We start from the raw sequence: 71,830 nt of genomic DNA, 5'->3' as shown, positions 1-71,830 counted from the left end.
AATCTGGAACATGGGGAAGAACCTGCCTTCTCCATAGTTCCTCTAAGAGGAAGAACCTCTCCATGACCTTGCCGGCTGACAAGTGAGTATAGCAGATACTGCTAACACTTGAGGAAGGGCGATGGGGGCTTGGACCCTGAGGAAGCCGGGTTTAGGCACCAGCCTCCACTCTGTCCCCTGGAGACTGGGCTGGACCAGGGCCATCTCCAGCGCCTCAGCTGGGGTGCCTCTCACGGCATAGGCAAAGAGACCCTCACTTATGGAATTCATGAGGTGACTCACTGGTGGTTCTGACCCACAAGGCAACTTTCTTTCTTTTCTTAAAGATTTTATTTATTTGACAGAGAGAGTGAGCACAAGTAGAGGGAGCAGCAGACAGAGAGAGAGGGAGAAGCAGGCTCCTCACTGGGCAGGAAGCCGGATGCGGGGTTCCATCCCAGGACTCTGGGATCATGACCCGAGCAGAAGGCAGACGCCCAACTGACTGAGCCACCCAGGCGCCCCTCACATGGTAACTTTCTATTTAATAATTTTGCAAACTAAGTGCTAACATTAGTTCTACTACTGATAAATACAAGTTAACATGCAAATGTAACAAATTTGAAATCCTGCAGTCTTGGAAAGCTTCTGCCTTCTCTCTGTTTCCCAGCCCTGGGCAAGCCCCGCTTGCTCTGTAGTTAAGGCTCTGACTCCAGGGGCTGGGGTCTGCCTTCTTCCCCCAAGATCCGACCTCCACCCTCAGCAGCTCCTGATGCTTGGCTCTCATTAGAGCAGAGTTTCTCAGCCTCATGCTATTTTGACATTTTGGGCCAAAAAATTCTATTGACACCCCTGGTGTCAACCCACAAGATGTTAGTAGCATTGGTTTCCTAGTTTTGAAACCAAACATGTTTCCGGACATTGGAAATGTTCCTTGGGGGAGCAAAATCAACACTGGTTGAAAACCAGTGCTCTAGAAGAAGCAGTTCTTCAACTTAAAAGAACTTGAGACACTCTGTTTCATTCTTCAGTTTGGATTGTTGCCACCAAAATCCAATGCTAAAAAGTTGTTTTCCCTGAACAAATTCGTTTGCTTCATACAAACTTAATAAACCTTATTCACATCCTTTCTTTTAAAAATTCTTACATTTACAGAAAATTAGGAAACTATAGAGGAAAATTTGAAAGCATAGTCCTGTATTAAAAAAAAAGCACTGTTGGGGCACCTGGGTGGCTCAGTGGGTTAAAGCCTCTGCCTTCGGCTCAGGTCATGATCTCAGGGTCCTGAGATTGACCCCCTCATCAGGCTCACTGCTCAATGGAGAGCCTGCTTCCTCCTCTCTCTCTCTCTCTCTCTCTCTGCCTGCCTGTCTGCCTACTTGCAATATCTCTCTGTCAAATAAATAAATAAATAAAATCTATATTAAAAAAAAACACACTGTTGATGTATTTTAAAACTTCCTTTTAGTTCTGCAAAATAAAGGAGTTCTAAAGATCCCTTGCACAACAATGAGTATATAGTTAACAGCATTGTACTATGTGGTTGAAAATGGTTAGGATAGTAAATTTACTGTTATGTGTATTTTACCACAATAAAAAAAGATACCTTTGTTCATCTGACCACCCCTCTTAATTTTCACTTCTCTGATCTAATACTTTCCTCTTTAAGAATTTGTCCAAAGGAAATAGTTAAAGGTACATGCAAATATTGTGTACGGTTATGTTATCAGACCATTGTTTATACTATATTAAAAAATACAAATGAAATGTCAAAAATAAGGCATTAATTAGGTAAATTGTAGAACATCTGTTTGATGAGATGTTATGCAGCTACCAAAAATCATGTTCTTGAAGAGTTTATAGAAGTATATGGAAAATAATCACCATATGTCATTTCTTTTTTAGTAAGTATATTATACATTGAGAGGTATTGGTGAAGGAAAGAAGATAAAAATAAATGGAAATACATCTTGTGTTTATGTATTGGAAGACTCAGTATTGTTCAGATATCAGTTCTACCCAAAGTGATCTACAAATTCAGTATAGTCCCTACCAAGATTCTAATAATGTTTAATGTAGGAATAAAAAAAAAATCCCTCCTAAAATTCACACAGAATCTCAAGGGACCCTAAATACCCAAAATAATCTTGAAAAAGAAGAACAGAGTTGGAGAGCTTGACCTTTCTGATTTTAAAACGTACTACAAAGCCACACAGATCAAAACAGTGCGGTACTAGCATAACAATAGACATATGGACAAATGGAAAAGAACAGAAAACCCAGAAACAAGCCCTCACATGTATGGTTAACTGATTTTTGACAAGGTTGGCATGACCATTCAATGGGAAAAGGAGAGTCGTTTTGACAAATGATACTGGGAAGAATGAGTATCCACATGCAAAAGAATGAAGTTGGACTCCTACCTTATACCATAAACAAAAACTGACTCAAAATGGATAAAAGACCTAAAAAACTAAAACCATAAAACTCTTAGAAGAAAACACAGGGGAAAAGTTTCATGACACTAAATTTGGCAGTGATTTCTTGGATATGACACTAAGGCATAGGTAATAGGTAAATTGGACTTCATCAAAATAAAAACTTCTGTGTGACAAGGGAGACCATCAACAGAGTGAAAGGCCATGGAATGTAAGAAAATATTTGCAAATCATATATATCTGATAAGGCATTGGTATCCAAAGTATATAAAGAACTCCTACAGCTCAGCAACAAGCAAAAAGCAAAACAAACAAATAAACAAACAAAACAACACTCAAAAATCCCCCCCAAAACCACCACCAACAAAACCCCCCAAAACACCAATTTTTAATACAAGGACAGAAATAAACATTTTTCCAAGGAAGATATACAAATAGACAATAATCACATAAAAAGATGCTCAACATCACTAATCACTGGGGAAATGCTGTTAAAATTACAATGAGATGCTACTTCATAGTCTGTAAAGATGGCTATAATAAAACACAAAAATAAAATAGAAAATAACAAGTGTTAGTGCGGTTGTGGAAAAATTACAATTGTTGTGCATTGCTGGTGAGAACGTGAAATGTTGCAGCCACTGCGGAAGACTGTTTAGAGTTTCTTCAAAAAGTAGAACATCTAATTACCAGATGATCCACAATTTCCCTTCTAAGTATATACCCAGTATAACTGAAAGCAGGGACCCAAACAGGTACTGGTACACCAATGTTCAAAGCATTATTCACAAAAGCCCAAAGACAGAAGCAACCCAAATGCCCATGGAGGGATGAGTGGATGTAAAATATGTGACAGATGCATAGAATCAAATATGATTCAGCCTTAAAAAGGAATGAAATTCTGATAAATGCCACAACACGGACAAATCTTGAGAGCACCATGCTAAGTGAAATAAGCCAGGCAGGATGATCAGTGTATGATTACATTTATTTGAGATACATACAACAGTCAGATTTGTGGAGACAGAGAGGTGAATGGGGGGTTACCAGAGGCTATAGGGAGGTTGGGATGGGGACTTAGGGTTTGAATGAGTGCAAAGTTTCAGTTTGGGTTGATGACAAAGTTCTAGAGATGGATAGTGCTGATGGTTGCACATCATTGTGAATGTGCTTTATGTTACTAATTTGAATACTTAAAGATGATTATAATGGTAAACTTTATGTTATGTGTATTTTACCACAATTTAAAACATTTTCCATGGGGAAAAAGAGAAGAATACATCTATGTTAATTTTATCAATATTAACTTCTTGATTTCAATAGTTCTACTCAAGTTGTAAGAAAACAGTAAAATGGGATGAATTCTAGGGATTAGAAAGGAATTAAGCAGCATTTAAAACAGTTTATGTTAAGGTACTTACAGTCCTCTTAGTAATAGGAAATAAAACAATAATAAACATAATTAATGTCTTAAAATTTTTTTTATTAGTTCCTTTCCCTACTTGGGCTTTCTCCCTCATTCTCCCTTTACTCTTTCCATTATGATTACCTTATATCACCAAAGCTTACGCTCAAGAACCTGATAACATTTTAAGATCTTCTTTAATCCTGGGAATTTGTGCTCTGGGCCCAGTTGTTTGTAGGCAGAGATCTTTGGGTGCTCGTCTTTACCCAACCTTCTTTGTATGCTGCCTCAGTTGCAGCTAGAAGCTATCCTGTGGTCACCAAGAATATCTGCCTGCTCCAGGACCACGCAGATGCTAAATATGGTGGGAGACAGACAAAACCTGGGGCCTTGATGACGTTGCTGAGCTGCTGAATCAACCATCCCTAAATCCTGTGCCGTCACGGGACTTCTGTCACATGAGCTAGTAGATTTCTATATTGCTTCCATTTGATATGGAGCTTCTGCTAGTTCCAGTCTAATGTTTCTGAAGTGATTCAGATTCCTTTCTGGCTGAGAGATGAGGTTGAAACTTTTTGCTTAAGATTTTATTTATTTAAGAGAGAGAGCACCAGCAGGGGGGAGTGCAGGGGAAGAGGGAGAAGCAGACTCCCCACTGAGCAGGGAGCCCATGAGGGGCTGGATCCCAGGCCCCTGGGATCATGACCTGAGCCGAAGGTTGACACTTAACTGACGGAGCCACCCGGGTGCCCCGAGTTGAGGCTGAGTTTTGATTAAGGTTTGGAGGATGAGCTGCTCACCAGGGGGAAGGTGGGAAGACTAATTCAGGCGTGGAAATGATGTGAGCAAAGGCAAAGAGATGTGAAGATGCCTATGTGCCGGGAGGGCTCGGGTGGGTCAGGAGCGTCAGGTGATAGGCGAGGGAGTGGATGGGCTGGGGCTAGGTTCTTGTAAGAGGAATTTTCCCTGTGGACAGTAGAGTAATATCAAAGGTTTTGAAGCAGAGAAATGACTTGATCAGATCAGTCTTTGAAAACACACACCCTTCTTCTTTTTTAAAATTCTAGCAATGAGAGCACAAGACAGAACTGAAAGTAGAAGAACCAATGTAAGAGAATACGTTGCCCTACTTCTCTATAGCCTTTTGTGTATAGTGTGTTAACATACCTACACACACATATACTATATGTGCAAGTACAAGGTTATGTAAGTGTATTTAACTGTGTGTGTGGGATGTGCATATATAGAGAGAGAATGCAGCTTTGCGTTATCCTATTTATTTAACTCACTTCCTGCTTGCTTGTTTACAGTGGCCTCATGGTAAGAATCAGTAAGCTAGTACTGTCATTATTTGACAAGAATCTTCCTGATTCCACAATGGAAAATCAGTGATCTCTGAGCTGTGGTTCTAGCTTCTGATGCCACTTCTATTATTAATTGTTTACGTTAGAATTGGACTTCAGTTTACCTTACATAAAATGAGTTATCTAAGTTATAGATGATCTCCAGGCATAAAATATGTTAAAAATCGTAAGACTTCATTGTTCTATAAAGTCTAACTTCCTTCCTTCCTCTCTTCCTCCCTTCCTCTTTCCCTTCCTCTCTTTTTTCTCCTGATTCTTTTTTTTTTTTGCATTTTCCATTAAGAATTTCTACAAATACAGTACTCAACAATCACCTTAGAAAAAGTCATATATACTCTGTATTAGCTAGAAACATAGTTTGAACTACAAATAACAGAATAGCCAATTACAGTGGCATAAATGAATTTGGGTTTATTTTGCTCCTTTTATACAAAGTGTGAAAGTCAAACACTCCTGGCATTGCCCTTACTAGTGAATGCACCATCTGATCTGTTGCGGGCCTGACTAGAACAAAAAGGTGGAGGAAAGACAAATTAGTTCTCTGCTTAAGCTGAGACATCCAACTTCTCTTGCCCTCAAACACCAGTGCTCCTTGCTCTCAGGTCTTTGGACTCAGACTGAATTAGGCCACCAACTTTCTTGGATCTCTAGGTTGCAGGTCATGGGACTTCTCAGACTCCGTCGATGAGGTAATATTTATTTATTTATTATTTTTTTAAAAAAGATTTTATTTACTTATTTGACAGACGGAAATCACAAGTAGGCAGAGAGGCAGGCAGAGAGAGAGGAGGAAACAGGCTCCCCGCTGAGCAGAGAGCCCGATGCAGGACTCGATCCCAGGACCCTGGGATCAGGACCTGAGCCGAAGGCAGAGGCTTTAACCCACTGAGCCACCCAGGCGCCCCTGATGAGGTAATAATTATAATAAATAGCCTCACATTATCTATATGTATTCTATTGGTTCTGTTCTCTGGAGAGCCCTGATAGACATTGGTTTAGGGGCTTGACTCCATCAAGGCCAGCATTTCTGAAACTGTGACATTTCCCTCACACTTTTCATCTCTTGGGTATAAAATGCCTGAAAGAGGAGGGAATTGTGACACCAGGAGCACCTACTCCCTTCCATCGGGAAGGCAAACGTTTTTCCAGAACCATCTTTTCTCTTTCTCTTCACCAGCATTCCTCTAGTTAGGTTTCTGTGTCCGGAGAGTGTCATGGGACAGCCTCAGCATCAAAAGAGTCTGCTAAAGATTTGTCATCTCAACCTTTACGTACAGTTTAGGGGATTCGAAAACTTTCTAAAGCCCATCAGGTACCCGGCTTCAAAATCCTTGCTTTAAAAAGTGGGTCACATTGTCTCTGAAACTTAGCTTCTTAGATCCTCACTCTTCAGAGAAAACCTAAAATCTAAACAGATTTTTAATAATCTGGTTTGAAGCAGCAACCTGTTTAAAGACCAGAGAATCAAATGATATAATGTATTATAAAAGTATACAAGTATAAAAAGTATTCTAAAACTGTAACATTCTCCTTAATACAAAGGCATGTTTTTATTGTGAGAGGTGTGTTTTATTTATTTGTATTGGATTACACATCTTGGTTTCCACTTGTGTTGTGTGTGTGTGTGTGTGTGTGTAAATAGTAAGAGGAGGACAAAAGAAAAACACAAGCAAACCAATGCCAATAACACACAGAAAATATTTTATTAATTTCCAGATTGAGAAATGATGAGGAACTTATTTCAGTAGTAATCCATGACTCTCCTCAAGGAGCCCACTCGGGCACTCGGGGCCCCCCAGTCGTGGTAACGCCTATAGTCCCCCGGTCTCAGCAGATATTGCCGCCCTCGGTAGTTGGGCAGCTCGTAGAGGACCCAGGAGCCCTCCAGCACGTTGAGGGAGTAAATCTCATTGAAGTGGAAGCGGTCCTGAAGAGAGGAGCAGTCCTCAGTAAACTCCATCATCTGGCCTCTGTAATCTTCCCTCTCATAGAGTCTGATCCTGTGAGAGCCAGCCTGGCCCATCCAGAGATGGAAAGAGGAGGAAAGCAAGGCATGACGTGGTTGCAACACATTCACGCAGTCCAGCTCAAGCTATTTTGAAATATAGGGTAAGCCTCAACTAATTCTCAATATTTATATATTCCCCATTTTCAAAGGCGGAGATTCACTACCCTTTCAAGACCGTGAAGTATGATTGAAAGAATTAAGAAGGAAATTTCACTGTTTATATATATTTAAATATTTCTCAGGATGAAATACTAACCATGCTCAGTATACCATACCAGGGAGAAACTCAAACCTTGAACAGTGTATTACTGTTTTTGCCATTTTGAAGAGATATTTTTCATTTTTCAAGCACGTCTGTTTGAACAGTAAAGTGAGTTCATGAAATGAATGGCCTTGCTTTTGGTTTAAGATAAATCTTGGAAAAATCACCAAGGACTTGGATATTTCTGTTTCTGTGGAAAGCAAAGTTAAACGTCCTAAGTCTCTCAGACATGACGGATTCTCATTTAATAACTTAGGAATAGAATGAGGAAAAATGAGAAAGAAAAATCAGTAAGACCCAGGCCTAATTTTTCAAAAACCTTAGCATTTTAAAACACATATTTGAAACGTATGTGGGTACGTGCATAAAATTTCTCTGTCTATTGAGAGAAAGTACTTTCATTTGTGTAGGTGGGGTAAACCAAAATATACAAGCAGGGAGCAAAAGAGAGAGAGGTCTTAAAAAAATGGACCCCTGCAAAAGTTTCCTTTTCAACTCCTATCTGCTCTGTATCTACCCCCTATTCGCGCACATAATTATTCTTCTATGGGATATTAGTGGTTTTTCTACAACTCCACTGTAAGTGATTCCAAGACAGGAACTATATAGGTCGTACATGCCCATGGCAGCCAACACGTTGTTACTAAATATTTGTGGATTAATAGGTCCCTGGGGTACCATTAATTGCTTTTATTTGGGGCCAACAACATGGAACTGATCTACCATAGCTTGTCTTGTGTCCAAACCCTCAATTATTCAGAACGATCACTACTCCATACGTTCAAGCTTTGCTTGAAACTCTCCATTCTGTGTCCTGATAGGGGGCTGGACTCACGTGCGGGATGAGGCGGCAGGAGCGGACCGAGTCGCTGAGGCCCATCCACTGCTGGTAGTCGGGGTAGTCCCCGCGCCGCAGGAAGTACTGGCAGCCCGCGTAGTTGGGCTGCTCATAGAGCATCCAGCAGCCGCTGTCCACGCGCACGGAGTTGCAGCGGCTGAAGTAGGGCTGCAGGTTGGAGTGGTCACTGCTGCACTCGTAGTGGCGGCCCTGGAAGCCCCGGTCCTCGTAGAAAGTAATCTGCAAGGCAAGGGAGGGAAAGGCTCAGAGGCCTGGCCCCGGGCCCCAGCGTGCGGGGCCCCTCCTGGCCTGCGGCTGCGCTGGGCTCACCTTCCCCATGGCTGGTGATGGAGGTCAGTGATGGGCCGCCCTGGCGCGCGTCTATATAGCAGGAGGGCTGCTGCGTTGGCAGGAACAACACAAAAGGGGCCCGCGGGGTGAGGAGGGGATTTTCATGTGCTCTTTTTTCTCTTTGCTGTTCTAGTCCCCGGGGCTCATTGTGGGTTTTGGTCCCATTCTTTCTGGAATATTCAGGTTGCTATCACTGGCTAATGCTGTTGAGACAGTTTGGAAAAAAAAAAAAAAAGTAACTTGGAACATGGTTGATTTAATAATAGAAATAGAGCTTCAGCCATTTCATATATAGTCTACACTTTAATGTATATAGGTTGGGGGAAAACAAAAACGTGTAAATGAGGGTGCAATAAAAAAGCAAAAATATATAGTAAATATAAAATCAATCTCTCAGAACTGTCAAGGAACATGTGTGCCACAATGTTCAATACTAATTGTTAATAGGAAGAAAATGACATTAATGGAATGTTGATAATTTCAACTTAGTCCTTTAAGAGAATTTTCTTATTAAAGAGTATAAGAAATTGGAATGTTTTACCAAGGGAATTCACAGAACTTCAAATTTGTGGTATGGAAAAACAAAAACAAAAACAAAAACCAACCAACCAACCAAACAAACAAACAAAACCCCAGCAAGCAAGAATATTCAGTATTTGGTCTGAATTTGTTACAGTCTAGAAGTAGAGTGAATTTGTTACAGTCTATAGAAATAAACAGAGGATTAGATGTTTCTTCTTGGCTAATTGTAATTCAAAAGGGAGAAGAGTTTTAAGAACTCTTTTTTTTTTTCCTCAGAAAAAACTAAAAGGGAAATTTCTAATTTGGAGGAAATAAGAAAAAGTTAAAACACAAAAATTGATTACCTACCTCTCAGGTTATTATAAAATAAAACCAAATTCCTAAGAAACCCATTTTTAGTAGGAATCTAGATACACTTTTTCCTCTGGGGAACAAGAGTACACAAAGCTTTTGACTCAAAAGAGATTCATTGCATGAACACAAAGAGGAGCTACGGCTAAAATGGTGTGGGGAGAGGAAGGAATAAATCTGGAAGCTGAGACTCTAGGAAGACTTTAGAAAGTGTTTACTAGGCTGGAATAGAATAGTTTGATGGACTGGAAGGAGCACTGGAGTGGAAGATGACCTATGCCTTTAGGTCATGTTCAAAGAATTATTCACAGTCCTGTGTTGTCTTGTGGAAATACTTTGTCTTGACTTTGGGTCATAAGTCTTTGTAAGTTAGTATTTTTAAATAAAACACCAACTACATACATATGATGATTTCAGTTCTTGTTATCCACTATAGACAGACACATGTTTGCAAAATTACTTCTGTTTACAGAGTGGAAAGTAAGCAGCCAAAATCAAAAGAATAAAAAACCCCAACCCTACATCATTTTAATTAACAATTTAAAAAATAATAATTAATAAAGTAAAAATTTTGGAATTGTCATTTTGCTCAGAGTTGTTTCTGTGGGGAGAGTGTTGATTGATAAAAACAGTAAAATATGAGAAAGAAGTGAATGCAGAGTCACAGAGAAGATTTAGGGGAGCAGGGTGGGGATGGCTGGGGGTACCACCACCAGCACAGCTGACGTGCAATTACAGATTTGGGATACATCTGGAGAGCTAAAACTTGGGGACTCTGGGTTCTAAAAAGAGAAAAGGCTTTATTTCAGCTTGGGGAAAAGAAAAAAGAAAGAAACAAACAAAAAACAACTCACAGTTTTCATCGAGCTGAAAACTGAGTGGTTTGGACCAAAATGTGGCTTGATTTTCAAGCTTTACAGAAAATTCCATCATTGACAAGTGTGTGTTCGACTAAAGCCCCAAGTTTCACTTAATGTGCTAAGTGAACAGAATTTAAGACTCGAGAATCCTTCCACCTATAGCCCTAAAGCAGAGTTCTATATGAGTTGCCTGGAATGACTAATGGGGACCGTCTTTGGAAGGAGAATAAGAGGTAAGTGTGAGGTACCCTCATCCTTAGCTCTAGTCCAGCAAGGAACCTGTCACTCCTAAATATTCAGGTGCTTTCAAACAAAAGTGAAGACAAAAGACAGGAATTCAGGTCAGAGTTTTGCTGCATACAGAGTCAAAGATTTCTGTAGCTGCTATAAATGTCGGTCTACAAAATGAAGTATATAAGAAATACCATTTCCTTATCTTCTAGAACTCAAAATATTTTATGACTCTAAGTCTCATTTCCACTAGGATAGAGAGAAAATTTCACCGTAGTCATTGCTACGTGTATTGTTTCGTCACCTCATGTTCCCAGGCTCCATGGCTGGGTTCTGTGGGCTTAACATGAGAGCAAGTCATTTCATGCAGGGAGAGGGTGCACTGGAAACTCCCATGCTGTCCTTGGTGGTGACTCTCCCCAGCTCTGACACGAGCATGGAAATAAGAACTGGCAGCCCCGAGGGCTGTGGAACCAAGATGTATTTTATTTGACCGGCACAATGTTTAGATGTTCTCCAGGATGCTGTGGGTTGGTTTGCACTTTCCACAGCTCACCATACTTTTCATCACTCCTTGTGGTCTTTAAAGAAGTTGTTTTGCTCATTTACATCATCTCTCTGGTCCCTGAGGGCATTGAGCTGCAACCTCAAATAAGCGTCTTCAAATTCTGCTCAGTTTTTGCCAAAAGAAAACTCTGTACATCAGAGCAAATTCCCAAGCGTTCTTCCTTGGTCTGAGCCGTACTTTTTTAGGAACTTGTGTATTTGGTGTTAAAATGTCCTTTTGTACATGTCTCTTCTTTTACAAAATGATGTATGAATAGATGGTGCTTCGTTTTACAGTTTTGTTGTTTTCTTTTTAATCTTAAAAGTCCTTGCTTGGTGAAATAAAAATAGGCAATCCTATGTTGGTCTCTGTTTAAAGAAAACTGGTCTGGGAAATCCAAAATACTGAGAACCATATGATTTGATATCATGATTTAAATCATTTGGTATCATACGAAATATGTAAATAAATATTACTCCATTTGTTTCCCCCAGAAATTTGTCTGGGGATCACTTTAAAGTACTAAATGAAAGTACTTGATGGAAGTGTTTACATATGTGTTATTTTGTACTTGAGAAGTACTTGACTTTAAAAAGTGACTACATGCTTACTGTTTAGTGTATGCATTTCATATTATTTCTGTGTAGGGCTCCATGGTGGTGGGGACAATGCCTTTTGTTTTGGTTGTTTTTTCATCACCAATGCTACACATGACAGGCTCACTGTAGGTGCCTGGTAAATGGTAAAGATACTAACTCAAAGAAGTTAGGATCTTTGGTGGCTAACAATTGAGCAGAGTCTATTAAAATTAAAAATCTCTTGTGTTATCATTGGGCAGTCTCACTTTTAGGTCTCTATCCTCTTAAATTTATGGCATGTGTAGATAAAGGTATACAGACAATGATATTCTTTGCAGCCTTGTTTATAAAAGGAGCATTGGACAAGCCCAATCACCAATGGGTAAATGCTAACATAATCTAGGGAACCTTCAAATAATGGAACACAATGCAGTCCATTAAACAGAAGGTGCTGACCTAGATCTATGTCCGGATCATTTTGTATATTAAAAGCCAGTTGCAGACCAATATGTACAGTATGATTCTACATGCAAATAAGTAAGTACATGCAAATAAGTAAGTAAATAAATAAAAAGAATGTTTCATGAGATATATAGAAGGAGAAAATTCAAGAATGGCGCCCACCAAGTGTAAAGAAGGGTTAACAAGGAAGAGTGAGATCAGAAGGACCCTCTCCACTTCTTTCTTTATAGAATTTGTAAAGTAGTAGGATTATAGGAGGCCTTTATTTTGGAGGAAAAAATTTAAAAATAAATTCTCTAATGATGAAAAGATTTTTAATTTTTTTTTTTTTAAACTTGCAGGACTTTGCTTGTGAGCAAGCAGATTTTGCTTCAACTGAAGTCTATTTAAGGGCACCTGGTTGGCTCCGTGGGTTAAGCATCTGTCTTCAGATCAGATCATGATCCCAGGGTATTGGGATCAAGCCCCACGTCGGACTCCCTGCTCAGTGTGGAGTCTGCTTCTCCTCTCCCCCTGCTGCTCCCCTCTGCTCACTCTCTCTCCTGCATGCTCTCTCTCTCAAACAAATATATAAATAAATAAAATCTTTAAAAAAATCAAAATGTATTTAAAATAATAACATATATCTCATTAATTTATTTGTATTATCTGCACTTCATGAAGGGTTTGGCCCAGGAAATATACTGGTGCGCTCAGGTCAGGAGGCATTTTAGAATAGGAGGGGGGATCTTCAACCGATCCAAAAGTACGGCAATGTCCAATGGCAGCCTGGCCTTAGTTACGTCATACTGTGCTCCAGAGTAAACAATACTGCAATTCCTTATGTAGTCTCATCAGGCTTTTTGCCAGGTTGGCTTCTCTTCACTGCTTGTCCGTGACCCTCTCTGGCTTCCAGTCACCTGCTGGGTCAGAAGGAAGCTCCTAGAATGCTTTCCTGAACGCCTCCCTCCTCACCAGTCACCCTCTCCCATTTTGCTATGTTGACCTCCCTTTCTTTCTTACCCAGGCTACCTCCTCTTTCTGCGTCTCCTTCTGATCCTGTTTCAGACTCATTCTACCTTGCAGAGCTTCTAGAGCTGACCCTTCCCCACTTAGTCGCTCCTCAGCCTTTAGCAGGGAGCATTTACAGGTGAATTAATTGGCACACAGTGAAAGAAAAACAGAAGTCAGCAATTGCCAACAATACAGACTAAATACTTTATTAGGTTCCAAATTGAGAAAATGGTAGTGCGAACCTATTTCAGTATAAATCCACCGCCCTCCGCAAAGAGCCTGCCTTCGCATCCATGGCCCCCCAGTCGTGGTAGCGCCTGTACTCTTGGGGCCTCAGCAGGTACTGCCGCCCCTGGTAGTTGGGCAGCTCGTAGAGGACCCAGCAGCCCTCCAGCACGTGGAGGGAGCGGACCTCACTCAGGTGGAAACGGTCCTGGATGCAGGCGCAGTCCTCGCCCAGCTCCGCCACGAGGCCTTTGTGGTCCTCTCTCTCATACAGCCGCAGCCTGTGGGAGCTTGCCTGCTCGGTCCACCAAGAGAAGGAGCGGAAGAAGCAACCAAACACGTGAACTTGGTAGGGTGGGGCACGGGATCGCCCATGTGAAAACCTGAGACTCTGACATTGCCGGGTATGTTGTGTGTGGAGCGGTGTTCTACTGGCATTGAATACATGTTTGCATTCTCATTTTGTATTTCATATAGGACATCTACATTGTAAGAGGTTCAAAGTCTGGGTTAGAGTCCATCAAGAATTCAAATATCTTGACTCCTCGTTCCCTAATGTCTCTTGATTCCTAGGTGATAAGTCAAACATATATTTTGGGCAAAAATGGAAAGTATTTTGACTAATATTCTTTTAATATGAGTATTATCTTTTTTTAGAATAATAGGAGTGTTATCTCACAAATCTGTAACTAAAGTTGGGCTTTTAAAATCACATAGTTCCGTGAAAATTAGTTTAAATAGTCACTTGGAACCAGAATTCAACTGCTTTTCCAAATTAAGGGCACCTACCGCTTCCGAAGTTGGACACAAACTTTGAATAGCCTCTATTAACAATAGAGTTTCCATTTTTTACTAGTCTGTAGTGGAACCCATCTAAGTCATTCATCACCAATTCTTTACTGTTAATTAAAGTTGCAATTTTACAATCTTAAGTTTTTAAAATGAATCTGTTCGCAATACAGCCTCCTTATGTCCACCCAGCTTCCCACGGGCAAGTTTTGTTCTGTATCCCACTGTGAGAGTACATTTGTTACAGACAACATTGTAATGGACGTAATGGTAGCAACAATTAACAATAAAGCAGACCCTTCCCGTCAGTGAATTCTTCTTGTATGCTCTGCCGTTTTTGTGCATTTCTCTATCTGGGCTTAGGCAGTAGCTAAAGCCCACGTCACCCCTTAAGTGCTTTTAATGGCAAAACCTCCCTCCCCCTCACTGGTCAGTAATACAGTGAGGACTGGCAGGCAGCGGGATGGAAAACAGGTGAGGCTCACCTGGGGGATGAGACAGCAGGAGCGGATGGAGTCGCTGAAGCCCAGCCACTGCTGGTAGTCGGGGTAGTCCCCGCGCCGCAGGAAGTACTGGTGGCCCTGGTAGTTGGGGCGCTCATAGAGCATCCAGCAGCCGCTGTCCACGCGGATGGAGTTGCAGCGGCTGAAGTAGGGCTGCAGGTTGGGGCAGTCGCTGCTGCACTCGTAGCAGCGGCCCTGGAAGCCGCGGTCCTCGTAGAACGTGATCTGCAAAGGAAGAGTGAGTCCCAGTTAAATCAGTGGCTCCCAAAGGATCTGGGGTAGAGGCATTTTTTTCCCCCTTTTATTTAACTTGCATCCTGCTCACCTTCCCCATGGCTGGTTGACACGGATGTGCGAGTTCAGTGCGATGGGCCGGGAGCGCCGCGGGTCTATATAGCAGGACTGCTGCTGCGTTGGCAAGAACAACACAAAAGAGGCCCCCGGGGGAGAGTAAGGGGATTTTACGGATCCCTTTAACGTGCTGCATTCAGTGGAAATGCCTGTAGAGTTTGCCTTCGTTCTCTGGTATATTCCAACGCTGTTCTGGATATGTCCTAGTTGAGTCCCTAGACTTGCTTTTATTTGCATTCTTAGTGTTTTCTAAATTTATCAGCACATCAATCTGAACTTTTGACCTGAAATTCATGTCTCTACGGATATGACTCCATTATGCCCCGTGTATTTTCTGGGGGAAAAATCTATCCCTTTATGGACGTGCTCCGCAATTCCAGAGGCTGTCTGTGATGTAGAATTTCACAAACACTGACCAATTTTCCTTGATGGCAGAAGGTCACTGTAACTTAATTCTTTTTTCTTTCTTTCTTTCTTTTTTTTTTAAAGATTTACTTATTTATTTATTTATTTGACAGACAGAGATCAAGTAGGCAGAGAGGCAGGCAAAGAGAGAGGGGGAAGCAGGCTCCCCGCTGAGCAGAGAGCCGGATGTGGGGCTCGATCCCAGGAGCCTGGGATCATGACCTGAGCTGAAGGCAGAGGCTTTAACCCACTGAGCCACCCAGGCGCCCCAATTCTTTTTTCTTTGTATGATTTGCCAGTCTAGTGCAGGACACAGATCTGGATTCCGATGTTTTGCTAGTTTTGACTGTGGTGACCTGATGCTTTAAAACATAACTACTAACTCCTCCTTGGGTCTACTTCAGGTACTAGATATCAGCCCCTGGAAGTCAACTTGTGATAAGAACCAAGGGGAAGGTTTCTATGATCAGTGGGTCCCAAACTGAGAAGGGTATTGCTTTTTGGAGTGCTTCCCCTTTCCAGGGTTGGAGAGAGGTGGTAAAGCTTCATAAACTCAGAATGTCCACTTAGTAGCCACATGAACATGGCAAACCACATAGCCTCTCAGAGTCTGAGTTATTTCATGGTACTTATATCATGGGATATAGTAAGTTGAAAAAGAAAGAAGGGGGAAAAAGAGAGAGAGAAGTATTTGCATTCAGAAGCTGGCCTGGCTTTCAGAGCTAAGTCATGTTAGTCCTCTGTTAGGCATAAACAGTTTCCCAGAATACCAGCTTCAGGAAAGGTTACTCTGAGACTCTGATGCAATGAGACAAAGTAAGGCCAATTCATAATTTTGTCTGAGCACAAGCAAAAACAAAGTCACTGCAGCACCCACACAATAGCAAACACCCCCTCTCTCCGTCCTTATGATTAACTGCTCCTTTCTTATCAATTGCAGCTTTATCCTTCTAGGCTCTGGCGCCCCCCCCCCCACCTGCCGTGAGTAGACTTTTTGAGATATTCAATCATGAAATTACCCCCATGTTCTGACAACATCCAATTTAGAGTGAGTTTTTTTAGACTCTTCCTGTAGTCACCCAACCAAAGTGCAAATCCTATAATAATATCCTTTGTTAAAACCCCTTGCTGAGACACCCTAGGCTTTCCCTTACCAGGTAATAAACCCAGCTTGTTCTGTGACAGGTGTTTGGGTGGTCTTCGGCTGAAGGACATTGACATGAGTCAGTGAGATTATGTGTATAATGTGTTTGGCACATACTTGGCACAAATAAGCATTAAGTAAATGTTCCGTGTTAGTGACAGTGCGACATTACTAAGGCTGACTTCACCCTGTTTATCTCCAAACAGAGTCAATCCTCTCAAAGATGCCTGAAAAATTTCTCTGCTATGAAGCCATTTTTTAGTTAAAAAAAAAAAAAAGTAGATGTGGAGAGTACTTTAGACATCATCTAGTGGCTTTCAAACTCTAGTGTGCAGAAAGAATCACCTGTGCTTGTTAAAACTGCAAATTGGTCCTATCCTCTCCCAGGATTTTGTATCTTTAGATGTGGAAAAGACTCCAGTAATATTTATTTCCAAACAGCACCAGATCGTTCTTGGATCAAACTTTAAAAAACACTGTTCTGGTTTATTCTTTGTTTTTCCTTTTAGTATGAAAAACATGTTGTTTTTATTAGCGCTTATACATTATTTTCCTTAAACATGTAGGCAGAAGATTCTCTGTTTTGTTCTACAAAGTTTTATATGCACATAATGAGAGAATCAAAGCAGAAATACCAGTACTTAAATGATGATAGTGATGATTAGACAGGAAAAGAGGTGAAGATCTCAGATCTCAGAAAATGCTGAATGCTAAACTTCAGTCTTGGTTTTTTTGTTTGTTTGTTTGTTTGTTTGTTTTGTTTTCCGGATCTTTCTCTCTCTCTCCCAGGGCTCCTGCCTTCCCTTCCCTTACCTACCTCTCCAATCTCTCCTCCCCATCATCTGGCCCTGCAGCTGCCTTTCTTGGACTCTCATCATATCTCAGCTGGACTGTCCACAGTCTCCTAACTCTGTCCAGTCTTGCCTTCTTCAAAACTGTGTTCTGCCAGCATGCCAGGGTGATCAGAATCAGAACACCTCAAGTCATGTCACTGCTCTTGCCTGAATGTTTGTGTCCCCTCCAAATGCACATGTTGGAACCCTCATCCCCACTGTGGTGATGTCTGGAGATGGGGCCTTGAGAGAGAATTAGGTCTCGAGAGTGGAGACACCATGACAGGATTAGTGTTCTTAGATGCTAGAAAGATGGGAAAGAGCTTGCTTCCTCTCTGTGGATCTACTAGGACCCTGATCTCTGACTTCCCAACCTCCAGAACTGTGGGAAAGAAATGTATGTTGAAGTCATTCAGTCCCTGGTGTTTTTGTTGTAGAGCCTGAACTAAGGTGGCCGCTCACCTGCTTGAAGCGCTTCACTGGCTCACATTGTCTCTAGCATCAAGTACTGGTTCCTTAGCATGGAACTGTTGACCTGAAATCCTCTGTCTCCAGACTTCTTGATGGGTCACACTGGATAACTTGTTTTCCAACACACAGTGTTATTTTCACATTTCTCATTCATCCCCACCCCTGTTTTGCTGAGATATAACTGAAATATTACATTGTGTAAGTTTAAGGTATACAACATATAGGTTTGATACATTTATATATTGCAAGGTGATTAGCACCATAGTGTAAGCTAATACCTGTATCACCTCCCATAATTAACATTTGTGTGTGTGCATGTGTGTAAACATTTAAGATCTACTCTCTTAGCAAATTTCAAGTATATAATACAGTATTACTAACCATAACCACTATGCTGTACATTAGATGCCCAGATCCTATTCATCTTATAGCTGGAAGTTTATGCTCTCCTTCTCTTGTTTTTAAATGTACTCATCACTGAGATATCAGTTCTGCATTTTTCACCCAGAGAGATTTTACACCCCCCCCTTTTTTTTGAAGTTTCATCTCAGGTATCAATTCCTCTGTAAAGATTTTCTTGAGGGGCACCTGGGTGGCTCAGTGGGTTAAAGCCTCTGCCTTCGGCTCAGGTCATGATCCCGTGGTCCTGGGATCGAGCCCCGCATCGGGCTCTCTGCTCAGCAGGGAGCCTGCTTCTCCCTCTCTCTCTGCCTGCCTCTCTGCTTCTTGTGATCTCTGTCTGTCAGATGAATAAATAAAATCTTTTAAAAAAATGGCAATGTTCCCAAATTGATTGAAAGATTCAATCCAATCGCTACAAAAATCCCTGCTGATTCTTAAAAAAAAAAAAAAAAAAAAAGATTTTCTTGAACCTTTCCTACTCTTCCAGGCTGAATTTAATACTGACAACTTGGTTCTATCAAGCATCTTGCTCATGCCACTATAATGGTAATTATTACTCATCTAATTATTTTGTTTAGACATCAGTTTTTTGAAATAAATGAAGGCACCCCCTTTCTGGGCTGGGACTATTCCATCTTTATTTTTGTATTCTCACTAAGTGGCAGAATGAACTGGCACACAAAGGCTACTCAATAAATGCCTGGAGTTTATGAATGTTATTCCCTGGTCTGAAATCCATTGTTATAATAGCCCATGGGACCTGTTTTGAATGCTCAGCACAACAGGCATACACACTCACATCAAAGTTCAGTATTTGCAAATTTCAATGTGTAGGATGACACAAGCACTCTGCATTTGATCTATTTAATGGGCCTTTATAACAGGGGAGATGAGTAAGCAAAAGAGAGAAAACAGGAATGTTGTGTTGTCCCCTAAACCTTTGGTTCCTTGGTAATTGTGTCTAATTTTTGTGTTTCCTGAGATGTCAAATTAATACCACAACAGCAGTGGCCAATTCTAGAGTATTATTAGTGTCTGAGGTCCAGCCAGCTATTGGTCTTAAGACCCACCTTCCCACTTCCTAGTAACTAATGTAGCCTTTGTATCACGCACAAGCTTGGTTAAATGAGATGCAGTCATTTGATTGGCAGCTACCTGGATGAAGCTATACCAAACGAGGCTGAGTGAGACACCAAGGATCACGGTCACAGCACCAGCCTGGAGTTCTCTTTCTCAGCTTGTCTTTGATGACTGTTCAACAGATGACAAGCAGATGGGGGCAACCAATGACCCACCTCTGTTTAACTCCTATGGCATTCCATTTGGATCAAATTGGCTTTGGTGTGAAAAGCGGTACATTTCTTCTCACTCAGACGACAGGTGGATGTGATTGTCATTTTTATTTTAACAAACCCACAAGAAAATTTGAACCCCTAAGGTCTGGAGGGGAGGGAATAAGACAATGGCATCGTCCAGACCTAACCCTGTGGCAGCAAGGTAGGATAACTGGGGAGGGAAGCCATAATGAGGGATAACCTTGGAGGGTATAACTTAATATAGCAGTTCGTGGCACTTCTTCATGGGATGACTTCAGTTTCTTTGCTTAGTGGTTCTTATATAAGATTAGATTGGCCAGGGGTACCTGGGTGGCTCAGTGGGTTAAAGCCTCTGTCTTCGGCTCAGGTCATGATCCCAGGGTCCTGGGATCGAGCCCCACGTCGTGCTCTCTGCTCCGAGGGGAGCCTGCTTCTCCCTCTCTCTCTGCCTGCCTCTCTGCCTACTTGTGATCTGTCTGTCTGTCAAATAAAAAAAAAAAAATTAGATTGGCCAGAAGACACAATAGGTTCAAAGGGAGAAAAGAGGGAAAAAGGAAGAAAAAGATTTAGAATCCGATGCTCACTTTGGCAACATGCATACTAAGGTGAGAGTGCTACAGAGAAGATTAACGCGGCCCTTCACAAGGATGACATGCAAATTCTTGAAACATTCCATATTGAAAAAAAAGATTCAAAATGTGGACTTATTACAAACTAGGATATATAGGAAATACTGGTGTGTATAGGGTATACAGGCTGACACTGGGGTTATCTTGAATTGTTTTTTCATCTTCATGGGGAAAAGGTTAGTGGGATCCTGTAGGATATCCCTTCTCCCATTCTTCTCTTGGAGACTGCTTTCCTCTCAGACCTTTCCCCTCTTTGAGGTTCCAGTGGGTACTTTCTAGAACAGAAGGCGAGAAGGAGGAAGCATAGGTGAGGAGCTAGTTTGGTTGTATCCCCCTCTGCCCATCCCCCACCATTACTTCCCTCTGTTGATTGTTTTTAATGCTGGGATTAGAGGGAGGATACCATTCTCTTCACCTGTTCCCCTGGGACGGGATGAAAACACAATTTTCAAGAAGAAAAACTTGATCAGTGACATCCAGGATCTCTAATTTTATGTATTTTGGCTTCAAGTGTTTCAGGATCATTTCCAGGTCTGAAGTCTGTGATTTTTATGCCTACCAAACAAATAAAGTAACATTCAGCACTGCAAGAAGCTTTTGGCTTTCCAATTTATGTCTGCTATGTTATGACTGGCAAACAGAGAACTCTGGCTAATGTCTCCAGGAAGCCAACACTAGTGTTGGGAGTTTAAGGGTTGAGAAACTAGGATTTAGGAAAAATCAATAGCAAATAATTCAAGAATCTGACTTTTTTTTTTCCAGGGAAAGAACTTTTATAAATAGCCTAACCATGTGCAACCAGTTTGCCTTGAACACCCCTGATTCATGCCTCTTGCCCTGTTATAATCCCTAATAGCACACACTTTTGCTCTCAAAAATGATTCGGGTTAAGCAACAAATTAGATGTGTGTTCTGTTCACAAGCCACATGGATGGTCGATATGGAGCCCTGGAAAGCATGGGAAGGAAAGAGACTATAAAAAATGAACAACCATGTGGGAACAGCTAAGAACAAAGGAGAGACAAGCAAGAATGAGAAAGAAACCAGGCCACCCAGCAGCAGGTTGGAGCTTGCAGACTGTTTAGAGCATGGCCACGTAATATTAAATTTGATATTGTTGTACTGCTGTGATCTAAACTCCCCTCACAATCTCTGTAATGATGTTGGCTGCCCACATGAATGTTTTATGTGAGAGATGTTTCAGGAGCCCAAGGAAAAGGAGCTATATCTCTCCTCCCCCCAAATTTATCCTGCATGATGTGGGTCACATAGGAGAAGACAAGATGATCCATCCAATGACAACGCAGGAGTTCAGAGTATAGGGTGACTGGGGAAAGCATAAATAACTCATTCCCTTTCCAGAATCACAAGTGATATTGAATACATATGTGTCAGAGAATGTGGGTACGCAAGGCTCCCACTCCATGTGGGAAGACATTTCAGCCATTTCATTAAAATCTCAAAGAATGGGGTACGTTAGATGGATTTTGACCTGAAACTCTCATCTTCGTTGTGGAACTTTGTAAGAAACAGACCAAAAAACCCCATATTTAATTACTGCAGGGTGCTATTAGGGATGTTGTTTGCTCAGTATTCTCTTTACTAGGAAACTTTCTTTGTGGTTTCAGTACTGGGAATAGTTAGGCTAGTCTTGGATATTTCCTTTATTTGTCTCATGGACTCTGTTAGTCACGGAACTGGTCTTGTGTCCCCTCTGTCTTAGCTCCTGGATTCAAATCTGGCTCTACCTACAACCGACAAAGTGCCTTAGAACATGGGACTTGGGCTCGAACTTCATTCCTGGAAGATAAATATCCCCAAAGGAAACACATATACAGTCAAACAAACTTCTCCAGAAAATGTCAGTTCCTTGTTTTCCATTTAGTATTACTTTCCAGGTATGGTCCTAATTCTTTACTTCCTATTAAAGTGATAGGAGGCTGAATTTCCCTATGTGTATGTGGTTTTTGGTAGAAATCCTGAAATTCTTCTATAAAAGAAGACAGTGAATTCTATTTGCACTGGAAATCTCCTGGAGGAATGAGGTATTGACATGGGATTGCCTGCTGTTAGAAGGATAAAGAAGGAAAGAGGGGAGGATGACAAGTCCGTTCATTTGTTTTTGAATCTAAAGGAAGTGTCTAGATGCTGAGATGACTTTCCTCATTAGCTAAGATTTGGACTATATAGAAAAGATGATGGAGATAAACTACAAGGATAACTTGGAGTGTTACAATAAGTCCTAGTTTAACATTATAGCTGCAAATTTATCCTTTTAAGACTAAACATAAATGTCTTTAGCCCAGTTGAATTGAGCTGTGAGCCTACATGGTTTAGTCTTTAAAAGAATGCTAGCAATGATATCCTTTACTTTATCCCCCTTATAAGACATCGTTTCCAGGCATGAAAATTTCTGTCATTGTATTTGGCTAAGTGCCATTATTGTTTACGAAGTTTTAATAGATTTAAAGAAAAGCAGGACTCCATAGTGCCAGAAACACAAGCTAAATATTTTATTGGATTCTAAAGGAGAAAAGTGGAGAACATAAATACTTTAGTAAAAATCCATTACTCGTCTGAAAGAACCAACTTTGGCATTCATGGCTCCCCAGTCAAGGTATCTCCTATACTCCCCGGGCCTCAGAAGGTACTGCCTTCCCCTGTAGCTGGGCATCTCATAAAGGACCCAGCAGCCATCCAGCACATTGAGGGAGTGGATTTCATTGAGATGGAAGCGGTCCTGAAGGGAGAGACAGTCATCTGTGGTCTCTGACATTTGTCCTCTGAAGTCATCTCGCTCGTAGATCCTCATTCTGAATGTGCCAGAGTGCTGAGGAGGTAGACAGAAAAGAAAAGGTAAAATGAGGACAGATGGAGAGAAATTAAAGTTTTATCTCCTACACCTCCCTGGCCCTACCAGCCCAGAAGTTCCTGCAGTCTGGGTTTGCTTCCAGAACAATCACGTTGCAATGTTAAAGAGCCTTCCTGCTCCCCTCACCACTGCCCCCTGCCTCCCCACCAGGCATCTAATGATTTCTGGGCCATACTAGGGACAGACCTCGGCAGCCCTTCAGTGCTATCCACCTGGTTCTGTCCTTGGCAGCTAAGGTTTGTCTCAGATAAAATTGATCACGTTAGGGCTTATTATTACAGAAGGTCCTTCTCGAAGAAGAAAATTGTAAGGCATTGGAAAGCAAAGTCCCATCTGATCTAGTACTCTGGTGAAAAAGAATCAACATTTAGCTATTTTCTCTAATATTTTTGGTTTTATGTACACCATGGAACGTAAGATTATTAAGCTTTTGTAGAAAAGAAGATGACACATTTTCTTTGTCTCTGTTTTGATCACCTCAGTGTCACTTCAGATTTCAACCTATCTGACCCTTGAGCTTCCTTTCTGGTCTCTTTCCTCACCATCTTCATTTCCCTCAGCAGCAAAAATCATCTCCATTGAGCTCTGTTTGGAGGACAGTATACCCCATGCTTTCCACACTCCAGCACATTCTGCTGAGAACTGTGCAAATTTCTCTCTAGGAAATCCTCAATCCTCAACTTTCAGTTTGGAGTTGGCCCTCCCTCTAGTTTATACCGCTTAGTGAGCTAATCAATACTGACCATGAAATTAGAATAACAACCAGAAGACAGGGCCTATCTTCTCCAGGAAGATCATTAAATAGAAATGAGCCAAAGCAAGCAAGTGTGTTTTTATCATTTAAGCAGACCCAGATTGTATCTAGAAGTTTTGATATATTATTTCTGAGTGGATACCACTCGGAATGACGACTTTAGGAAGCTACATCTTAAACACGTGACAACTTCTGTTTTCCCAATGTGCTGTTTCCTCTCAATTAGTCATTGGCTTTTAAATTTTTTTTTATCACACCTAAAATACAAAAATCTGGGAATGAGAAAAAGCAAGCCACAGAGTTCATGAACGGCTTCCCATCTGAGACCCCCTCCTTTGGACTGGAGGCAGCGGGCTCACTCTCGCTTTCTGCTCTCCAGTTGGAATGATTTGGTTGAAGAATGGTATTTGCTCATGGCTTTCACTTCCAAAGAGACCAGAGACGAGGACAGAGCCACACTCACCTGGGGGATGAGGCGGCAGGAGCGGATGGAGTCGCTGAAGCCCAGCCACTGCTGGTAGTCGGGGTAGTCCCCGCGCCGCAGGAAGTACTGGTGGCCCTGGTAGTTGGGGCGCTCATAGAGCATCCAGCAGCCGCTGTCCACGCGGATGGAGTTGCAGCGGCTGAAGTAGGGCTGCAGGTTGGGGCAGTCGCTGCTGCACTCGTAGCAGCGGCCCTGGAAGCCGCGGTCCTCGTAGAAGGTGATCTGCAAAATGGAAGATGTGGGAGCATGAGGCGATTTGCCCCCGCTGGAGAGGCTGAGCCGGGGCCAACCCTGAGCCTCAGATCCCCGGCCCTTACCTTTCCCATTTTGGAGAGAGTGAGCAGGAGGCGTTGGCCGGGTGCTGTGAGGGCCGAAGGGGAGTGCCGCTGTATATATAGCAGCCCTGACTGCTGCCTCCGCAGGAAATCACACAAAAGGGGCCCATTTCGGTGAGTAAGGGGATTTGCCAGCTCCCCGCTGCTCCTCCCCCTGGCCATTGGGGTTAGCTGAATGGTTTACTCTCATTCTTTCTGGTAGGTTCGGGTTGTTCTAATTCACTAAAGCTGTTGTTGCCACCAAAATGAAAAGAGTCTTTACTCTTTTGGTTGAGCAAGAGGATGAGCGACACTCTATCCCCCTGCTTTTATTTTGCCTCCTACCCTGCTTAGTTGACTCCGCAAAGGTAATTAATTAAACTAAGTAATGTATTCTGCTCCGGGACTGCTGGTTGGTTCTGTTTTGTAACTTTTATTAAAAATCAGAATTTAAACACTAAGGAGTCTTACGGAAGAGGGAATCGAGTGAAATAATCTGTGAAAGTGCTTTAAAAAGCATAAAGCTTAGTTCAAATTCGAGACTCTGTGGTCATCATTGTTGTTATTTTGGGGTCTATCTTGAGTAAAATTGATACTTGACTGGAAATTTATAGGCTCCTGGAGGCTGGGAATTCTTTCTGACTCCTTTCTGCCTCTGGGCCTAGAGCAGAGGGTTGGCACATAGTAGACCCTCAATACTTGGCTTTGACCTGAAAGAAAGCAGATAGCTAAGGCCTGCCTCCTTTCCTCACAACTCCCCAAGAGCCCAGATCTTCCTCCTGCTGGTGGCTGCCCTGAGTACTGCTCGTTCTTTTTTGTCCCTGTCCTCCTTCAACATCCAAAGATCTTTCTTCCTCATCACCATTAGATACTCTTGCTTACTTGATAAGGGAGGTTTGAGTTAGTGTAAGGAGTAATGTCGAAACCCTCAAAATACCAATGATCTCCATCCTCAGACTTCTGAGATGTTGGAGAGCACCCAAACCAGACGACAGAGCCTCTCCATCTCATGAACTTCACAGTGTACTATGGGGACTCCTGAGGTCCCTGAGACACTTTCAAGGGGTTCATAAGGTCAAAACAGTTTTCATAACAATACCAAGGTATTAGTAACCCTTTACACTCTTATTGTACAGGTATAAAGTGGAGTTTTCCCAGAGGCTATAGGAAATAAAGGAGACTTGTAAAAATGTAAAGCAATTCCAATCTTTTTGTTAATTATTTTTGCTTTGGAAAATACAGTTATTATAAAAATATGTTATTTATATTAACATGTAATAGGCTTTCCACCTAAGGCCTTGGGTCAGAGGCCTATACTCAGACTTCTCAGTTATCTAGCCAGCTTTCAATGTTAGACCATCAGGGACCTGGATGGGGTCAGGTAGGGGGGTGAGTGGTAATTTAAGGACCTATACCATTGGTTGGTAGAGCAGTAAGCACTAGCAAGTGACACTAACTGTGACCACCTACCCTGCCTGTCCCATGCCTTGCTTTCTCAGTGCTTCCTCTGAGGTTATTTTTCTTCCCAGTACTTACAAACACCATGATATTATTCAATAGGCATCACTGGTGGAGAACTTATTCAGGGATCGATGCCTACACACATCCATAGGCACTTCTGCAGTTTCCATTACTGTTTGTGTCATCCTGGGAAAATCACTTAACTTTCCCAGGTTTCAGTTTCTCCATTTATGAAAGAGGAGTGGGGATGAAAATCAAATGTGATAATGAACTCGAAAGTACATGATAAATTGTAAAGTAATACCAGTAGTAAAAAAATCATATCATTCATATTAATTAATGCTAAAGATGATAATATTAATAGGATTTCTTGGTACATCAATCAAAAATAAATATGAATGTGTTTCTGGGTTTCGACACCACAGTGTCTACACTTTTCCTTATTGTATGGAGACTAAATACGATCTGCAGATAATATCATATATTAAGATGCTTTGGTCTAACTTAGCAAAGATCTTCTGTTTGGTAATTTTGATTTCACAATCAAATGATGACTACCAGTTGCGTGTGCTCTTGAAGCAAGGTGCCAAGAAGAGGAATAACGTAGGCAAGGTCTGTGCAGTCAGAGCAAATAGAGTCCTTGAGGTTCACCCACTGCTGCTGGCAGATGCCCCAGCCCCGCACAGGCATCTCTTGCTGCCCACTTGCATGTGCTAAGTTGGTGCAGCTAAAGCAGGTCTGCAGGCCGAAGTGGTCACTGCTGCATGCATAGGAGGTAATCTGCAATGGAACATGCCTACAGTAAGGGAAATACCCGCCAAGAGCCCATTACCATGAGTTTCATTGACAAGACCCCGTTCTATACCCATCCATGCTGGCGAACTGCAGATACTGAAGCCAGAGTTGTCATCAGTGTAATAAAGGCTCAGGTATGTGTGCTTACATGCACGTGTGTGCACACTTCAGATCCATTAGATGATTTAGGCCTGACTTGGCTAACAGTAGAATTTTGCTTTTTTTTTTCTCATATCTCTATTACCAATACTGTCTTCTCCATGTGTTCAATTTTTATTTTTCACTATATTATAGCTTCTAAAGTGCTGTGGAGGTCTTCGAAGCAATGTGGGAGGGGAAAGTTGATGTATAAAGGACAAGTCAGAAATGTCCCTGCTCATTATTTGATTAAGCCTTTTTATGTTTAAATAGAGAAATAATAGGTATAGACACAATTCATGCTGAAAACAGTGGGAACGTTTGATTTAAATCATAGCAGCCAGGGAGGGCCAACTAGGGAGAAAATGTGTTTCCGTTTTGCCTTCTAAATTCAAGATGTCTGTGAGGATCTGGACCAAGGGAAGGGAGCCATTCCTTGATACAGGAACATCTTCCCTTCTCAGAAGCGTATCAAATCTCACCCAGTCTAGGCAGCCTACGTCCCTCTTCTAGGACAGCTCCTCTCCAAACTCGCTTTTCCTTGGCTGTCCCTTCTCTGAGCATCTACCACCCTTCATCACCACCCAGCTTAGCTCTGCCTTTCTCGTAGAATTTCTTCTTTTCCTTGTCTTCAGCAAGGTTATGAACTCGAGAATAAGGGCCATATCACACTTCTTTATCCCTTAGCATGATGTATTAGTTAAGTAGGTGGATAAATAGAGCCCTGCCAACATGAAGACCATGAAAAAATAAAGATTCTGTTTTGGGAAACGAGAACTCTCCTATGTGAGGTCACCCATGTGGATGTTCAGAGACACAGAAACCACTTTCTCCCACTCACTCAGTTACCACTCTCTGGTTCAGATGCCCTCTGCTTCTGCCTGTCCTTGCCAACGTGGGAGGACTTGAAGGGAGGTTAAAAATGGCCCCCAAACCCCAGGTTGGTGTGGGCCCACAGCACCCACAGCCTTCCTGCGGGGTGGGGAGGTGTTAGAGCACCACCAGGGCTATGCTGTTAAAGTCTCAGAACTTACTTCTAGCGGGTAAGGGAGAGGGACAGGGGAGTGGGCCTGAGAAAGAGAACAAAAATGAAAGAAAAAGTGGTAGATAACATTTTTGTGAGGGAAAATAATAAGGGAGATTTTTAGCTATTTCCTTGTAGTTTTTTATATTATACTTTTAAAAAGATTTATTTATTTATTTATTTGAAAAAGAGAGAGAGAGAGAGAGCGTGCAAGGGAGGGGGAGAGGGAAGGAAGTGGACTCGCCACTGGGTGCAGATTCCAGTGTGGGTGCTTCTTGTACTCTAGAAGATGGATGGATCAGTGGAATGACACTTCAGGTCCTGATGCTGTTAAGACAGGCTTCGTTATGTCTCTTTGTATGATCAGCCAACAGCCCTGTCTAATTATGTTGGAGGTTAAGGCACTGAAGTTACTGAGCCTTTTACCAGAAATATTTGAATACCGAGTTTAACTGTGAAGTTATGAACAAGGTTTTTTTTTTGTTTGTTTTGTTCCATTTTTAATAACTGCAAAACTCCCTTTGGAGGAACTTGTCTTATTTAAATCAGAACAAAAATTTAGAAAGCTGTATAAGGTCCTCTAGGAAGGAGCTCATGGTTAAATAAACTTGTAGATGAAAATATTTGAATGGATCTGATATAATCCTGGCTTCTTCTAAAAACAAAATCATTCATTTCGGAGCCATTATAGTTGCCTGAGGCCTGTCAGAAACCGGAGTGGAAATAGTTCATTGCCCTTCTCCTTCCCCTCCACACAAATGCTGGCTTTTCCTGAAGCATTTGCAGACTTCTTTCCTGACTCTCTGGTAACCAGTCTCAAGTGAAATCTCTTGCGTTCAATCAGCACGTCATTGACATGCCTCTGCTGAAGGAAGCCGTGTCTACTTTCACTTAAGCAGTTAGGCTTAAATAAAAAGCAAAAACCTTTCATAAAAGCAAACCTTTTAGCACTCACCTGGCTCATGATGATGAAAATAATAATAGGTAATAATAAGTAGCCTACTGTATAAAGAGTGTCTGGTGTGTTCCAGACATTGTACAAGGAATTTTATACAAAGTACATCATGTAGCCAACATGGCACAATTATTGTGGGAACTTCCCCCAAATGTTTGTGAGATCTTGGGCAAGAACATAAATAGAGGGCACCTGGGAGGATCCCAGGGTCCTGGGATCGAGCTCCATATGGGACTCCCTGCTCAGTGGGAAACCTGCTTCTCCCTCCCCCACTCCCCCTGTGTATGTTCCTTCTCTTGCTGTCTCTCTCTCTTTTTCAAATAAATAAATAAAATCTTAAAAAAAATAGAGCCTCTTTTCCTCTTCCCTCCTTTTTTCACTTCCTCACGTGTCCACACTCTATCCACATGTTTTTTGCCCCTCTCCAATTCCCACAAACAGTTGCCTTTACTACCAGAGTCCCTGGGAGGATAGGCCTGTTGACGACTCTTTTCTACGTCTCGGAAACAAGGGTCTAAATAGAGGGAATTCTGGAGCTTCAGGTAAAAGGAGTGTGGTCTAGAAGAAGTGTGGGTTTGTCCCCAGGTTTTCACAGATTCCTGTTCTGTGGAGAAGACTATAATTAGAGGAGGCCAGAGTAAGACTGTCAGAGGCACCTGGTTCAGGAGAAGATCTGTGACTGCCCAAGCCTAATCATAGCACTGATAACTATAGAGAAACAAATCCAAAATGGGAAAGATAGCTAGTAAGCGGAGGAACTGGGAATTGAACTCAGGTCTGTCAGCCTCCAAGTCCTAAACTAATTGCCTCCGGATGTAACAACAGCTTGTTTTAGATGTTACCTTTCTAGGTGTGCCAGTCTTATATCTTCCGTAAATTATATACTTCTCAATGTCATGCTTTTCTTTTAATTTATTAAAGGCCTAGCATCCTACTAGCCTGCGGTGCCCCTACCAACCCGAGTATCTTTGTCTTTAGCAGGAGCTCTGGTAAGTTGTAGTGGACTCTTCAATTGACTGATTGCTGCCAGGCTGAAGAAACAGGCATTACCTGACTGTAAAAGGCTCTGTAATCCCTTATTCACTTATGTGGATGTAGACCTCTAAGACAGTGGTAATGGATACCTGTGAAAGGGACACTGAAGATGTTCACATTTTCTTTACTTAAAGGAATTTCCTAGAAAACAACTATTTTTTTTCTGATGTGTTTTCCTTTTAACATTCTCATATATATAAGACAATTATACACAACTGATGGAGTGATGACTACTACTTACTGAGCCTTTGCTCTATGCTGACTTCTTTACAGGAGGTAGCTCATTTAATCCTCATAAGATCATACAAGTGGGAAAACTGAGGCTCAGGGAGATAAGTAACTTGCTCAAGGTCACCCGGCCATTAGGTGGAAGCCAGGAACCGAGTCTGTGGAGCTCGGTGCCTGCATTGGTAACCACTGAGATACCACACCTTGAAACCTAGTAGAGTCTTAAATGATCAGAGCTGGAAGGAAACATGGAACTCATCTTGTCCAGACCCTTCATTTTATAGAGAAGGAGACTTATGGTATACTGAGCTTTGTGAGATCAAGTGCGGGTTTCCTAAGCCTTTCAGTTCACCAGATTAAAACAAAACCAAAACCTAAATTAACAAAATTATTTTCGGTTGGATATGTCACTTGGTTTTTCATTTTTGGTTAAAACAGAGCTCATATGTCATTAGTCATCCAACTAGAGGACAACATAGGATGATTTAGCCGGGCGAGCAACAAAACCTTAAATCTTCTGCATGTTTGAAATTAATAAGAGCCACAACATTTTGATAATATGTGTATCTTTGTATTTATTATTTATCCTGTAAGTTCCTTCCAGGAGAAGGAATCTTATTTTAGAAGAGTCTTCATTACTTAAGGTTCTGTACAGAACGTTATTTTTTTTTTAAGATTCCTTCCTTCCTTCCTCCTCCCTTTCTCCTCTTTTTTCTTTTCTTCCCTTCCCTTCCCTTCCTTTCCCTTCCCTTCCCTCTCCTCTCCTCTCCTCTCCTCTTTTCTTTCTGTAATCTCTATACCCAATCTGGGGCTCCAACTCACAACCTTGAGATCAAGAGTTGCATGCCCTACTGACAGCCAGTCACCCCGGAGCATTAGTTTTTAAATGATCTTTATTAGGCTGTAATTCACATACTATGCAGTTGGTCCATTTAAAGTATATAATTAATGGTTTTAATATGTTCATAGATGTGTACAACCATTGCTACAGTCAATTTAAAAACATGTTTGTCACTACAATGAGAAGTCGTGTGCTTTTTAGTTTCATTCCCTTATCTACCCATTTCTCCCAGCCCTAAGCAACCACTAATCAATTTACTATCTCTGTAGATTTGCCCATTCTGGATATTTCATATCAATGGAATCCTATAATATACATACTTTTGTGTCTGGCTTCTTTCACTTTGCATAATGTTTTCAAGATTCATCCATGTTATAGCACGTATCAGTATTTCATTCCTTTTTATGACCAAATAGTATTCCATATTATGGATATATCACATTTTCCTGCTCTCTTCACCTTTTTATAGACTTTGGGGTTGTTTTCACCTTTTGGCTATTGTGAATAGTACTGCTATAAACACTCATGTATAAGTTTGTGTTTGAACACTGCTTTCAATTCTTTTGAATATATATCTAGAAGTAGAGTCGCTGAATCATATGATAACTTTATGTTTAACTAAGGAATGGCTAAACTATTTTCCATAGCAGCTGTACCATTTTACATTCCCACCAACAATTTATGAGAGTTCCAATCTCTCTACATCCTTACCAATATTTGTTATTTTCTAGGGCTTCTTCCCCCCAAATATCCTAGTGGCTACTAAGTGGCAGCCCATTGTGGTTTTAATTTGAATTTCCCTAAGAACTAATGATGTTGAACATCTTTTCATTTGCTTATTGGCCATTTATATATCTTCTTCAGAAAGATATATATTCAAGTCTTTTGCCCACCTTTTAATAATGTTGCTTGTCTTTGTGTTGTTGAGTTGTAAGATACATATAGCATCTGTTGTTTCTCGAGCTACTAATTTTAGTCATTCTGACAAGTGTGAGGTGGTATCTTATTGAGGTTTTGATTTGTATTTCCCTGATGATGAGTGACATTGAGTATTTTTTCATGTGTCTATTAGCCATTTGTATGTCTTCTTTGGAGAAATGTCTGTTTAAGTCTTCTGCCCATTCTTAACTGGGTTATTTATTTTTGGGGTGTTGAGTTTAAGCTTTTTATAGATTTTGGGTACTAGCCCTTTATCTAACATGTCATTTGCAAACATCTTCTCCCATTCCATAGGTTGCCTTTTAGTTTTATTGATTGCTTCCTTTGCTGTGCAGAAGCTTTTTATCTTGAGGAAGTCCCAATAGTTCATTTTTACTTTTGTTTCCCTCGCCTCCAGAGATGTGTCTAGTAAGAAGTTACTACATTCACTTTTTTGATAGTGTCCTTTGATTCATAAAATATTTCAATTTTAAGTCCAATCTATTTTATTGTTGTTGTTCATGATTTCATATTTAAGAAATCATTGCCTAATACAAGATCATAAAGATGCATGCTTGTGTTTTCTTCCAAGTTTTTGAGTTTTTACACTTAAGTCTTTGATTTTTTCAAGTTAATTTTTATAAAGGGTGTGAAATAGGGGGCTAACTTCATCCTTTTCATCTGGTTGTCCTGTCGTTTCAGTATCGTTTATTGAGAAGCTATTCATTCCCCAGTGAATCGTTTTAGCATCCTTGTCACAAATCAGTTGACACATGGGTTAATTTCTGGACTCTCAAGTCTATTTCATCCATCTCTGTGTCTACCCGATGCCAGGACCTCACTGTCTTGATTATGTTGTTTTGTGGTAAGTTCTGAAATTGAGAAATACTCCTACTTTGTTCTTCTTTCTCAAGATTGTTTTGGCTATTCTGGGTTTCTTGCAAGTCCATGTGAATTTTTAAAATCAGTTTTGACAAAGAAGTTAACTGGGACGGGGCACTATTTTTGCTCATATAAATTTGGAAAGAGAATTAGCATTCTGGGAGAGCAGCTTTACTATAGTGGAAAGAAATTCCAGAGGTACGCAGCCGAGTAAATATTAATACTTTGTGTAATTGAGTGTTTTTAAAAAATTTAAATTCAATCAATTAACATATAGTGTATTATTAGTTTCAGAGGTAGAGTTCAGTGATTCATGTACTCCTTACATGATGTGTGTAAATGAGTCTTTTTAAAAAATATTTTATTCATTTAATAGAGAGAGAGTGAGAGAGAGAGCATGAATACGGGGGAGAACAAAGGGAGAGAAAGAAGCAGACTCCCCACTGAGCAGGGAGCCCGATATGGGGCTCAATCCCAGGACCCCAGGATCATGATTTAAGATGAAGGCAGACACTTAATCACCTGAGTTACCCTGGTGTCCTGTAATTGAGTCTTGACAGAAATTCATATCAGAGTCCAAAATAAAGATGACCGTATTGCACTCTTGAATTTGAGCAGACACTGGGGATACATGAATTTTCTATATTTACATTTGTGTAATAATATAAAATAACAAAATGTGTTCACAGTCTTTCCTTATCTTTTCATCATAATTATCCTGGGATTTAGTGGAGCAGGAATTTCTTATCCACCTATAGTCTTCAATAAGGTAATTTAGGCACGGAGAGGATAAGAAATGACTTGATCAAAGAGGTAATCAGTAAGCAGAGGAACAAAACACCCCAGTTTACCTAAGACTGAGGGGCTTTCCAGGACATAGGACTTTCTGTGCTGAAACTGGGAAAGTCCCTAAAAAACGAATCCGAGTTGCACCTGTTACTAGTAATTAGCCCAAAGTAAGGTAAAAACTCAGGCCCTTTAACGCTTACTTTAAAACTTCTCTTACCAGCTGAGCTCATCAAGCACGCTTGACCTTCTCTACCTTGGGAATTCTGCTTAAAACGTCTCTCTTCACTCAGCTTTTCTTGACTAATCTGAGACTTAAGCTGCTCTAACCTTTCCAGCAATCCCTTGGCTTTGGCGTCCCAGCCTCAACTCATTCTATGTTTTCTCCTTTATATGGGGTCTGATAGTTTTTCCTTCCATTTGCCTTTCTTCTCTTTCTCAGATTATGGGAGACTCCTTCTCAGGACATGAGTGGGGGCTTAAGGAATACTGTTGCCTCACTAACAGGAAGTAAGGAGACGTTCAAAACACGTGACCTTCAGGGCCATGTAAGTTGCCAGGGGTCACCAATGATTACAAGTCAGTGATTATTTAAAGATAAACAAGAGTCACTTAGTGCCAAGAACACAATTTGTATATTTATTGCATTTTTGTGTGAATCATAACAAGAAACACACAGCCTAGTACAAATCAATGACCCGTCTCAGAGAGCCCACTCTGGCGTCCATGGCCCCCCAGTCGTGGTAGCGCCTGTAGTCTCCCGGTCTCAGGAGGTACTGCCGTCCCCGGTAGTTGGGCATCTCGTAGAGGACCCAGCAGCCCTCCAGCACGTGGAGGGAGTGGAGCTCATTGAGCCGGAAGCGATCGTGGATGCAGGAGCAGTCCTCCGTGAGTTCAGACACCAGGCCCCCGTAGTCATCTCTCTCGTACAGCCTTATCCTGTGGGAACTGGTCTGTTGTGACAGGAAACAAAAGAAGAAAAATCAATTGTATGGATCTCCGATCTCAGTAAAAGTGACTTAGTAACCTGCATCTTCGGGAAGCATGGTTTTCAAACCATGCTGCCGTATGCGTGTCTTCTCCCCACATGGTCGGTCTAACAAATTAGGAAGAGTGGTAAAATAAAACTGACCTGATCTTGTGGAAGAAACAACCACTGAAATAAAGGGCACAGAAGGGATTGCTTTGTAGGAAGCCACTGGTCACGATATTCAGTGAGTCTGCAGAGAGGATTTTAACTGTCTTTTCCATTATGACGGCACATAACCGAGTCCTAACGAGCTTGTTTTTAAATCACTCTTCGCACTTATTTACAATTCCTATTTACTCTGTGTCCACATATCTGACATTTTGCCAAGTCACTTGAACCATTTGAAGTTCTTGCCTCAAAGAAACTCCTGTTTCATTTGTATGTCCTTTTGCACCTGCAAATTTCTGTAGCCTGCTTTTGGTCTCACTTCTTAAATCTGCTTGTCATATCACATAATTTGGTGTCACCCGTAAGCAGAAACACAAACTCCACATGTTTAAAAAACCTTAAGCAGCACTTTGATGAGGACCATGTCCCATGAAGTCCTAATTAATGCTCTGTCTTTGACCCTCGTAAGGAAGTAGTTGATAATGACTCCTGGGAACCAGGGAGCCCCTTAGGAGCTGAGACATACTGTTCTAGTTTCTAGATCCTTATGTCATACAGACTGTGTGGAAGGCAATTGCTAATACAGTCAGAACACATTACACCTATGTTGTTCTGCCGTGGTATGTTAAGTGTTCCTATCATTAAAAACTAATGACCTAAATAGGCTTTTTTTTTTTTTTCCTTTTCCGAACATGGTGATTTTTATTTAGAAAGTAGGAATCAGCTAGATGCTACCAAATTTAACTTCAGAGGCTATGTTGATTTCTTACACACTAAAAACAATCAAGTCCTTAAGTAAGGGGGGACAAAGAGGTTACAGTGATTCATAAGCCTGCTCACTTTTTTTTTTTTTTTTCTTTCCTAAATGCTTGAGAGTCAGGAATTGCCATCCTTACTGTGAACACTAGTCTTGAGTTGAAACAAACTGACTTTGGCCAAGAGGAACTTAGGGCCACGGATCAGTGATGCTTTCCCATCAGTCTGGGTGGAAGCAAGACTCACGTAAGGAATGGCCCGGCAGGAGCGGACGGAGTCGCTGAGGCCCAGCCACTGCTGGTAGTCGGGGTAGTCCCCGCGCCGCAGGAAGTACTGGTGGCCCTGGTAGTTGGGGCGCTCATAGAGCATCCAGCAGCCGCTGTCCACGCGGATGGAGTTGCAGCGGCTGAAGTAGGGCTGCAGGTTGGGGCAGTCGCTGCTGCACTCGTAGCAGCGGCCCTGGAAGCCGCGGTCCTCGTAGAACGTGATCTGCGGGGAGAACAACAAGGGACGGCCAGGAGTCAGCGGGGAAGAACCGCCAAGCACAGGAGACACTCAACAGATGCGGCACGGCCCCTCGGGTGGCTCACCTTCCCCATTGTGGTTGGCAGTGGATGAACAGCGTCCAGTGTGACGGGGACAAGAGCGGCAGCGGGGATATATAGCAGGAGGGCTGCTGCGTTGGCAAGAACAACACAAAAGGGGCCTGGGGGTAGTGCGTGAGGGGATTTCTATGTTCTCTCTCTTTTTTTCATTTGGGATCATGGGGCTGGGGGCTCTCATTCTCTCTGGCATTTTCGAGTTCTCCTCACTAGCTCCAGTGAAAGGAATTGAGGTCAGCAGAGCCATTATGACCTTGGAGACAAAGGGCGCACTTCTCATCCTATGCAGCGCTCTAGAAATACATTACGTGCCCAGCATTTTGTGTGTTTGCCTATGGAAACTGCTGAGATGGGGTTGGTGGTTCCATCTGGGGTGACTCGTGACAATCCGATGAGTCCCAGAAGGACATGACGAAAAATCCTCTAATTGAAAGACAATTACATTTTCTAAATTACCTCCTCAGTGTGATATGGTTTTGCTACAAGGATTTTGTATATGTTTACGTAGGGGGAAAAGAAAACATTAGAATGTTGGATGTATACACCAAAATGTCAGTCCATAAATTTATGGCTATCCATAAATGGCAGGATTATAGGTCCTTGTTTTATGTTTTTATTTCTCCTTTTTGTCATTTTTGATTGCCTTAATTTTCGACCATAAATGTATGGTACTTTCATGAGATGAAAAATAAACTCAATTTGTAAATGCATAACTCTGAGTTCCTGGTGAAAAGCAATACATTTTGAAAGTAAGTCTATTTCGTTTTGAGATTAAATGCTTCTCCTCGGACTAAAAATAAAGAGATTTCCCGAGACTCAGTGAGACTGTAGATCACATACAGGATCCTCCCATTCCTCCTCTCCCACCAGCTGTCTCCTAGGGCTGCTTTTTGTTTCCAAAACCAGCATCATGATTTGCCTGAGTTTTCCCTTCCTGGAGCGTCACTGTTTCACAGAGCCCAAGTGACGGCCTGAGGAGATTTCTCCACTGCTGCTGTCCTACTGATTTCCAAGCATTCCTCAGCTATGCAGGGCTGCGGGAGGCCTTCAGTCCCCAGCTCATCTTTGTCATCCAAGTGTACGTAGGAGGATGGAGTCAAACACCATCATAGTTTGTGACCCATAGACGGCCCTGGAAGGGTACCCAGCCACAGCTATCACTAAGTGTTCATGATGCCCTTTGTGAAAGTCCTTGGGCAGCATATGAAGCAGGTGTACAGCTGTCAAAAGGACAGACAGCAGTAGCCACAAAGAAAAAAGTGTTCCCTCCCAATTAGCAGAGCTAGACCACAGGAAACCGGGCAAAGTCCTATGCTGCTAGACAGCACACCCAGGGTCAAGTCACAAGTCACTGATACATCCCCTTCCTCCCTCCTAGTGCTGCAGGCCTCCCGGTAAACCTCAGTCACAGTCATAACCAAACCCATGCGGAAAAGGCATCATCCATCTCCCCAACCACAACACCACATCAGGGTGCACCACCATTTCCAGCGAAAGCCAACAAACCAAACACTTGATTTTGCACGTGTTGAAAGACAGCTGTTCTGCAGACAGGTGGCCCAGTGAAACCTTAAGAGAGGTGTCATCTGTACTCACATTCATTTGGTCGAATTGTTGCTATGTGTATTTACCAGCCAAACCACCTGCCTAATCAGCATTTTGGAAAGTGCTGAAAGACTAGCACATTTTCATTTTCCTAAGAGTCCTTATATTTACTGAAAGAAAGCCTGCGTTCATGTTTCCTTTAATGCTTTATTGAAACGAATTTAAATGTTTCCATGTGAGAACATAGGAAGGGCAATGAATGACAGATTCATTTTATTTCAGATCGAAACTTCGGGAAACTACCTCCAAGTGCTCCACTCCGCAGTATTCAGTGCTAAACATTTGTGAAATGTGCTGCAGATCCAGTCTGCTCTGACACAGAAATACTACGTAGTCTCAAAATTCTCCAACCAGCAGTCTTCCAGTTACAGTGAAGTAGCACAAGATATACACTTAACAACAACAACAACAACACAATATAGCCATACAATTGGATTCTAAGAGAAGAAAGCCCAACATCCAAAGTAACACTTCAATAAGTTTTGTACCACAAGCTGACTATAAAGAAAAATGTGCTGGCAAGAGTTGCAGTGTTAGGATGTTTCTTTTCCTCTCCCAGAGGCTTTATTATGAACTTCCATGGTCCAGTTCCAAGTTTCTAAGTGACCTGCAGGATTAAAAAAAAAAGATTTTGGTATCAAGCCCGTCAATTTAACATGCATACAGACATTAACTTTCACTCTATAGAGACTTAAGGTCAAATATCAAATACTAAATTACTGGCAAAGGTGGATTAAAATACATGTAGGTACAAAAGAATTTCCATGGAATTGTTCTGAGAGGTTTGGAAATTGAGTTGTATTTCTCAACTAAATACAGTGTATGATCTCACACTGCATCCTATACAGAAAGAAAAAATGTTTAACAAAGGACATTATTGTCCTTTTTACTGAAAAATTGGTACATAGATGGTAGTTCAAATAAAAGTATCAATGTTTGATTTTCTAAAGTTGATCATTATATTAAGGTTATTTAAGGAATGACTTTGTTCTCCGGAAATACACACTGAAGTATACAGGGGTATGGTGATAGGGAGGATGTAATTTGGATGGCTCAGAAAAAAAATTTTTTTTGTATCTATATACAGAAAGACAGAAAGAGGGACAGAGACAGAAAAAATGGTGATGTTAATGGAGCAAAACGCTAACAATTGGTGATTCTGAGTAAAAGGTGTACTAGGGCTCTTTGCTATTCTTGTAACTTTCCTCTAAACTCAAAATTATTTCCAAATAGAAAAGGAAATAATAAAAGTTATACTTATTTTGACTAATCATATCCACAGCTAATCATTTCTTTTTGCCCCTGAGCAGTTGTGTATTGTGCTTATGCCATATTGGTTTGAAATGTTATATATTGCTTTGAATTTAAACTTGCATTGCCCTCCTTCCATTTCTGATAGAGGGGTGCTGAACTCTCCAGCTATGATAGTGGAACCAGTCTTTACAGTCCTATCCATTTTTACCTCATGTAATTTGATGCTCTGTTGTCCAGTACACACATGTTAAAGTTCGTATGTCTTCTTGGAGAATTGACCCCTTTATCAATTGCCTTTCTTTATCCCTGATCATTTTCCTTGCTTTGAAGTCAGCTCTGTCAGAAATTAGTAAACCTTTTTCTTTCTTTTGATTTGGGCTGGTGTGAATCAAAATTTGTCTATCCATTTACCTTTAATCTGTATGTGTCTTTATATTTGAAGTAGGTGTCTTATAGACGACATATAATCAGGTCTTGTGTTTTGATCCACTCTGAGAATTCCTTTTTTCTTTTCTTCTTCATACTTTTATTGTGAAAATTTTCATATAGAAATGTTGAAATATTTGTACAATGAAGGTACATGTGCCCACCACCTGGATTCTGTAGTTAACAGTTTGGATTTCTTTCTCTCTGCTTACGTTGTCCATCTAGTCTTGCATGCTACTTTATCCATTAGCACTCTTAACACTCTTAGTGTATTAAATCAGATTTGTTTCAAATTCCTGGTCTGATAGTGCCAACATCTCTGTCCTGTCTGTTTGCAATGCTTGCTCTTTCTCTTTAAATGATTTTTATGCATTTTAGTATGCCTTGTAATTCTTTCTTGATAGCTAGACATAATGTCCTGGGCAAAATGAACTCTCTAAATAGGTCTTTAGTGATGTGATGGGGGGCTGGTGAGGGAGGAGGGGAAGGGTTCTGTAGTCCTATGATTAGATCCCAGTCTTTTTTTTTTTTTTAAAGATTTTATTTATTTATTTGACAGACAGAGATCACAAGTAGGCAGAGAGGCAGGCAGAGAGAGAGGAAGGGAAGCAGGCTCCCCCCTGAGCAGAGAGCCTGATGTGGGGCTCGATCCCAGGACCCTGGGATCATGACCTGAGCCAAAAGCAGAGGCTTTAACCCACTGAGCCACCTAGGTGCCCCTAGATCCCAGTCTTTGGTGAGCCTGTGCCTCTGGACTTGGAAATTCACAAGTGTTTCTCAATTTTTCTTCTTCTCCAGTTGGGACCAGATTACTAGAGCTGACTGGAGTGGGTATTTCCCTTCTTCTAGGTCGGTTGGGTTCCAATAAAATGTCAACAGGTTAGGCTATAGTTAACTAGTTGTCACTAAGGGCAGGCCTTTTAAGAACAGAATTCTCTGGTGTATTTAAAAATGATTCCTCCCCCACCTTCCACTTCCACGCCTACCCTCACTGCTGGAAAAGTGAAAGGAATTTTCTCCAATATTTACTGTGAGGACCTGGCAGAGCTCCTGCAGGTAAATCTCACAAAATTGTGGGTATCCTGCTAGGACGGGGTCCCCCTGGAGTCTGGAGTATTTAACCCTCTGAGATGTCTGCACTGAGGTTCCTGTGATTTGCCAATTTCTGTTAAGGGTTTCCTGCCCCAGTACTGTATTCGTGGCAGCTTCCGCTCATGAGCCTGTGCTCTGGAAAACCCTAACTCCCTATATCTGCCTGTCTCTCCAACCTTGGGGAACAGAGGTTTGCCTTTTGACCCCTGTCTTACAGATCCAAGAAGAGTTGTTTTCTCACCCTGTTCGGCTTTTTACTTGCTAGGATGAGTGGCAGTTTCTAAATTCTTTGCCCATGGAACTGGAAACCAGAATCTCTCAAATTGCTCTCTCTCTGTGTCTTGTTCCAGTCCATGATACTGTGACTTTGTCAGGAGGGTAGTCAAGGGAACACTTGTATTATTGTTAGCCACGGTCCTAGTTCTTTTCTAAGCTGTTCCATATAGGTTAGCTCATTTGGTCCTTGTAACAACCTTATGAGATAGGTACTGTTAGAATCTTTTCTTTATAGGTGAGAAACGGAAGCAGAGAGATTCACTTAACAATTCATGATAGTTATTAAATGGGAGAACCAAGAGTTAACTCTGGGCTGTGTGACTCCCAAGTCTGCACTCTTTATTATCAGGGTATCTGTTTTCTAGCTCTTTGGTATGGCCCTGTCCATTTGGAATCCATTTCCTGGTAATGTGCTCAGGATCAACACTTTCCTAGGATATGGTGTTGCCCATATTCATTTTGACTAATAAATGGATTACTAGTATCAGTACAGTACAAAAGAAATCCTGAAAACTATTTCACCAAATGCCTGGATTATTAAAAAAAAAAAAATTCTCCCTTTTCCTTACTTGATGAAGCAATTCTGTGGCTGGAAATAAATAAAAAATTCTGAATGAGGCATTGTTTTATCTTGAGGTTGAAAAAAGTTGTTTACCAGCTAAAAGATGTGATACAATATCCATAAAACATATGGGTAAGGAAAAGACTCAGAAGTTGAAATACATAAAATGAAAAACTTTTTCAAGCGATAAACTGTGAAAGCATATTTTCCATACTTTTTTTTTTAAGATTTTATTTATTTATTTGACAGACAGAGATCACAAGCAGGCAGAGAGGCAGGCAGAGAGAGAGGAGGAAGCAGGCTCACCGCCAAGGAGAGAGCCCGATGCGGGGCTTGATCCCAGGACCCTGAGACCATGACCTGAGCCGAAGGCAGAGGCTTAACCCACTGAGCCACCCAGGTGCCCCTCCATACTTTTAAAAAAAGGATTTATTTAGGTGCACCTGGGTGGTTCAGTCTGGTAAGCATCTCCTTCAGTTCAGGTCATGATCCCAGGGTCCTGAGGTGGAACCGTGTGTGGAGCTCCCTGCTCGGTGGGGAGTCTGCTTCTCCCTCTCCCTTTGTTCCTCTGCCTCTCTACCTGGTTGTGCTTGTTCTCTCTTTCTCTCTAATAAATAAATAAAATCGTTACAAAATAAATATAAGATATAAGATTTATTTATTTTAGAGAAAGAACAAGTGTGAGTGTGCAAGTGGGGGGAGGGGCAGAGGAAGAAAATCTTCAAGCAGGCTCCCCACTGAGCGTGGAGCCCCATATGGAGCTTGATCTCATGACCCATGAGATCACGACCTGAGCCTAAACCAAGAGTTGGATGCTTAACCAACTGAGCCACCCAAGCACCCCTTTTCCATACACTTAATTAAAATATTTTTCATTACTTTCTAACAAATCAGTAGGACACATGTACATATGTACATGTACAGCAAATATTTGAAGATCCCAAGAGATATTAACAGTGATACAGGGTTGTGGGGAAGGGGGAATTCTTTTGTTTTTCAGTTTATATTTCCTGTATTGTTTGACATTTTTACCATAAACATGTATTACTATCATAATGTTTTAAGCTAATTTAAAAAAAATACATGACTCAGAAGTTGGAAAAGATGCTAAAGCACACGAATGATAAAGAATGAACAAAAATCATAGATGTGTTTTCTGCTGTTTGGTTTTCAAGAAGAGGACTTTATGGGAAGGGTTCATCTCGAGGCCTGTCCCTATTGCAAAATAGACATTTATTCTTTGGACAGCCTAGGCTTACAGGCATTGATTAGCCTATAGAAATGGCCGGTCCCTAGAAACGAACTTCTCAATCAGTTTAGACAGAGCCCAGTGCTTTGAGAGCCCTAAGGACCATGTAGTTACTGCCAATTCACTTACCAACCATAATAACTGAACAGCCACTGCTCGCAAAGCACTTTATATACATGTGGGAAATAATAAAGAAATAAAAGACCTGCTTCCATCAAGAAGCCAACAATCTTCAATGGTTATGGAAGAAAATATACAGCAAATGGAATTATATTTTCAAAACAAACAGACCAATGAGTCATCTTGAGAGCTGGACTTTCAGTACGTAGGATGCACAGATGGGTCTTCCTTTTTTTTTTTTTTTAAGATGTTTTTTATGTATTTGACAGAGAAAGACAGAGATCACAAGTAGGCAGAGAGGCAGGCAGAGAGAGAGGGGGAAGCAGGCTCCCCGGTGAGCAGAGAGCCCGATGCGGGACTCGATCCCAGGACCCTGAGATCATGACCTAAGCTGGAGGCCGAGGCTTAACCCACCAAGCCACTCACGGGCCCTGACAATATAGTAAAGATTTTCTGATAGTGGTGTTGTTATGTTACTAGAATAACACTTATTAAAACCCAAATGTGACAAACGAATTCAGGTTGTTCCTAAAGCATTTGCTATGATAAGGTTACATTGCTCACCAGTTGACTGTTTGCCTCTAAAACCTGAATGAATCCTGGGCTTTACATGGTCCAGTCTATTCAGAGATTCACATTAAAAAAATGCACAGTACAGCAACCAAACTAGATAGTAACAAATTTTGATTTTCACTTGCGTTTAACTTTGACTTGTGTTTCTTAAAGTAAGAGCAATCCATAACCCAGTAGCAAGTTTCAAAATTCCCTTTTCCCTTTTCTACCTTACAACCCTGCAGCTGGTCCACAGTCTCTGATTCAACAAAGTTCTAAAATACCCCAGCTGGCCAGCTCTACCACTAATCTGGTTCTCCCTCCTCTCAGCTTGTATTGTGTTCACTAACTTGGTCTCCTGACATCTCTTTAAATTTCCTTTTCATTTTGCACATTAAAGTAGAGAGTCCAGGGCTGGAAGGGCCAAGAACTCTCCTGCCTTTCTCCTTTGTCTCCAGCCCTGGGCATCCCTAGCCATTCTCTGAATTCTGCAGCACAAACGTGCCAGGAATAAGATGGCCAGGGCGGCAGCAGCAGAGACACAAGCAGGCAAGGATAAAATTTCATTATTGAGAAAGGGACTGCGAAGAGAAACCTTTAGGACACAGACATTCATGTAAATCTCCTTGACACACTTACTTGAATCAAAGAATAACACCTGATTAACTGATGCATAGAACGTCTCAGAGGCTAAAAGATAATCATGGTTCGCATTTATTTAGCGTTTACTCTGCACCGAGCCCTCACCTAATCTCTTAAAAAGCATAATCCCAGGTATTCATCCTGACAACCTGGAGAGGAAGTACCTTTATGTTACCCACTTTGTAGAGCAGGAAACTAAGGCACAGAGAAGTGACACAGCCTGGCCTGAAGTCACACAGCTGGGATGCAGTGGCTTTATTTGGATTCAGATCCACAGCGTCGAACTCCAAAGGCTAGACTTTTAACCACAATATCAGTAAAGTATTCCCCAAACTCTTGGTATCAGTTTGGTCCAATTTACATTTTTAGACCTACTTTGTTCCTTGGCTGGGTGTCCAAAGATACATTTTTTGATGATTTCCACGCTGTGACATTCGCTTCCCTTGCAGGGCGGCTGGTGGCATTTTTATTTGTCGCTCCCCTTCTTAACTTGACACCTGGAGACACATGTGGTAACCGTGAGCATATAAAAAACCTTTTTTTAAATGAGCCCCCCCCCGCCCACAGTTTTAGATCCTTCCCTTCTAGAATGCCTTGCTCCATCACTAAAGGGTCTGAGAAGTAAGACGTCTCTGGTCCCTATATTGAAGGGAAATTAAGTCATGAATCCTTCTGGTTTGTTTTTCTTTTATTCAGCCAGCCAGAGAGATATTATGGCCGTAACAACTTTGACCTTACTTTCTGAGTTTAATTCTTAGTTAAATTTCCCTAAGCAGGTGGAAGTAAAGAGGCTCACTCTGTTTGCGGGCATATTCTGCTGCATGGGGCGCTGTTAACATGGCAAAGGGATGCAGGGAGAGGCGGAGAGGTGGCGCTCGGGGAACCTGAAAGGAAAACAGTCCTATTTGTAACAGCTGCACATGCTCTGTGCAGTTAACTGCTGCTACTTACAGCACTTGGTCGGTTGAACAAACCCATGGTCCTTAACACCAAGCACCTGCCGGAAAGACACACGTTTCACACGGCACGCACATTCATATTCTGTCTTTTGCTCCCACTCTTGGTCCCCTTTGCCCAAAATGCCCTTTCACTCACTGTTGCTCTCCATAGTGTTGTCTTATACCTGGGATAACCATTTGTTCCTTTTTTGCCCAGAGGCTCCTACTTTTCCTTTGACATGTAGCTCAAATATCCTCTTTTCTGAGAAACCTGCCCCGTGTCTCCCCACGCCTCCCCCCCTGCTCTCTTATGCTGGTACCCGGAAGCCCCACCTTACCTCAAGGCAGAATTACAGATTCACTCATCTGGGGACTCAAAGCATGCGCTTACATAGAGCAACTCCAGTGTGCTGTGGTTAGTTATAACCCACTGTCTGCCGCACTGGAAATTTCTTCAAGGTTAGGACTGTCTCTTCACTCATGCCTTCCTTCGACAAGTTCTCAGTGAACACCTTCTGTGGGCCACCCCTGTGTCAGGAGCTGTGGTCACTCAGACAGACAAGGTTCCTGCCCTTCTGGAGCCGAGTGAGGAAAAGCAAATGATAAATCATGCATTGTGGTAAGTTTAATAAAAGAAGATGGTGTGCGCGCAAGTGCCTGGCTAGCTACCACTGCACACAGTCAGAGAAAGCCTCTAGAAAGAAGCAGTGCATCCGCTGAGATTTCCAGAATGAGCAGCCGCCGGTTAGGGGAAGAGCTGGAGAGGAGTGCTCCAGACAGAGGGAACGAGAAGGTCTTTTTGGAATAACCTGTGTTTCCAGACATAGAAAGGAAGCTAGGGTGGCGAGAGCAGAATGAGAAAGGGGAAATTATAGATGGGCTGAGAGGGAGGTGGGGGCCAGATCATCTGAGTCCTTGTTGGAGCTCTACGTTATTCCAGGACTCAGTGGAAGCCATTGCAATATTTTTTTTAAAGATTTTTATTCATCTATTTGACAGACCGAGATCACAAGTAATCAGAGAGGCAGGCAGAGAGAGAGAGAGAGAGGAGGAAGCAGGCTCCCTGCTGAGCAGAGAGCCCAATGCGGGGCTCGATCCCAGGACCCTGGGATCATGACCTGAGCCAAAGGCAGAGGCTTTAACCCACTGAGCCACCCAGGCGCCCCAGCCATTGCAATATTTTTAAGCTGTAGTGTGATAAGGTCTGATATAGGTTCTTAAAAGATTGCTCTGGCTGCTCTGTAGAGAATGGGTTGGAGTGTGGAAGGAGCTCAGTTAGCTAATTGAACCTTCTCATTAGAGAGTGCCTAGTACATAGGAGGGCCTCAGGTGTCATTGACTACTTGAATGACTACCATCCTAGTCAAGCAATAGTGGTTAACTGCATAGACTTTAGTGTCAAACAGGCTGTATGTGAGTACAGGCTGCACCATCTATCTATAAGATGTGTGACCTTGGGCATGTCACCTAACTCCTCTGTGCCTGTTTCTTCAAGTGATAATAATAATAATAATACTGGTAATGACCTTATATGGTTGTGGTAGGAATTAAAGTTAGCATATGTAATATGCTTAGAATAGTGGTTGGCACATAGTACAATATATTGCCTTTAAAATTAATGATAATAATAATTTTTTGATAATAATAATTATTGATATTTGTCATCATCATCACCATCATCATCATCTTCATCCCTGCCTCACCTCTCTCTCTTGTGTAGAACGACCCATGGAACAACTTGGGCACCATTTCCTTTACATGATCCTGCTTGGAAATAACTAATCAGATAACTAATAACAAATGACTAATCAGAGCCAGGAGGCCTGAAGTAATTAGCATCCCTTTCAAGATCAATCGTTTTCTGCTTTCTCACTGAGAGAGATTCAAGCTTTATATTTACAGATGCTCTGGTTCCTTATCTCCTGGGGAAGATAGAACCCGATGATTTCAAAGGTCACATCCAGCTCAAATATTCTGTGAGTCCTAATAATTTGATGGCTCATGCAAGAAGTTCCTATAGCTTCCCTTGTGGTTTATATGATATAGTATTCTCAAAGTAGGATGAAAATAAAATCCTAAACCTAGAGTTGATCATACGTTCTTTTTTTACTTTAAAGCTACTTACTAATACCATCATTTTGTCAATAGAGATTATTACAATTGTTATTTCTTGATTCATATTCATATTAAGTGCCAAATTATGTCCAAAGCCATTCAACAAAAATTTCTTCTAACCGGAGGTGGGAAGAGAGAGAGAAGACGGCGGGGATGTGTCATATAGGAACTTGCACAAGAAATGATCTGGGTACATCATTGAAGGATGAAGGTATAGATTTCTTTTTCTATTTGAGAGAGCATGAATGGGGAGAGGGACAGAGGGAGAGGAAGAAGCAGACTCCTTGCTGAGCAAGGAGCCTGATTCAGGCAGGGCTTAATCCCAGGACCTGAGCTGAAAGCAGATGCTTAACCAATGGAGCCCCCCAGGCACCCCAAGGCATGAAGAGCATAGCCAGTAATTTTTATCTGCCTTTCAGCCCGAGCAGTAACTTATTAAACTTATTAAAATGTCATTTGGTATCACTGAGACAGAAGGTGGAGAATTTCAGATTCTCCACCAATGTCAAAGCAATTGAACATATGCTCACGACAATCCTATTTTCCAAAGCAAAAGCAGGGCACGTGGTCTGGAAAGACAGCTTGTACTGTCCAAGAAGTTTTTCAAATGTGGCTGGGATGGTGCCACATCATATTGTCTAAACATGTTAATGTTTGTGAAGAGAGAGGGCAAATTTCAAACAGGAAGAGTACTGGCAAACCTAGGAATTGATTGATTATATCCTGTAGCAGCTTTTTTAAAAAAATTGAGGCTCTGTGGAAATTAAAAAAAGGAGAAGAAGAAGAAGAAGAAGAAGAAGAAGAAGAAGAAGAAGAAGAAGAAGAAGAAGAAGAAGACAGACTCAACAACGACAAAAATGGACAGAAGACTTTAGCAGGCACTTCACAGAAGAAGAACATAGAAATAGTTTTTCATGGTAATCAGAGGAATGTGATGAAGACTGTGGCCACCTAGCAGACTGACAAACTTAAGAAGCCTGAAAGTAGCAGGTGTTGGTAGCAGGTAGATAAGCTCATGGCAAGCGGAAGTGTACATTGGTGCGGCCATTTTGGAAAACGGTTTGGCTTTATGGAGAATTGGAGATGCACAGGTGTCTGACGGCGCGGGCGTGGCATCTCTGACGTAATGATGGCGCAGTTTCACGCCTCGGCCGCACAGAAACTCTTTTACTGGGCATGAAGAGACATACAACAGAAATCATCCAGATGTCGAAAACGGAAGAATATATAAAGACATTGTGGTGTACTCTTACAGTGGAACGCTACCTAGAGGGAAAATAAACTATATTAACCACAAGGATGAATGTGTGCAACGTAGTGTTGAATGACAAAAGAAAGCCATGGAGTAAAACGTTTGCTTCATTTGTAAAGATTGCCGTTTATGTTACTTGTCTCAAGTTCAAAGAACATGCAAAACTGAACAGTATGTTGGTGAGACATGCGTATGTGGTAAAGCTGGAAAAAAAGACAAGGAAATGATAAACCCGTGATTGCGGATAGTATAAATATGAGGCAGCAGGGAGGGGAGAGGTTGGAGAGGATGCACAGAGAGGTCCCAAACTGTTGATACTGTTCCATTTCATCCCTTTGGTGGATTTGTTGTTTGCTTGGTTTTGTACCTTAAACATATATTGTAAGTATTCATTGGGACAGAATGGATTTCGAAAGCATGGTTTTCCATCTCCCATCATGAAGATCTGCCAATACTGAACTTTTGTTTCAACCTAATGGGTCCCTCTCCTTATCATGAAAATCCTTTTTTCATTTCTCTACCCTTCAGGCTCGGTCAGCCTCCACCAAGAAGAGAAGACACTTGGCAGCTTATTGTAGTAAGTGCCTGGAGACCAGGGCTGTGGGGGGTGTGAGGGGGGAAGATGAGCCTGCTTCAGGGAGACCCGGCTGCTGTCAGTGGGCTCCTGTGCATGGGAGACGGGCGTGGGGGTGGGTTTGGAAATACTGTCACTGATGTCGAAGCCTCGCCACCCCAGGCCAGCATCAGGCACCTGATACATGTGGTCTCACTGAATGATCAGAAGGACCTAGTACAGTTTGCTAAGTGTAATCATGCGTACTTACACATAGGGAAATTGGGAACCAGACAAGTTAAATAACTTATCCAAGGCCACACAGCTAGCAAGTGGTGGAGCTGGGACCGGACATTAATCTGTCTGCTTCTGAAGAGCCTGCCTTGGAGTTGGGATGGAGTTAGATGATGGCCAGTCGGACTTTGGGGTGTGGCTGCAGGAGGAGAGAAGGAGCAGAGCTTCTGACGGTCTCCAGCCACTTCTCTGTTGTCTTTCTCCTCTCTCGGTTACACTAACTTTTACGCTTTCTGCCTCCCTTTCCCTTTTTCCTCTTTGACAAATGGAACTGAAGAATATTTTTATTGCTTGCTTGCCGTGTTGAGGGCAGATTTATGCTCTTTTTCTTCAGCTATTTTATATTTATTTGAAGCGAATTGTAAACACCGTCTTTCGTGTGAGACTCTTGGTTGATTTTTTTTTTTTTTTTTCCTAGAGGTCCAGGGTCCTGAGCAGAAAAACGCCTCATCAAATAATAGCTCCCTATCAGGCATAGAACCTTTGGGTAATAGAATTAGTGAGCAACACTGGGCCCATGATCCCTTTCTGTCACCAGGTGGCAGCAAATACTCCCTTTGAAAGCCATCAAGCCTATGCACAACCCGTATTATATCGTGTAGCCAATTCCAGCGGCCGGAACTTCTCCATAATCTAATTAGTATTCTACAGGGCTTTAAGCTGTTGCTTGGAGAGGATTTTAGCTGTTGCTTAGGAGACATTTTCTCCAAAGAAATCAAAGTTCATTCAGATATATGCAGCAATTAGAGAAGAATCTTTGTCAATAACATCTTTTGAACAACCTCATTTTCTGGTTAAAACAGTTTTTTGAAATTATCTTAAACCTCAAAAGACTGTTTTAAAATAGCTCTTACAATTTAGTCTTTGAAAGGCTACATTTCCATTGAGAGGTTCTACTAATTTCTTGTCTAAGATGTGGAGGAGGTCCCTGAATTGAGCAGATGCTTTGCTTCAATAGAAAGGCCTGGGCTGGCGTTCTTGAAGACTCATGAGGTCCACACGGGTAGATGATGCTTAGGCTCTTGCATTTGTAGTTCAAATGGTATTGTACCCTTTGTGATAATTCGGTGTCTAAAATAGGCAGAGCTTATATTATGTTGGTGATATATAAGGACACTTGATGAGCAATTTAAGTATTATTTTTTTTAAAAGATTTTATTTATTTATTTGACAGAGAGAGATCATAAGTGGGCAGAGAGAGAGGCAAAGAGAGAGGGGGAAGCAGGCTTTCCGCTGAGCAGAGAGCCCGATGCGGGGCTCGATCCCAGGACTCTGAGATCATGACCTGAGCTGAAGGCAGAGGTTTTAACCCACTGAGCCACCCAGGCGCCTGAGCAATTTAATTATTTAAGGCAGTGGTTCTCAACCAGCTGTGATTTTGCTTCTTAAGGGACATTTGGCAAAGTCGAGAGACATTTTTGGTTGTCACACTGCGGGGGAAGCTATTGGCATCTAAAGGGCAGAGGCCAGTGATGTTGCTAAACATTCCACAAAGCCCAGGACAGCGCCTGGCTCCACCCCCACACACAACCAAAGAATTATCTGGACTGGGGCACCCGGGTGGCTCAGTGGGTTAAGGCCTCTGCCTTCGGCTCAGGTCATGATCCCAGGGTCCTGGGATCGAGCCCCGCATCGGGCTCTCTCCTCGGCGGGAAGCCTGCTTCTTCTCTCTCTCTCTGCCTGCCTCTCTGCCTACTTGTGATCTCTGTCTGTCAAATAAATAAAAATCTTAAAAAAAAAAAAGAATTATCTGGACTGAAATGCTGAAAAAAACCTTGATTTATGGGAATATAGAGGAAATCAGATATTCAAATCCCAAGTACCAGAACTTTAACTATAACTTTAACTGTTTTGATGTTACCATGTGCCAACCACGAAGCACTATACTGGTACTAATTCACCTCATTTCCCACAACAATCCCATTTTCTGGTGTTTGTTTTTATGATGAAATCAAGGGTGGGGGAATTTAGAAGACTTGCTCAGGATTCCCCTGCTCAGAGTTGGTTCGAAGCCAGGCAGCCTGCCTTCAGAAACCTCATGTTGAACCCTTACCCCATGCTGCCTTCCAGATACAAATCAGTAAATAAGCTGATGGTCATGTCCTATAACAATACACGAACGTAGGTGTTTGAAGGAAAGCTCCCTCCATGACCATATTATCTACTTCCCTTTGGAGCTGGTCATCATGTAGTCCGTGTGCACATCTGGGCTTTTGGTTTTGGTCACTGATGTGGGAATAGAGACTGTGCATAACCAAACAGGGAATGTGCTAAATAAAGTCTCTTTACTGGATAAGTGAAAGACTGATGGATAGATAGAAACTGGCCAGCCCACTTCTAAACAGCATGGCTTCCTCTAATGGTCCTTTAAAATGAACTTAGCTACTTGGTGACATGGCCTGAGCTACTTGGACACCCGTGTTTGCAAACCTCCTTGATTGAGAACCCAACCAAGACTTGAAGTGTTCATAGGGCCACCCCCCCCACCCCCGACCATGATGTGATTTTCCATATTTGCCCTTTGACCAGGTAAGTTCAGGCCAACCAGTCAGTGCCAGATGCCTGCCCTACTCATTGCCAGGCACCAGAAGATGTGGAAAAACACAATGGCTGAACCAGAAGGGGTTGGGCTGAAATATTTCTGTGTATATGTTGGGGGGGGGGAGGGTTGTGGGAAGGTGGAAAGAGGGCAGTCTGGAAGGGAGAAAACTGCAGAAAAAACCAGCAGGAATGAAGCATTATGGTTTGCTTGCTATCTAAGGAACTAAAAGATCTGGGCTTTCTTTAAAAGCCAAGGGCAGCTTGGTATCCGAGGAGCGCTGGGCCTGCGGTGGCTTATATCTCAGCTAAGGCAGAATGTCAGCTCCAGCATAAGATAGAAGACCCAGTAGAAAAGTTACCTTGTCTGACTTGCTGTACCTATAACTATAACTGTACCTATAACTATATTTTAGTACCTATAACTATATTGAATGCATGAATAAGGTTGAAACTAGGATGATCTGAGGAAAGGTGCTGATGTCCTCTCTGTTTAAGGGACCTTGAGTCTCAGGACGAGAGCCAGCTTGCATAAGCATTATGGTGATGAGACAGTTGGATTCAAAGTTTCAACACTTCTTGTAAATGCCTGACTCTTAACCTTGACCTGGTGACCCCTTGATTTTATATGACCCCGCTGGTCACTATATGGTCTATGGGTAAAAGAACAAGGGGGGCAGGCATTTCTGTGGTCATAGCCCTGCCCCTGCTCTGGCCTTCCTGCCAAGTTGTGGTAGGACATCGAAAGTGAAAGTGTGAGCAGAAGGCTGGGTATGAGGGTATGGATTCTCTCTCTTTCCCCCCTGCACACCACTCCTGCTCTACCCCACTTTCCTCTTCCCTTTTCTAGAGGTACCTAAAGGTAAACTGATTGGAAGTTCACCTCTAAATACCAGCCTGTATTTAATGTTTACCTAATATGCGTAAGTCCATAAATAGCAAAACTGAGCTGGCTGTAAAGATCATTCAGAATACTAAATAAAAAAATTTTTTTTAGATCAGTATATGGAAACTCAAAGAGGGAAAAGGACCTAGGGCTCGGTGGAACTCATGTCATTGGACGTCTGATAGTTGCTGCTTCTACTGCTGTGATTTAAGGGATTGTCACGGGAAGGAGAAGGGTGGCAGCAGTGAACTACAGAATTTGTCGCGAGATTGACCCTTGCAGATTTTGTCCTAGTGCTAAATGTTCTAGTGCATCATGCAAGAGGAGCGCTTGGACTTGCCAAACCTACATTACAAAATGTGTTAAGTGAGAAACTCTGTCCACCAGAAACAGAGGCAGAATCTAGACTCTAAGCCTGGTGCCCTATTTGCTGTCCCTACTCAGCCTTACACAAAATATGGTTGTTATTCCTACCACTGCCCTCACGTAAGGAAATCCTTTTACAAAGATTTGTTATCCGAGTGAGATAGGGCTACACCTGGTTTTGTATATTTTGATTAAAAAACTGTTGCTTCATGCAGTTGAAAATGTTAAAAATACATTATAAATTTATAAAATACATTTTCTCTAAAAATTCCTTTTATTGATAGTCTCGGATCACCCCTACCTTTGTAGCCCTAGAATTGGTAGAAGAATCAGCTCCGTACATTTTAAAGACTTCCTCAATTGGGATACTGTTCTGTTAAAACAAACAAACAAACAAACAAACAAACAAAAAAACAATAGCACTAACAAATGCATTATCATATCATGGTTTTTCTTACATTACAAAATGAAGTAATTATAGCTCTGGTATGTCTAGTATCATGCCTGGATAGCATGGACACTAAATAAATAACTTCTGAACAAATGGATAAATCAGAGTCTCTAGTATCTAATTATGTATGTCTTTCATTCTGGTTTTTTGCCTTTTAAATAAATGTTTTCACAGTACCATATAGAAGTCAAAGACTTTTTATTATATCTTAAAAACTGAAACATTTAATATTAGTAAATACTAAGCATTTTGAAAGATCAGTTGAAAAATAAAATAAATATGCATTCATATAAAAATGCACATAATAAATATAAAATCTCCGTTTATGCAAATAGTGTCCTTTTCCTTACCATTAGGATTCCAGCATAAGATGATAAAATCATTGCTTCTCTTTCTTTCCGGTTTGGATATACAGGTCTGTCATGAAATGGCATTTTCCTAAGGGGGAATATCAATAGATAACAGCAGAAGGTTTACTTTTGTTCTTTTTGACACCTGGTAAGCTTATGATAATAATAATAATCCATCATTAATCTCCAGTGGGCCATGTGTTGTGCACTTGTTTACAAACCTGAGGTGTTTAGTCTGACATCGGTAAAGTACATACTTTGTATTCTGAATCTTCCAGCAATGGGGATGAATTTGCCTTCATCTATCCATCTTTTCACAGCTCTGGAACACTGACCACTATGGTGGACAGTCCTGGTTTTGCCAACTTGTATCCTCCTCCCCTTCTTGTGGCAGAGCTCTCGCTTCCTGCTGGGGGGAACTGCTTTACCCACTGTAAGCTCATCTGCTCCTAAGGGAAGCCAAGAACACCCCTAGAGTCCAAGGGTGGAAAACACACAGTGGACTAAGCTAGTCAGAGTCCTCTATTCCCCCCACCTCCACCTCTGGACAAGTTAGGGGCCCGGGCACAATGAAGACACAATTCTGTGATTTTTTTTTTTTCTTAATCTATTCTCCTATGGACTGAGTATTGTGATCAAATGGGCTAAAATTAAGAATAATGTCCATCATTGTGTGGCTCAATTGGTTAAGCATCTGGCCCCTGATTTCAGCTCAGGTCAGGATCTCAGGGTCCTGAGATAGAGTCCTGAGACTGAGCCCTGCATCGGGCTCTGTGCTGAGTAAGGAGCCTGCTTGGGATTCTCTCTCTCTCTCCCCCTCTTACCCCACTCATGCATGCTCTCTCTCAAAATTAAAAGAAAAAAAATCCACACAGAGGAAATAGTCCAGAAGTAAATCCTGATGACATTATTTGAGTTTTGAATCAAGCCTTGCCTAACGTAGACCTACACCTGGACTTTGCAAATAAAGTTAATAAATCCCTACTCCCCTCCAATTTGGGGGTGTGTTTAAGTCTGTTCAAGCTGGATTTTCTGCTTATTACAACTAAACCTTAATTGATATAGCTATCCGGGACAAAGTATGTGTTCTAAGGAGATGGAACCAAAGAAGGAATTGGCCTCTGAGATGAAGCTATTAAAACCTGGCCTCATTACCAACTGAGTGAGTCTGCCCAGCAGATAATCCTGGAAAGGATTCGAACAGTTGTAGGTCAAATAGCTCAGCTCAGGGATATTTCTAGTTAAATGTTTAAGAAATTGTGTTTGATCGTCCTTTGAAAACGACTGCAGCTTTTGACCATTTTAAAAAAATCATGGCACACGCACAATAAAGCACTTATATATTTAAAATACAACATTATGTGTGAGAAAGATCATTGGACAGAAACCAATCGGCAGAGACACAAACTATGTAAACACGTCTATGTTGACAGCTGTGAGGTTTCTTCAGGTGTCTAGCTGGGGAGGGATACTCACCCTGCAGTGTTTTCAAATCAGAGTGTCTCTGGTGGAAGATGTCAGACAGAAGCTTTCTCTATCGCTACTCATAGTCATACATTAGGAAAAAGAAGAAGAAGAAGAAAAAAACCATTTCAACTCACACTTTTTCCCACTCGAGCCAAGTTAAGTCTTCTGAGTGATCCAGCCATTGCAAAGCGACATTGATGGCCAAATCATAGTGTGCCTGGAAGCAGGAAGCAGAGACAGAAGGGGAGGGGTTTAGACGTTGGCCGGAGCACCCCCTGGACCCAATGACAATGGCATTGCTAAGCCTAGTCTACTATTTTGTCATGTCCACAGTGTGAGGATCATCCACTATGTCCAGTAACCCAACACTTAGATTATTGAGAGATCTTCAGTCATTACGTTTTCCTCTCACTAGGGCCATTTTTAAATTTTTGGTTCATGGTGACAGGAAAAGAAAGGATGGATTCTTGGAAAGAAACTAGGAGTCGGGGCAGTACGTGGGTGGCTCTGTAGGTTAAGTCAGGTCATGATCCCAGGGTTCTGGGATGGAGCCCCATGTCTTGCTCCCTGCTCAGTGGGGAGTCTACTTCTCCTTCTCACTTTGTCCCTTTCCCCCATTCATTCTCTCTCTCAAATAAATAAAATCTTAAATAATAATAAAAAAACCCCCAGGAGTCAGGGAATCTAGATTCAAATCTAGATATTGCCAACAACTCACAGTATATCCTTGGATAAGAAACTGATGTGCTCAGGGCCTCAAAAATGAAGGTGAGGGAAGAGAGCCACGGAGAATGATTTTCAATTCTGTGAGCAGAATGTCAGGAATGTGATTCCAGGAGCACAGGGGAGTCAGGGGGAGATTCGGAGGCTTTTGAGGGGAGCTCCCGGTGGAGCTGGGCTTGAAGGACAGGACGAGGAGAATTTCTATAGATGGAGAAGGACATCCTGGGTGGAGGGGCCAGTGTGAGAAAAGGACTGGAGGTAGACCCAAATGAGTGGTTTGCCGAGAGTCTTGTATACAGTAAAAGCTGAGGACCAATTCAAATGGTCATTCCTATCCTACTGACCATCTTTCTGGTAAATTCTAAGCATATTTACCTTGTCCTTGTCAAAATCCCTTCTCTCCTCTCTATCCCCACCTCCAGAAAAGGGAAGGTTAGTTTTGTCTTGGAGGTTTTAGAAGAGTTCTAAGGTGCTAACATTTTCTGTACAATGTACAGTTGACCCTTGAACACCCAGGGGCTAGAAGCACTGACACCTGCAACCTAAAATCCTTTTATAACTTTTGACTCTCCCAAAACTTAACTACTAACAGCCTGCTGTTCACTAGGAGCCTTACCCATAACATAAACTGTCGATTAATACATAATGTATATGTTATATATGTATTATATATTGCATTCTTAAAATAAAGTAAGCTAGATAAAAAAACATTATTAAGAAAATAATAAGAGAAAATACATTTACAGTACTGTACTGTATTTATAAAAAAAATTCCACATATAAGTGGACCCATACAGTCCAAATCCATGTTTTCAAGGGTCAACTGTACTTATTTCTTTCAATGACTAAACCAAACTAGAGTGTGAACAACAACAAAAAGAACTGTGGTCAGTGGTTGAAACCTAATCCAAAGGTTGGTTCCTGGACCAGCAGCCTTAGCATCACCTGTTTGCTCATCACAAGTGCAAATTCCAGCCCCACCCAAACCTCCCAAATCAAATAAGACCTCATTAAAGCTTGAGAAGCACGTATTTAATTGATTTAGTTTCTCCATTTAACATGTGCAGGGGGAAGCACTTGAGAATCCCAAGGCTGAACTCCCAAGGCTGAGCTCCAGGGAGGTCCAACGGAGGGCGGGGGGGCAGGGAGAGAGCCCTCCTTCTTAGTGCAAGAGGAGTAAACAGGTAAGTATCAAAAAGCTGAGGGTTTCCTAATTTCTTTTGAATTAGATCTTTACATTTCTTCCTTAATGTCTGTGAAGTGAACTTTTATAACCTAACATGAATCTGAGTTTCAACATGAATAATGATGAGGGATTTTAAGATTATTCAATCCTGTGGTTTTCTCCATGAAAGCAAATGGTAAAAAACAAGAGAAAACACTATTATAGTAGAGAACTACAGAAGTCATTTTGTGAACAAATGTTGAACATCACGTATCTAACATTTAACCTTGCACCCTAAGAGAGAAAGAGCAAAGAGCAGAAGTCTCATGACTTTTATTTTCTCATTCTTTTTGCTTTCAGTGTAATGAGTTGAAAAGACTATGTGGAGGGCCCTAGGATGAGAAGATGGAGCAGAGACCTTCTGGGAGGATCGAGATTAGCCTTGTTCATGATCTACGTCAGATCCTTGTTCCGTCCCCTGAACACAAAGAACACAAATGCGACTTGCATCGGCATGCCTTTCTTTACCATATCATCTAGAAAGGTGAGTTGCCTTCTTCCTTTTGGGTCAAATTCATTTTCCCGAAGTCTGATGCCAATATAATCTCCCCTTAAAAGCAAGAAAGCAGCATTGAACCATTGGGAATGAGAGGGGATCTCCGTCTGCAGAAGAGCCTTCTTCCCAGTCCCTCCCTCCTCCGCCAAAATACAAAGTCACTGGTGGTTCTGGTAGCTCAACTGATACTCATTTTTATTTAAATAGCAACCCTGCAATGGTATAGGTTTAAAACATCTAACCACGATGAACTTCAATCATGTTTATCTAAAAATAAATACTCACATGGTCGGTACAGAATTGATAGGAAAGCAGAGGGGGCATGACACGTCCCACACTCGGAAAAGATTTTGCAAAAAACCAAAAGGATTGAGACCCACTGTTTAAAACAAAGATTCCTTTGCTGCCCATGTTAAACTCAGGCAGAATGACCAAAGTTGAAAAATTCCAGCTATATGATGTTCTGTATGGATGTATTCTCTTACCCTAAGGCCTTTCACCCCCATTAGAATGCAAATACCCTGAGGAGGAGTTATGCATAAAAACATACCAGGAAGTCCACTTTATTGTGTCCTGTGCAATCCTTTCCTAGCGGCCCTGGCAGGAGAATAGACAGGGGGCTACCCCAGGGGGAAGTCAGGAAGAGGAAGAGGGATCCGATGAAGAAAAAAGGATTCTGGGTCCCCAGGGTCCATCTGCACAGATCAACCCTTGGACATAAGGCCGGTTCTGTTTTCAAGGTCTTTACTATGCACTTTGGGCAAGCCATTGCCAGGGTGGAGGGGTTGGGGGGTGGGGGAGTCAGTTTGTATCTGTTTCCCAAAAGCTCTTCTGAGTCACTAAAGTAAAATCAATAAAATTCTCAGGTTTTGCTTTCTAATCCCAAGATACTCTATTTAAAGTAGCTTAAATGTATTCTTTGGGTATAAAATAATTCCAATTCTATGTGGAGGAATTGACATTTTCTGATAACATTTTTTTAAACTATTATATCGGCCTCCAAACACATACATGTAAATATGTGTAAAGTCACACATGCTTTATCCCAGCATTTCTTAAGGACTTAGTAAAAAATAATTATCAAAGTAGGCAGAGAAAGTACATTTGATGGGAACTGTGAGAAGGTCTTTGATAAAAAGGACATTATTCTTGCGCCTGTAATGTATAAGAAATAGTCTTTCCCCTGCTTTTTATGTGCTCTGTGATTTTCACCAACCTCTTAAAAAAGTACCAAGTCACAGAAAAGCTACCACAGGGGCGCCTGGGTGGCTCCGGGGGTTAAGGCCTCTGACTTCGGCTCAGGTCATTATCTCAGGGTCCTGGGATTGAGCCCCACATCGGGCTCTCTGCTAAGCGGGGAGCCTGCTTCCTCCTCTCTCTCTGCCTGCCTCTCTGCTTACTTGTAATCTCTGTCTATTAAATAAATAAATAAAATCTTCAAAAAAAAAAAAAAAAAGAAAGAAAGAAAAGCTACCACAGGAGAAAAAATTTTTTTCCAGGGGAAAACTTGACTTCTTGTTTGTTTTTTATTTTGAATTTTTTTTAAAATTTCAGATGCCAAGAAAAAGGAGACAAATTATTTAGTCGGTAAGACTGCCAATCATAGAGGCAGAGGCTGCAATTGAAATGCTGGGCCCCTGGGTACGGTTTGCAGAAATCTCTGCTGTATCTTTTTACCAGCAGGGCCCTTTTAAAGGCATATCCTGACCAGTACAGGCAGCCTGGGCTGGGGGCTCAGCTGTTCGGCTCTAGAATGGGGGTGCCTCCGATATGCATGATCCTGGCAGAAACATCCTCCCAAGAGAGTCAGCGTCCTCTTCGCTCCACATGTGAGGCCTCTCAGGCAGGAGGCAGAGGCTGCATCATCTGGCTTTCTCCTACAGCACAGCAATAGATTCTTCCTCAGCTTTTTACCCACCCCCATCTCTGGCCAATATCCAGACCATCTATGACCTGAAACCCACCAAAGGCCAAGTGTGATAAACAAAAGTTTATTCTCAATCATACTTACAGGAGCTTTTTAATTTCCTTCTTTAGGAGCTTTCTCTCCATGATTAAAATCTTGTCCAGCTGAGCAGGTATCTGTAGCTTACACTGCACCTGATATCCTCGGGGAAGACCCAGCCTCTCTGAGCCTATAAGCTACAGCAGCAAATCAGAGAGAATTTGAGTTAGGGATGCTATCACTCCAAATACCAGTCATGGAGTCCTAGGCTCTGGAAGGGATCTGGGAGCGTGCAGAGCTCAGACCTCTTATCCAGCAGGTGAGACCAGGTGAGAATTAAACCAACTAGGGGAGGGGTGGGAAGGTAGTGCACTGTACCTTGAGTTTGTCTGACATCCCTTATTCTTTCCAAGTTTCCCAACTTGCAATAAACTAGCAAGTCAAACAGTCATGGCTCATGTAAGCGAGACTATTAGGACAGAAGCATCCAAACATGCTGTGATCTGAGTATGTGAGTTCTGTGTGCATTCAACAGTGACTCCCAGTGAATCCACCTTGGCACAATGGCTCATAATGGAATTTTCTGTAGAACCCATGTACAACTTCCTGTGGCCAGAAGGTTCTGGAAAGAACATGTCACCATGGAAAATACGAAGCCATGTCTTCAATTCTTACCCCCACATTGAACCAGAAATTGGAATTTAGATAATGGGGTCAAAAGGGGTTTGAAGTCACAAAAAGGAGTTTATGAAAAAAAAAATCATCACTTTTCAACAGGGTGCCCAGTGAGGGTATAAGTAGGTTATCAACTATGTCTGCAATGTTTTCTTCCTTAAACAAGATCAAAAGCAAATTGTGATGGTTGATTTTATATGTCAACTTGGCTAGGCCACTGTGCCCAAAGATTTGGTCAAAAATTATGCCGGGTGTTTCTGTGAAGGTGTTTTTTGGATGAGATTAACATTTAAATCAGTGAACTTTGAGTAGGGCATATTACCCTCCATTATGTGGATGGGCTTCATCCAATCAGTTGTAGCCTTGAACAGAAGAAAGATCGACTTTTCCCAAGCAAGAAGGAATTCTGCCAGGAGAACCCCTTCCTGAGTCTCCAGCCTGCCAGCTTACCCCTTCCAATTTTTGGACAGGCCAAGGCACCGCAATCTTGTGAGCCAAGTCCTTAAACTAAATCTCTCTCTGTTCATGTAGACACATATATACATATATTTGCTGTTTCTCTGAAGAGCCCTAATACACAAGTATAAAACAATTAAAATTTGTTGACTCTGGGAACATAAATCCACAGATGTTCATTATATTACCTTCTGTACTTTTGAAATTGTGCATGTGTTTTTAAATCACTACCGTAAATATGGTTGGAATAAATAAAACTTCAGAAACTTTTGAAAAAAATTGCAGTCTATAAACATTAAGCTTTACATGATTCAACTCACCAACAATAAGCAGAGAGAAAACAGGGTGTCATTAATTTAAGTGAATTCTTCACCAGACTAATTTCATTATTTTGGACCGTTCGTGCTGCTGCTACATCTGCTTCAGTCTTGGATGGGATGTGGAAAAGATAAAGATGGGGGGTGCAAAGTAAGGGCATTCCATGGGAAATGCACGAACTACAAAGCTAGTATTATAGCTCTTTATGGGAGAGTCCATTGGGAGAGAATCCTACAAGCCACAGAGGGGACCTCATAACTTAGAAGGAAAAGCCAGATGGGAGGCCAGGGGAGGCCAGATGCTGAGATGTGGTGTCCACTCCACCACCGACTGACTGGTGTGGCTGTGGCCAAGTCCCTTGGCTCTTCTGCATCCCAGTTTCGGGTGTTGTCTAAAAAATGATGAGCGTGGCTAGTGTCGTCAAGAACACCCCAGCACTTGAAACTTCCTAAAGGCTAGCACTGTGATTCTTCTACTTCACGAAGTTAGAAAAGCATTTGTTGGTAGAACATTTGTCTTCTCTCAATTCCTTAATAAAAGGGTGGTTTGGCTCCCTTAACTTTGATGCCTTATTAAAAAGCAAAAGACTTAGCATTTGCTTTAACCCATGCTTGTTCGTAATTCCGAGGCAACCCTTTGATTTTCAGACTTGCAAAGAATAAAATATGCGTCTCTTGGCCACCGTGACAGCTTCCTCTTAGACCACCCTCCCCGACCACCATTCAATGTAGCATAATATAACAAAGGTGGAAATCTTAAAAATATGATCATGTCCCACTCTCAGGAGGCCCAAAGACCCAGTAAGCCTATCCACCAGCTGTGTCACCTCGGATAAGTGAATTTGTCTCTCCGTGGTTTGTGCTTTCTCTTCTGTAAAACAGTCATCGGATGATTGGAGAGGTCCCTTCTCGCAGTCGCAGTCGAGGTCAGTGACTTATACGCGCTGAGGAGCTCTGCCTGGTTGAAAGGGGGCCATTTGCACAGACGATTTAGTTTAAATGTGAATTCGGTCAGTCCCTCTTCTTTTCCGTCTCTAGAGCTTTAACAAAAAAACAAGACTGGCTGGAAGTACGCACAAAAGAGCTAATGTAAAGAGGAAGGCTGTCTCAGGCATTAGCAGTTTCAGAGAAACCAACCCCCCAGAAGTCAGAGCCTTGCTCTCTGAGCATATCATGCCCTGAATGTCTGCACACTCCACACAGATCCCCTCTCTGCACCCCTACCTCTATGATACAGGACTCTCAGATGGTGTTCTGTTAGGTGCCCAGCTCTTAACAAATTCCCCTTTCAGAATCTCTCACCAACCGGAGACCGATTCCGGAGCTTTTCTTCTCTCCTTGCTTCTGGAGGCGTGCTGGAGCACCTAACGTCATGGGCCTGGGCTGGTGCTCGCCAGACATCAGGATTTTTTTTTTTTTTTTTTGGTTGCTAGGAAACAGTGACTGAATGAAAATAATTTGTTTTTACCCAGCCCGCTCTCCCCTGCCGTATTGCAGGGGAAAGAATGTCATATATTTAGGGCAGGATTGTGATCCTGACCTGGAGTTCACGTATCTTTTTACCTGAGTAGGCTTTGGTTTCCCACCTAAATGATTAATCGGAAAGCTGAGAGGATGCGAGAAGTCCCCCTCCCCCAGGGTTTTTTTTTTTTTTTTTTTTTTTTTAATGGCACTTGGAGTCAACTGACTGAGCAGGGATTGCTGGGGAAGCCAGGGTACCTGTGGCTCCTCGCACACTTAGGATGCCCAGAAGCGCTCCGGATGACTCTACCTGCTGACACGGAGCATGCGCGCCCTGAAGAACCGTTACTTTGGTGCACGGCATCACCATTTCCCCCCTGCTAAGTGGTCTCCCTGCTCACACGCTTGCCTCCTCATCGTAAATCCTTTCTCCCCTGCTTAAATCTTGCTCATGGTTTCCCACCGCTCTTAGAAGACCGAAACTCGGCTGTGACCTGTCCGTGCGTGAACTCCACGCCCCCGGACAGAGCAGAGTTTATTCCGGTTCATGGACGTCTGGGCCCCCGCATCGCTTCCACTCCTTTCCCCTGACCGAGCCTTTTGGTCTCTCAGGTGTTCCGGGGGTGACCGTAAAAACTCCAGATTTGGATTTTTATAGGCTAGTTGTTCCCTCCACATTGAAATGACATTATATCCAGATGTTTCCAGGTTTTGCGAGACTAAAGTTTATACCATTTGAATTTTATGCAAAAAGATGCAGAATTGTGAATACAGAACTGAATGTTTTTTAGAACCATCAATCACAAACAGCTGGCAAATACCACACATTAAAAACACAGGGGGAAAAATCACGGTATTATCTTTATTATTAACTGAAATAGCCTAAAATTCTTTTTCTTACATACTTTTTGATGACTTCTTAATATGACCAAGATTTTTTAATATTATTTTCTATTGAGAGATTAGAAAGAAAATTCAGTCTTTCCTCGAGTGTGGTTCTTTATAATTATTTTTAAATATGAATAAAATATTAAAATAAATGGAAATTGTTTCTCAGCTTAGTGGCTCCCTATTGGTGATGCTGGCTCTCTGATGTTTGCCACAATTTCCTGGGCCCCCGAGATGCTCCTTGCCCAAGGGACAACCTTGGAGGACTTTAGCCTTGACCTTCCCAGGCCTGTTCACCCCTGCCTCCCTTCCTCATCTCCCTCCCATCCCAGCTGAAGCTGCTGCAGCTGGTCTAACTCAGCTAAGACTTATTAACTCCAGTGCTCTCCTCTCTAGCTTTAGTCCTTGGAGACCCAGAGAGTCAGGGGCTCAATGGACCAGCAGGGGCTGCTGGTTGCCAAGTCCCAACATTGGTGAAGGAAATGCTAACAGTGTGCCTACCCTGCCCCAAAGACACGGCAGCCACCAGGGCGTGGAGTGTGACCCCCAGGCTGTGACCATGCTGCCTCTTCCTCCTTCCCCCATAGAGAACTCGTCCAACCTTTGAAGATGCCAAGAAAGTGAGGAGCCCTTTACCTCAGCTGCTTTAGCCTTGGGAGAAAACCCACCTCTTCTTATACTGATGGTCAAGACGTTAAATCGAAACAAAACAACACAACAGCCAAAAGTACTTTGATGCCAAGGCGAGAAATTCTCAGTTCTCACAGCATATCCCGGAAGCAGATGTGACAACCATGTTTTGTACATAAGGAAACCAAAGGATGAAAAGGGGAATAATTTGAGGGAAAAAATCCACTTTATCAAGTCTGACTCCTCAGGCAATGCATTTTTGCCAGATGTTTTTGTTTGTCTGTTTGTTTGCTTCACATGGAGCCCATCGTGGGACTTGAACCCACAACGCTGAGATAGAGACCCAAGCTGAGATCAAGAGTCGGATGCTTAGCCGACTGAACCACCCAGGTGCCCCTTCCCCAGACTTGTTGATGTATTCTTTAAACTTCCTAAGATTCTTATAATATTCAGGATATTTCCATGTAATATACTGGCCTGACGTTGTGGAACATTTCCACGGAATGTAGATATGAATTTTTCATCTTCATCAAACCTTGCATTTACACTGAAAAGTAACATTACTACATAGTAGTAGCATTACTAGTCTACTACTAGTAAGACAATGGAGTGACAACTATGTGATTTTGGTTAAGTTACTCAATTTCTGTACTTTATTTCTCTTTTCTGTAAAGTGCAATGAAAATCTACCTCATAGGTTTCCGAACATTAGAAATGTCATGTATCTATTTGGCATGGAACACCATGGGTCCTTTACAGAATGGTTGTTATTACTAGAACAATTTTTGCATCTTATTCAATTGTATGTGTTCATCTTTTGTTCTTTGAAAGTATTCACTTAGTGGGTTTATATCGAATCTCCTTATTTAGATGGTAAGCTTCTAAAGTGCAAACATTATGTTTTCTATTCTTGTGTTCCCCAAATGAGATGCATAGAAATGCTTTGCACCTATTATGCATTCACTAAATATTATCTGACATGGGGAAATTTTTGTTGTCCTGAATAAAATGTGAACTCTGAACACATTTAGCAGATAAAATCTCTGCTCTCTCATTTGTAGCCATGTTCTTGACCTTATTGGTTGAACAAGGGGGTGAGGGCGTTGTCAGCAGGGGTTACAAGATGGCAGTGTTTTTAGCATTTGCACTTGGCAGGGGGAGAGGAGAAACCGTCATGTGCGTATAAATAATGTACAGTAAGCCAGCATATGTGAGCACAGAGTTTTTACATGAAAAAAAAAAAAGAAGAGATTTAATAATCTTCCCCGTGAACATAAGAGACTGACTTTACTCGCCTTAGGATTTGGACATGTCTGATCATATCTAGGCAAGTCAGGGGGATCACGGATTACCGAATTGTACCAAGATTCCGTTTGCATCAGTGGTTCTAAACATCGGCTGTACCTTAGACTCCCCGAGGAGCTTTTAAAACTCCCCAGATCAATTAACTCAGAATCTCTTAACTCAGTAAGACTCAGGCAACCATATTCTTCAAATTTCTCCAGGGGTTCCAATATGTAGATGAGACTGAGAATTACTGACATGTGCAAAACAGAAGAATAGCCTAGGGTTTGTTCCATTATTGCAGTTATACTAACCTTTAGTTTGAGGAAAAGTTATCTTCACTTCCCAAAAAAGGCATGAGGAAGAGATGGACCACTTTTGCCCCTTGGGCAGGGTCACACTAGATACGACACCCAACGCTATGACAATCCACTTATTAGCAGTCTGAAGATGAAGCTAGTAAATGGATGAAGGCAGAGCCAAAGAACTTCCGGCCATGGGTTTTCATGTCTTGAAGTCCTTATTTTTAAAATAATTCTTATTTTTAAAACCAGTTGTGGTTAGAGATTAAGAGTCATTTTAGCAAAAGACATCCTAAAGGATATACTTTTCCTAAATCTAGCCCCAAATTCATGCCAGAATCCTTAATAGAAGGGACTACATTAGAAGAGTGGATGAAAATGAAAAGCATTTTCTTTTGTGATCACCGTGGGACATTGGGAGCACAAGTTGGCAGCAGCGATGGTACCACAGCTTCCGCCAGGATGGAAGTAATACCAGCATGAGAGCAAAACCGGAGGCAGCCTTACTTTCAGACGTCAGCACTTGGCCATTAGGCATCAGTAGCTTTGATGCAGATGTTTGTAGGGATGGAATCCTTTTCTTCTGTCCTCTTAGGTTAGGTACCTGAGGCCTGTGATTTAAACTGACAAAAGGCAGATTAACAGGGGAAAAGGCATAGCAATTTTAATTGATGTTCATAGTTTTATGTGCATGGAGGCTTCACAGGAAAGTGAAAACCCAAAATTATTACGCAGGGGCTTATATACAATTTCAACAAAGGGCAATAAATTGCGGAGAAGTAACTGGACAAAGGAAAGCATGTTTGGGCTTCCAGGGATAGTAAATTATAGGAAAGTGAGTAGGAAACATATGGGGGAAAATAATGGTGGATAATGGTTATTTAGTAAAGTTCATTTGTGCAGACACATCTTGGTGTTATCTCTGTCTTGGGTAATAGCAGTTGTTCTCTTCTTCCCGGTATGGGAGATAAGGGCACCTTCAAATGGGAAATTTATGCCCTGCCTTTAGGCAGACAGAGGGCAGCGAATTCTTCTTGTGTCTGATTTATCTCAATGACCTTTACATCAAAATAACTTTTATGCCGAACTTGTATATTTTGGGGTGCCGTATTCTGATCCCCTTCACCTTGACAGCTGCTTTTGAGTGCAGCAGTGATATTCTTTGGTGGGTACAAGCTGCTGTCTTTCCTTGGGGCCATTTTAGGCTTAGCAGCAGGGGGCACTCTATAGGACATTTGGCTGCATACAACAGAAACACAATCCTTATCTGTCAACTTTAAACAGGTATCTTATTTCTAGATCACCATGGATCTATATCCTTTTCTCCTATCATTAGCTTGTAAACATCACATTTTTTAAAAAAGATTTTATTTATTTATTTGACAGACAGAGATCACAAGTAGGCAGAGAGGCAGGCAGAGAGAGAGGAGGAAGCAGGCTCCCTGTTGAGCAGAGAGCCCGATGCGGCGCTCGATCCCAGGACCCTGGGATCATGACCTGAGCTGAAGGCAGAGGCTTTAACCCACTGAGCCACACAGGTGCCCCAACATCACATTTTTATTACACTTTGATTCAAGTATTCTTGGTATTAAATTTCAACATTTAAAATATAGTACCGTTTTTATAAACCTATTTTGACATTTTTCTTATTATAGTACAAGCCTCTAAAGATGGAAATGTTGTTCTACTCTGTGACTGCCCTCATAAAGGATACAAAACCCAATAGGACAAGGACCCTGCCTTCAAGTAACAAGCAGTGAATAAGTGATAGGTATTGTTGCCACCTTAATTTTTTTTTTCCAAATCATATTTTGGAAGCATGGTGGGGATTGGGCTCACCCAGAGCTCTTATTTCAAACCTAAGGAGATAAATCATCATGAAATAGTGCCTTTGTAATAGTTTTTCTTAAAACAACAAACAACTTAGAAATTAATCTACTATTCTGATAGGAAGGAGTAAAAATCATGCCTCAATTTACACTTGCTTTCTTATCTAAGAAAATATTTTACTTTAAAAATAAAAGGAGAGGGATGCCTGGGTGGCTCAGTTGGTTAAGCATCTGCCTTTGGCTCAGGTCATGATCCCAAGGTCCTGGGATCGAGCTCCAAATCAAGCTCCTTGCTCAGCGGGGAGCCTGCTTCTCCCCCTGCCTGCTTCTCTCCCTGCCTGCTGCTCCCCTGCCTGCCGCTCTCCCACTCTCTGACTAATAAATAAAATCTTTAAAAAATAAATAAAAGGAGAATCTGACTTTCAAGAACTTACTGTAAGCATTGGGGAAAAAAAAAAGTTACCGTGTTTTGGTAAACTGAACCATTTCCCACCTTCCTTAGATATTTGTAACATTGAAGTAAGAAGATTTGTACTACTCTCCCCAAATAAAATCAGAAAATAGTACAGAAGCTGCTTCTGTCAAAGAATACATCTCACCTCCTCCTCCCTTCTGTCACTAGCTCCTTGTTTCCCCAGTAGCTGGGCATCACCGAGCTCATGAATAGTTGGAGATGGAACCCTTCACTGGCTCCACGGGAAAGTTAGTGAGATTCATCTCAGAATCGTGGAGCCCGACAGAAACCCTTTGGATTTTCTTTCTTACCTCAGATCCCCCAGTTACCTGTCCTGTCAGTTTCCTCCCCCCTTCCTGCTCAGGACCTTGTTTTTAACTGTCAGCTTGTACACGGACCAGACAGGAGATTTCAGAAATGGAGTAGGACTTCTGGAGATGAGAGAGAGAGAGAACAAGTGGGAGAGCAGCAGGCAGAAACAGAGGGAGAAGCAGACTCCCCGCGAGCAGAGAGCCTGTCTTGGGACTGGATCCCAAGACCTTGGGATCCTGACCTGAGCTGAAGGCAGACACTTAATGGACTGAGCCTCCCAGGTGCCCTTGGACTTGGTTTTTAAAAGTAGCCCAGGTTTCGTCAGTCCCATCAGGCTGACTCAGAGTTTGTAATGGACTTTCAGTTGTAATAATGAGCAGTGTTCATAGACTGGTTCTTTACTAGAGTTGAGGAAACCCTAGTTTCCCACGAACCCTTCCCCCAAAGCTCAGAAAGTTCCATGGGGTAGTTCTATTCGACCACATCTGTAGTCTCCTGTTTCCCTGGTCCCTGGCAACATTTCACCTTCACCTCCCTCAATCGGTGTGACTTGAGACTCGGGTCACTCTCAGCTTCTTAGGACTGAGTGGTAGTCTCAACCCCCTTTCGTGGGTGGGACCTATCCTGCAGTCACCTCTCACGTGCCCGGGTTCGTTCCTCCTAACGGCTTATCATGCATTACTGTCTGCTGCTCTTGGTGACTCCGACTGTGAGGATTTTTATTTTGTTGGTAGGTTCATGTTTCAAACAGCCTTCTTCAAGACTTTGTTAAAAATCCCCGTGTTTGAGAGCAATCCGAGAAACCCCTGGGATTATACGTGTATATATTCACAGATGACCCCTCTCCTTTGGGATAATAATGTTAATAATTAATTAATAATAATTAATATTCTGCAGAATCCTTAAACTAAGCTTGAGGATTTTTACTTGGTCTGTCGTATGAATTCCTTCTGGGAGTCTCTTCTATTCCTGAAGCAATTAGATCCCAGGATCCTGGGCGAATATCCTCAGGAAATCCTGGATTTGTGTGAATTTGCTACAGGTATGTGATTTAGATATTCTCCCTGAGATCCCGTTTTTATAGAGAAGGTCTATGTAATGAAGTAAATAAGATTTGGGGAGGTTAGTCGAAGTAGTTAACGTAATTATTTTTTTACCTTTTTTTTTTTTTAAAGATTTTATTTATTTATTTGACAGAGAGAGAGAGAGAGATCACAAATAGGCAGAGAGGCAGGCAGAGAGAGGGGGAAGCAGGCTCCCCGCCAAGCAGAGATCCCGATGTGGGACTCGATCCCAGGACCCTGAGATCATGACCCGAGCCGAAGGCAGAGGCTTAACCCACTGAGCCACCCAGGTGCCCCTATTTTTTTAACTTTTTATTTAAATTTAGTTCACATAATAGTGTATTATTAGTTCAGGGGTAGAATTTACTGATTCATCAGTTGCATACAACACCCAGTGCTCATTCCATCAAGTGCCCTCCTTAAGGCCCATCACCCCGTTACCCCATTCCCTCCAACCGCGTCTCAGTTTGTTCCCTATAGTTAAGAGTCTCTTATGGTCTGCCTCCCTCTCTGTTTTTATCTAATTTTATTTTTCCTTCCCTTCCCCAATGTTCATCTGTTTTGTTTCTTAAATTCCACACGTGACTGAAATCATACGGTGGTTTGTCTTTCTCTGACTTATTTCACTTAGCATAATACCCTGTAGTTCCATCTACATTGTTGCAAATGGCAAGATTTCCTTCTTTTTGATGGCAGAGTAATACTCCATTTTGTAGATATACTACATCTTTATCCATTCATCTGTCAATGGACATTTGGTCTCTTTCTAGAATTTGGCTGTTGTTGATAATGCTGCTATAAACTTTGGGGTGCATGTGCCCCTTTGAATCAATAGTTCTATTTTTAACTTTCTGAGGAAACTGCGTCTGTTTTCCAGAGTTAAGTTAATTATTGTTACCTTTCTTTTTAAAAGCGATTAGTTAAAATGATTCAAGTGATGCTCAAATTCACTCTTGCTGAAAACTCTAATGGTATAGAGAGATATTGAGTCTCATGTTACAGCCTCCTTAATTTCCCCAGCTAACTTTTTTCTCTAGTCATAAGCACTCCGAATATTTCAGCATGTATCACTGAAGACATTATATTAAATCTTTGCCTACATAGGTAAATATAGAAACAGTTGTGACATTTGTTTCTTTTAGTATAATGTGATTATAGTGATATTCTGTGTAGTTTCCCCACCCCCCTTAAAAACTTCTTAGAAAGCTCTCCTTGCTGGGGTGCCTGGGTGGTTTGGTTGGTTAGGTGTCTGCTGTTGGCTCAGGTCATGATCCCAGGGTCCTGGGATTGAGTCCCACATTGGGCTCCTTGCTCAGTTGGGGAGCCTGCTTCTCCCTCTGCATGCTCCTCCTCCTGCTTGTGCTCTCTTTCCCTGACAAACAAATAAGTAAAATCTTAAAAAAAAAAAATAAAAGAAAGCTCTCCTTACTGGGACGCATAAATCTACTTCATTCCTTTTAACTGCTATGCCTGTTCCATAGTATTACATCATAATACACTCAACTGTTCCTCTAGAAAGAGACATTTGGTGGTTTCTAATTGTTTGCTATGGTAAGAAATTCTATAGCAGTATTGCTACAAAAATATGTATTTAACTTTGTGAATAAGCATGTCCTTAAGATAGATTTCTTGCAGTGGGTTTGCTGAATCAAGGGATAGGTACATTTCAATATTGATAGAAACTGTTAGAATGGCTGTCTCCATTTCCCCTTCCTCTGACACTGAGTGTAGAGTCTGACAATCAACTGATTCTTTTGGTGCAATTGGGGAATCACCAGGATTTTGCACCAACAGCCAAGGAGTGATTTTGGCAGATATTTCAGAGTACACTGGACTCTTGGGCTATTGAAAGCAGTCTTTCAACATCTCGGTTGCGGATTCTGATCCAGAAGGAGATGAAACAGGCTTTGTGCATTCGTGGTTTCTGAAGAAAGCATTTCCTTTCTTGTCTGTGAGGTCTCTTTCATAATGCCGTGTTTTATTAATACTACTTGCGAGGCACGCTTTCTAGCCTCAGCAGTAGTTTGTGTTCTGCCCGTAGTGTGGTTTCAGTGGTTAGTGGGTCAGTTGTAAATATCTGACCTGGATTGTAGGGGGAAAAGCCTCACCCTCCTCATTAAAGACTCAGGCAGGGGAAACTGAAACCATTTTTTAATCCTAGAAGTTGTTCCCTTTGGCTTTCCCACAGCTTACAAAGGAGAGACCTGACCAACTGCTAGTTTACCTCCAGTGAACAACGACATTCCTGATGCATCTTTGAGGAATGAGCCTGCATTCTGTGGCTGCTATGTCCCTCTAGGTCTGCTGTCGTCTCTTGTCCCTGGAATAACCCGACTCTTAATTCCCCAGGACCTGCCATCTTTCTTGAGCTGGGGAATTAAAATGCCATGGTCTTTATGACACTCTATGGCACTTTATGGCAATAAATTTTCCACAGTGTGAAAAAGCTGTGGAAAATGAACTCGCACCCGCCATGTTATGTGGAGTGGAGTGGTGATGGGGAGGAGGGAGATGGCTGTAAAAATATGTGGAGTTTGGAGA

The 71,830-nt window shown here is 41.9% G+C and overlaps 5 protein-coding genes across 5 annotated transcripts; all 5 read right to left on the bottom strand.

Annotated features, from left to right (window-relative positions):
• Positions 1 to 6,927: 6,927 nt before the first annotated feature.
• Positions 6,928 to 8,414, bottom strand: LOC308339833 (gamma-crystallin D; the record flags this gene model as incomplete). The annotated part of the gene is made up of 2 exons (XM_080798809.1): positions 6,928 to 7,200; positions 8,292 to 8,414. 2 exons carry the CDS (start codon positions 8,412 to 8,414, stop codon positions 6,928 to 6,930), a joined length of 396 nt encoding a protein of 131 aa, XP_080654935.1.
• Positions 8,415 to 13,436: 5,022 nt separating this feature from the next.
• On the bottom strand, positions 13,437 to 15,040 carry LOC308339831 (gamma-crystallin C; the record flags this gene model as incomplete). Its single annotated transcript, XM_080798807.1, has 3 exons — positions 13,437 to 13,712; positions 14,689 to 14,931; positions 15,032 to 15,040. 3 exons carry the CDS (start codon positions 15,038 to 15,040, stop codon positions 13,437 to 13,439), a joined length of 528 nt encoding a protein of 175 aa, XP_080654933.1.
• A 7,771-nt stretch (positions 15,041 to 22,811) lies between these two features.
• On the bottom strand, positions 22,812 to 24,469 carry LOC308340354 (gamma-crystallin B; the record flags this gene model as incomplete). The annotated part of the gene is made up of 2 exons (XM_080799488.1): positions 22,812 to 23,087; positions 24,350 to 24,469. 2 exons carry the CDS (start codon positions 24,467 to 24,469, stop codon positions 22,812 to 22,814), a joined length of 396 nt encoding a protein of 131 aa, XP_080655614.1.
• Positions 24,470 to 34,424: 9,955 nt separating this feature from the next.
• On the bottom strand, positions 34,425 to 36,007 carry LOC308339322 (gamma-crystallin A; the record flags this gene model as incomplete). Its single annotated transcript, XM_080797867.1, has 2 exons — positions 34,425 to 34,697; positions 35,885 to 36,007. The coding sequence occupies 2 exons, from the start codon at positions 36,005 to 36,007 to the stop codon at positions 34,425 to 34,427; spliced, it is 396 nt and encodes a 131-aa protein (XP_080653993.1).
• An 8,368-nt stretch (positions 36,008 to 44,375) lies between these two features.
• On the bottom strand, positions 44,376 to 59,724 carry LOC308340316 (uncharacterized protein C2orf80; the record flags this gene model as incomplete). The annotated part of the gene is made up of 7 exons (XM_080799448.1): positions 44,376 to 44,515; positions 44,815 to 44,902; positions 53,262 to 53,333; positions 53,762 to 53,849; positions 55,363 to 55,445; positions 57,645 to 57,726; positions 59,684 to 59,724. The coding sequence occupies 7 exons, from the start codon at positions 59,722 to 59,724 to the stop codon at positions 44,376 to 44,378; spliced, it is 594 nt and encodes a 197-aa protein (XP_080655574.1).
• Between the last annotated feature and the right edge of the window lie 12,106 nt (positions 59,725 to 71,830).

Source organism: Martes martes (genome assembly GCF_963455335.1).
Source record: "Martes martes genome assembly, chromosome: 3".
In the NCBI taxonomy this organism is placed as follows: Eukaryota; Metazoa; Chordata; class Mammalia; order Carnivora; family Mustelidae; genus Martes; species Martes martes.
This window is presented reverse-complemented; position numbering and strand designations above follow the sequence as displayed.